Source organism: Bufo gargarizans, chromosome 2 (assembly GCF_014858855.1).
Source record: "Bufo gargarizans isolate SCDJY-AF-19 chromosome 2, ASM1485885v1, whole genome shotgun sequence".
Taxonomy (NCBI): domain Eukaryota; kingdom Metazoa; phylum Chordata; class Amphibia; order Anura; family Bufonidae; genus Bufo; species Bufo gargarizans.
This window is the reverse complement of record NC_058081.1, coordinates 111,016,204-111,088,292: the sequence shown is the minus strand read 5'-3', so window position 1 is coordinate 111,088,292 and position 72,089 is coordinate 111,016,204. Positions and strand designations below refer to the sequence as shown.

The 72,089-nt window shown below is 45.3% G+C and overlaps 1 protein-coding gene across 1 annotated transcript; it reads right to left on the bottom strand.

Annotated features, from left to right (window-relative positions):
- Nucleotides 1-15,234: 15,234 nt before the first annotated feature.
- Nucleotides 15,235-69,274, bottom strand: CHSY1 (chondroitin sulfate synthase 1). Its single transcript, XM_044279408.1, has 3 exons — nt 68,528-69,274; nt 61,008-61,503; nt 15,235-18,649 (listed from the first exon to the last, which is right to left on the bottom strand). The coding sequence occupies exons 1-3, from the start codon at nt 68,851-68,853 to the stop codon at nt 17,057-17,059; spliced, it is 2,415 nt and encodes an 804-aa protein (XP_044135343.1). The 5' UTR covers nt 68,854-69,274; the 3' UTR covers nt 15,235-17,056.
- Between the last annotated feature and the right edge of the window lie 2,815 nt (nt 69,275-72,089).

The following is a 72,089-nucleotide window of genomic DNA, read 5'->3' as shown; positions in this document are numbered from 1 at the left end:
AAAAAATAATAATATATACTGGTATATATCACACAAATCTGAAAAAAACTGATTAGAAAAATAAGATACTATCTTGTATTCTCTGCTGAAAAAAACAAAACAAAAAAAAACATGACATTTCTTTTAATCCAGTTTATCAACACCAACTTTCACAAAGTCACAAAAATGATCACAATCTCACTCCAGTGAAGGGCAGGTGTAGAAAGTGGATTAACACTTCAAAACAGGAGCGTTAGGCCTCATGCACACGACAGTATTTTTTTCACGGTCCGCAAAACAGGGTTCCGTTGTCCCGTGATCAGTGTCCGTTTTTTCTTCCATGTGTCTTCCATGATTTTTGGAGGATCACCAGACACGAAGGAAAGTAAAAAAAAAAAAAAGTCGTTTTGGTATCCGCCTGGCTGTGCGGAGCCAAACGGATCCATCCTGACTTACAATGCAAGTCAATGGGGACGGATCCGTTTGACGTTGACACAATATAGTGCAATTGCAAACGGATCCGTCCCCCATTGACTTTCAATGTAAAGTCAGGAGTTTTCTCCAATCCGATGGTATATTTTAACTTGAAGCGTCCCCATCACCATGGGAACGCCTTTATGTTAGAATATGCCATCGTATTTGAGTTACATCGTGAAAACTCAGATCCGACAGTATATTCTAACACAGAGGCGTTCCCATGGTGATGGGGACACTTCAAGTTAGAATTTACTAAGAACTGTGGACATGACTGCCCCCTCGGAGAGTTCTGAGTCCCAGTTTAATCGCTGGGGCTCCGATCGGTAACCATGGCAACAAGGACGCTACCGCAGTTCTGGCTGCCATGGTTACTTAGCAATTTTGGAAGCATTATACTTACCTGCGCTGTCTGTGACCGGCCGGGCGCTCCTCTTACTGGTAAGTGAAAAGTCTGTGCGGCACATTGCTTATAGCACAGACCTGTCACTTACCAGTAGGAGGAGCGCCCGGCCGGTCACAGACAGTGCAGGCAAGTATAATGATTCAAAAATTTCTAAGTAACCATGGCAGCCAGAACTGCAGTAGTGTCCTGGTTGCCATGGTTACCGATCGGAGTCCCAGCGATTAAACTGGGACTCGGAACTCTCCGCTGCCACCAATGATGGGGGGGGAGGAATTTTAATTAGGGGGGGGGGAGGGGAGGCCGCACTGGCCACCAATGAATTTAATACAGGGGGGGGGGGGGGGGGGGAGGCCGCACTGGCTGCCAAATAATTTAATACCGGGGAGGGAGGAGGGGCTGGGGGCCGCACTGGCCACCAATGAATTTAATACAGGGGGGGGGGGGGGGGAGGGGAGGCCGCACTGGCTGCCAAATAATTTAATACCGGGGAGGGAGGAGGGGCTGGGGGCCGCACTGGCCACCAATGAATTTAATACAGGGGGGGGGGGAGGGGAGGCCGCACTGGCTGCCAAATAATTTAATACCGGGGAGGGAGGAGGGGCTGGGGGCCGCACTGGCCACCAATGAATTTAATACAGGGGAGGGAGGAGGGGCTGGGGGCCGCACTGGCCACCAATGAATTTAATACAGGGGAGGGAGGGGGGGCCGCACTGGCCACCAATGAATTTAATACAGGGGAGGGGGGCCGCACTGGCCACCAATGAATTTAATACAGGGGAGGGGGGCCGCACTGGCCACCAATGAATTTAATACAGGGGAGGGAGGGAGGGCCGCACTGGCCACCAATGAATTTAAAACTGGGGAGGGAGGGGGGTCTGTCCCGTGCTGCCTGGCAGCACCTGATCTCTTACAGGGGGCTATGATACGCACAATTAACCCCTCAGGTGCGGCACCTGAAGGGTTAATTGTGCGGATCACACCCCTCTGTAAGAGATCGGGTGCTGCCAGGCAGCAGTCATGTACACAGTTCTTAGTATATTCTAACTTGAAGCGTCCCCATCACTATGGGAACGCCTCTCTGTTAGAATATACTGTCGGGTATGAGTTTTCACGATGTGAAAACTCAGCTCTGAAAAAGCTGTATGCAGACGGATCTGCGAAACCGTCTGTGCCAAAGTAGCCTACGGAAACGGATCATGGACGCGGATGGCAATCTTGTGTGCCTCCGTGTTTTTTCACTGACCCATTGACTTGAATGGGTCCGTGAACCGTTGTCCATCAAAAAAATAGGACAGGTCAAATTTTTTTTGACGGACAGGAAACACGGATCATGGACGCGGATGACAAACGGTGCATTTTCCGAGTTTTCAACGGACCCATTGAAAGTCAATGGGTCCACAGAAAATCATGGAAAACAGAACGGAGACGGATGCACACAACGGTCGTGTGCATGAGGCCTTAGGCTGAGTTCACACGGGCGAGTATTCCGCGCGGGTGCAATGCGGGAGGTGAACGCATTGTACCCGGACTGAATATGGACCAATTCATTTCTATGGGGCTGTGCACACGAGCTGTGATTTTCACACATCACTTATGCGTTGCGTGAAAATCGCAGCAAGCTCTATATTGTGCAATTATCACGCAACGCAGGCCCCATAGAAGATAATGGGGCTGAGTGAAAATCGCAAGCATCCGCAAGAAAGTGCGGATGCGGTGCGATTTTCACACATGGTTGCTAGGTGACAGTCTATTCACTGTATTATTTTCCCTTATAACATGGTTATAAGGGAAAATATTAGCATTCTTAATACAGAATGCATAGTAGGTGGTCAATTGAGGGTAAAAAAATAAAACAAAAATTAACTCACCTTCTCCTCTTGATTGCGTAGCTGCCGGTCTCTTCTTTACTTCTTTAATGATGAGCTGCCGGCTAAAGGACCTGTGGTGACGTCAGATCACATGGTCCAATCACATGATCCATGTGACGTTCTGTGGGCATTCCGCATCACGGATGCGGACCCATTCACTTGAATGGGTCCGCAAATCCGGAGATGCGGAATGGTACGGAATGGAACCCTACGGAAGCACTACGGAGTGCTTCCATGGGGTTTTGCCCCGTACTTCTGTTCTGCAAAAAGATAGAACATGTCCTATCTTTTTGCGGAACAGCGGGATCGCGGACCCATTCAAGTGAATGGGTCGGCGATCCGCTGCGGCTGCCCCAGGGACTGTGTTTATGCATTGCCGCAGCACGACCACGGGGTGCACACGTTCATGTGCAGGGGGCCTAAGGCTACATGCACAAGACTGTTGTGTGTATTGCGGTCCGCAAAACACTGATGTCATCCGTGTGCATTCCGCACGGAACGGCACGGACAGCCATTAATATAACTGCCTATTTATGTCCGAAAAACATACCCTATAACATGCCATCAATGTCAGATTAGTGCCAGTCCCACCTCTAGGACCCACTCCTGTCTCCAGAATGCCCCACCAAATGCCTTCCAGAGGTAGGACCTGCACCTATCTGAGATTAATGGCATATCCTAGCACTATGCCATAAATACCCCAGATGGGTCAACCCCTTTAAAGGGCATCTGTCAGCAGATTTGTACCTATGAAACTGGCTGACCTGTTGTATGTGCACTTGGCAGCTGAAGGCATCTGTGTTGGTCCCATGTTCATATGTGGCCGCATTACTCAGAAAAATTATGTTTTAATATATGGAAATAAGCCTCTAGGAGCAAAGGGGGCTGGATGAATAGTACTTTTAATCCCTATGAAAGCAAACACTTAAAGGGCATCTGTCAGCAGATTTGTATCTATGAAAATGGCTGACGTCCGCTTGGAAGGACAGAAGACAGACGAGTGAATACCAGAACCAAGCAGGGAGTGGTGTCGGAGTACAGACGACTGGTTGGCACAGAAGTCGGGTCCTGGTGAGTCAAACCATCCCTCATCATATTAGACAACCCCCCTGTCTGGGAGCGCTGGAGTCACAGAGACCTGGCCGTCCTGGCCTCAGAAAAGTTGTCCACCATATTAGTGGCCCTTGCCCTCGGCCTTCACAACGGGAGGCTACCCAGACGCATCTCCCCGTAGAATCCCTGAGAGTGGGGTTTACACAAACCCGCAGTTCAAAGTCCTCCTGAGCAGAACCCCAGCCTACCTGAAAGGCACCATCAGGGACAATACCCTCTGCAGAACGAGGCACTGCTGACACCACCCTGCAGCCACTGCAGATTCGCCCCTGAAGACACGCCATCATATCTTCAGACTTCACAGGGCAGCAGTATATGAAGGCACAGCCTTAATGTTTTAAAAGGAACTCTAACTACAATATTCGGAGTTCTGCTGCTTAACTTGACCACGAGCTGCCTCAACACCTATAATCTTCAGTCTTACACAAGACTACAACATGCTTTATTAAACCTCACTAGTCCAGCTCAGAAGGGCCAGCAAGGGGAGAGGCCCAAAAATCCTCATTCAGTTGCTCATACTGACGGAACAAATTTTCCATAGAAGTTATGGTTAAAAATCGGTTCACAAAAATCCAATAGCTCTTTCCCTCAATGACAAACGGGATCCCTTGACGCCTTCATACAGAAGGGCAGATCACAAAGCACAAGCAAGCCTGCTCACCAACACCGCAACTCTCCAAACAAAAACATAGAAGGAGAACACTCAAACATACTAGAAATGGATGGCGACATCGATGACACCCCTGATGATAGAGGACTCCCTTTATCAAGATCCTTCCTTAGCAAGGCTCTCACAAAAGCCCTAGAACCAGTGGTCAAAGAACTGCAGCACATTAAACAAGACATGAAGAGTATTGGAGGCAGAGTGGAACAATTAGAATCTACTCAATCCCAACTGATATCCTACACTGCAGCGACATCCATAGCTCTCACGTCTTGCCAGAAACACATGAACAAAATGGTAAACTGGATGAAAGACCAGGAAAACAGAGCAAGAAGAAACAATCTACGTTTAAAAGGGATACCAGAATCTTTTCAAACTGAGGCCTTGCCAGACACTGTTAAACAGATTTTCATCTCAATACTTGGAGACTCTTATCCACTAGAAATCAATATTGAAAGAGCGCACAGGTCCCTTAAGGACAAGCCTAGACCCACTGAACCTCCCAGAGATGTTATTTGTAGACTGTTCCATTCTAAAGTCAGAGATGACATCCTACGCACAGCCAGAAACAATCCACCTTCACCAGTGGAAGGCTCAGAGGTCACTATATATCAAGATCTAGCTAGGATCACTCTCTCCAAAAGAAATATCCTGAGACCTTTGACTGAAGTACTTTGTCACAAGAATATCCCTTACAGGTGGCTCTCTCCCTTCGGGCTATCATTATATACGCTAAGAGACCACGTGGAACTACCAGAACTTCTACAGCTGTTAAAGATCAAAGACCTTGATATTCCAGAATGGTCCCCCATACAAGATCTGGACTCCACACCTACGATACCTCTGCCACCTTCATGGAAAACTGTAGGTTAAGATAAAAGAAATAAAGTACGCAGACGTCATGGAAAACAGTCCCACGGAAGGGTGGAGGAAGACTTCACCTGATCCACCTGCCAGTGAATTGGTTTAAATTTAATTCCCTCTTCAGGGGATACTCTCTAAGTTTGTTCTGTTACTGTGAGTAAATCTATGAATGTATATACGTTGTTGAGGGCGGGCCGGGTTCAGGATCCTACTTGAAAGGCCGCAGTTAAGGTTCTCTTCTTTTTGCTGGGCTTCGACAAGCCCTAAGAGACGGCCCCGACCCGCCACCAACTTTGATATTGACAGACAGGAGCAGATTCCCCTGCTCTTGGCTTGCCTTTTTGGCGTACCCTGTCTGGCAACCCTCTCCACAAAAAAAATAATAATAAGATAACCTCCAGACCTGGCTCCGAGGTTAGCTGGATGAATAGATTGTCTAAATGTTTGCATTACAGCTCTTTGGGCCGCATGGTTACCTTTACTACTTCATTTGTTATGGTTTTGTATATTACAATTTGACACAATTGTCCTGCCCCTCCCCTCCCCACCATACAATTAGGGCACTAGCAGGTGACACCCCACATAGACATCCTTTATGTTTTCACCTAGACAAAAGGGTACGAATCTTCCCAAAACTCAGTTATGGCCAACTATAAGTTCATCACCTATAATGTGAGAGGCCTTAATTCTGCAGTCAAAAGAAGTCACATACTACACCATTTAAAAAAAGACAGAGCTGACATACTTATACTACAAGAAACGCACTTCCAAGAATCCAAGACTCCTTCCTTTCATAGACACTACTTTAATCAATGGTTCCATTCCCATACAAACATGAAAAACTCTAAAGAAGTGTCCATTGCCATAGCCAAGCACTTATCATTTGAAAAACTAGATGTGTATTCGGACCCAGACGGTAGAGTGCTAATTGTTATAGGGAAACTAAAATGCTCCTTGATTACAATCGCCAACCTATATGTGCCTAACACAAAACAGCCATCCTGGATCCGAACCATGATGACCATAATTGACAGTTAACGGAAGGGGGGGGCTAACTGTTGGAGGTGACCTAAATGTGGCCCTAGATCCGCTAATAGATACCTACTCAGGGAAGTGCTCCTTCTCATACACAGCACTCAAGCACATAAAGAAATCAATACAACTACTTTCCCTTACGGATACTTGGCGTTTTGCGCATCCGTCTGGAAAAAGACTACACTCTCCATTCCACTCCTCACAAGTCGTATCATAGGATCGCCTACTTTTTTCTTCACCAGACTTCGCTAAACAAAATACAATCAGTTGACATCAGATCCAGTGTTCACTCAGATCACTTCCCTGTTGAATTAGTCCTAGAACTATCATCACACAGGACTTCTAAATCCCCATGGCGACTTACTGAAACCCTGCTATCTATACCAGATATACACACAAAAATTCAGAAATCCATTGAGTGCTTTTTTTCAACTAAATTCGAACACAAAAGGTCTCTACCCCCATGGTATGGGAGGCACATAAGGCAAAGCTCATTTAATTAGGCACATACCTGAAAAAACAAAGACTTAAAAATACAGCTTTTACAACTTGAGGTTAGTAAAATGGAGAAACTACATAAACAGTCTCTAGCCATCTCTCACCTACAACAACTCACCCTGACACGACAACAGTTAAGAGACATTTTAAGTAAAAACCTTGCTAAAGTGTTTATGTCCATGAAACACTCTTTTTATGCTCACAGAGATAAGGCCTTAAAACTGATGATGTCTTTAATTAAGAGACGAAAGCCTGGTACACACATATCTGATATAAGAACACAAAATGGTTCCTTAGTATCCAGCCCAGCCGGGATAGAGCAAGAATTTTTAAAGTTCTACACTTCCCTCTACCAGATCAAACCAGCGGACACAGACACAAGGGGAAACAAAGACAGCTACTATAGACTTCTTATCAAAACTGTCTCTCCCCACTCTCTCGTCAACTTCCCACGCTGACTTACTAAAACCATTCTCTCTAGACGAGATCAGGTCCACCCTGTCGAAGTGCCCGAAAGGTAAAGCCCCTGTCCCGGACAGTTTCCCTTGCTTATATTATTAAACTTTCGCCTCGGCCCTCCTTCCCAGAATGGCTGAAACTTTTAACGCCTGCCTTTCAGGTACCCCTATTCCGAAACAATCATTGGAAGCGTATATCACACTAATTAAAAAAAGAAGGGAAAGACCCTACAAACTGCGCTATCTACAGGCCGACCTCTCTGCTAAATACGGATCTGAAATTGTATGAGAGTCTGCTGGCGGGCAGATTGCGGCCTTTGGTACCAAAGTTAATTGCCACCGATCAGGTAGGGTTTGTGGCGGGCAGAGAAGGAAAGGATAACACAATGAGAATACTATTCTTGTTGCAGATAGCCTCTCAAAAGAAGCTGTCTTTGGCCCTTTTGGGAACGGATGCTGAGAAAGCCTTTGAAAGGGTGGACTGGACATATATGCGGCAAGTACTAAGCCACTTTGGGAACATTAATGCGAAGGAGCAAGAGTTTTTACAGTCAAACTTCCCCTTTTCAATGGCCAACATCTCGCATCACTTACTTAGGACTCAAATTAAGCTCAACATGGAAAGACTTATACACTCTATATTACGCCCCCATCCTCAACATATTTCAGACGACATTGGATTCGTGGTCTTTACCTTTCATTATTTGGATGGGTAGGAAAAAACCTCATCAAAGCAATTCTTCTACCCAAATTACTCTATTTGTTACAAACCCTCCCTATTCCTCTGCCACTCACTTTCCTCTATTCAGAAAATCACAAATAAGTATCTTTGGAGGGGTAAGAGACCACGCCTTAGTCACTCTCTTCTCACACAGCATAAATCACGCAGCGGCATGGCTCTCCCAGATTGGAGGCTATATTATGAAGCTGTATATCTCACAAGATTGATATGCTGGATGAGGAAAGATTGCTCAAAGTTATGGGTACCACTAGAAGAGCACTTAACGAACACCCCGCTGCGTGCATTGATCTGGGGAAAAGACAACTCGCAAACAATTCTCAATATAACAAATTTAGTCACCAAATTTACGCTAAATGTCTGTGTTACACTCAGAGATAAGCTCAGCCCAGCCCTCTCTCCATTAATGTCAATCGTAGACATACCGGAATTATACCATCCAAAATACTTAAACACACCACTAAAGACAGCAGAATTATTACAAATCCCAATAGTCTCATACTTCGACAAAGAGGAAAAGGTTGACCCACTAGATGCCACTTCCTTACACTCGCTGCAGGAAGCACACATTAGATCCTTCATGCGGCAGTACCTGAAGAACCTAAATCTAGAAAGAGACCCCACGCCATTTAAAAAATTAATGGCATCCACACATCTTCCAAATCACTTACTTTCACAGACATATAACCTTCTACGACAGCTCAAATTTCCTCTTGACAGGGGATATACCCTGGACTGGGGCAAAGACAGACACAAAATGGTCAGTATCAAACATTAAGCAAATGTATCTCTTCTCACATGGCATTTCCAGATGTACCCGACTACAGGAGAATTCATTCAAAATTCTCCCTAGATGGTACCTCACTCCGGTACAACTTAAACAAATGAGGTGTCTTGGCTCGGATATCTGCTGGAAATGCTCCCAATAACAGGGCACCTATTTCCACATGTGGTGGACTTATCCACTTCTACAGACGTTCTGGACAGAGGTTTTGAGCTCAATTAAAAACATATGTTCATTACACAACACCCTCTCTCCAGTTTCAGTGTTATTGAACATTAGATTACAAGAGATACCATCAGGGCCGGTGCAAGGATTTTTGCCCCCCACTCGCAGCTTACCTGGCCCTGGTCCTATCTGCAGCTGCTGGCTCCTCCTCTGTGCGGTCCCGGTATCTTCTCTCTGCTTAAATCGCTGGTTTGAGTACCATATTTTTCGCCCTATAAGACGCACCGGCCCATAAGACGCACCTAGGATTTAGAGGAGGATAATGAGAAAAAAATATTTTCAATTTCACCTCAGGTCAGACAAGCAATCAGACCCCCAATGTTAATAAGACCTCAGATCATACCCCCAATGCCTCAGATCAGTCCTCCATGTCAGCCATCAGCCCCCCCATGTCAGCCATCAGCACAAATAAAAAATAACTTACCTCTCCTGCTCCTGGACACTGCTGCTCCTCACCACCAGCGCTCTCTCTCTACTTCCTGGTTCTCGGCTGTCAGGTGTGAAGTCTGCGCACAGTGAGGTCACATGGTGCGCAGCCCAGAACAGCAGACAACGGAGCGGAGGACCAGGAAGCGGTGAGTACAGATCCTTTACCGCTTCCCGGTCCTCCGGGACTAATTAAGTGCTTCCAAAATGGAAGCGCTTCATTAGTATTCGCCCCATAAGACCCAGGTTAAAAATATGGGGTATTCGCCGCTTGGTCTGCCTTATTATAGCACCGGCCCTGGATACCATCCAGGAAGAGGAAACTTGTTCGTTACCTAAACTCAGCGGCCAAATCTTTGATTCCACAATACTGGAATCAGCCGACAGCCCCTTCACCCACACAATGGCTACAGAAGGTAGATCATATATACCACATGGAAGAGCTGTCTGTGTCTGCTTAGGAATCCAGGACGCACCTCATGTTCCAAAAGATCTGGACAGACTGGGAAACATTTCGGAAGACGAACACATACCTCAATAAAATCTTAGAAACTACCTCACCTATAGTCAATACAGCTAGCCATTAAAATTGGTCTATATATGTCCATCGCACCCTCCCCCCCTCTCCCTTTCCTTATTCTGTTATTTACACCAGTTGTAGGTATTCTAACCTCAGTTAATCGCAGGTTGATCAATCATTGTATGAAGTGCTTATTGGTATAAACAACTAATCCTGAAGTTCCCACTTCTAACACGACCGAGTCATATACCATGTATGCTTACTATTGTTCGATGACCTGCTCCATCTGTTATATATCTTTTTTTTCTTTTTATAAAACTTAATAAAAAGATAATTGAAAAGAAAATGGCTGACATGTGCTCTTAGTATATGCAAATGAGCCTCTAGGAGCAATAAGGGCGTTGCCATTACTCCTAGAGGCTCTGCTCTTTCCGCAACTGCTGTGCCCCGTGCACTTTGATTGACCGGGCTAGGCAGTGTAAACATGATCACACTTGGCCCTGACTTCTCCTAAAGTGCACAGGGTGCGGCAGTTGCCTAGGCTCCAAGAGTAACAGCAACGCCCCCGATGCTCCTAGACGGTCATTTGCACAGATTAAATGGTTTCTGTCACCAGAATTGACTCTATTAAGCTGGCTAACATTATCGATGTGCTAATGTCAGCTGACCCCAACTCTCCTATTCTCATGCTTATGGATGCGCCCCTTACTGCACCATTTTAACTTTGATGATATGCAAATTAGCCTCTAGGAGCAGGGGGGATGTTGCTCCTGCTCCTAGAGGCTCCGTTCTCCCACCTCATGTCATGCCCTGCCGTCCTTGATTGACAGGGCCAGGCAGCGTTCATCTCCTCCTGCCGGCCCTGTGTGCTGGGTAAACGGCACTGCGCAGGCGTGAGATTTATCCAGCACACATGGCCGGTAGGAGAAGATGAACGCTGGCCCTGTCATTCAAGGACGGCAGGGCATTACTTGAGGTGGGAGAACTTAGCCTCTAGGAGCAGGAGCAACGCCCCCCCCCCCCCCCTGCTCCTAGAGGCTAATTTGCATATCATCAAAGTAAAAATTGTGCAGTAAGGGGGCATCAATAAGCATGAGAATAGGAGAGTTAAGCTTGCTGACATTAGCAATGTGCTAATGTCAGCAGACCCTAATAGGGTTAATTCTGGTTACAGAAACCCTTTAAAATGATAACTGTCATATTTTCATTAATTTTTTTTTTTTTTAGCATATGTTACTGCTGCAGCAGCATTATGCATAAAGCAATCTTAAGTTTCTTCACTTATCACGGTTTTCCTTGAGTTTTCCCCTTACGGCTGTTTTAAATCCTACGATATGGAGGATCTTCTCAAGATGGCTCCTCTGCCAGTTCTCTGAGGCCAAAACTGCAGTCCCTCAGGTCACATACTACAAACTTGGCTTTCTGCCAGCCAATTAGATTGGATTACTGAGAGACACGCCTTCTCACTCTGAAGACTAATGCAGGCATGCAGTGTGAAGGACCGCCCCTCTGTCTTCCTAGCTGGAGACCGATGAGACATACAGTCAGGTCCATAAATATTGGGACATCAATTCTAACATTTTTGGCTCTATACACCACCACAATGGATTTGAAATTAAACGAACAAGATGTGCTTTAACTGCAGAGTGTGAGCTTTAATTTGAGGGTATTTACATCCAAATCAGGTGAACTGTGTAGGAATTACAACAGTTTGCATATGTGCCTCCCACTTGTTAAGGGATCAAAAGTAATGGGACAATTGGCTTCTCAGTTGTTCCATGGCCAGGTGTGAGTTATTGCCTCATTATCCCAATTACAATGAGCTGATAAAAAAGGTCCAGAGTTCATTTCAAGTGTGCTATTTGCATTTGGAATCTGTTGCTGTCAACTCTCAAGATGAGATCCAAAGAGCTGTCACTATCAGTGAAGCAAGCCATCATTAGGCTGGAAAAAAAAAAAAAAAAACAGAGATAGCAAAAACATTAGGCGTGGCCAAAACAACTGTTTGGAACATTCTTAAAAAGAAGGAACGGACCGGTGAGCTCAGCAACACCAAAAGAACCGGAAGACAACTGTGGTGGATGACCGAATAATTATTACCATGGTGAAGAAAACACCCTTCACAACAGTTGTCCAGATCAAGAACACTTTTCAGGAGGTAGGTGTATGTGTGTCAAAGTCAACAATCAAAAGAAGACTTCACCAGAGTGAATACAGAGGGTTCACCACAAGATGTAAACCATTGGTGAGCCTCAAAAACAGGAAGGCCAGATTAGAGTTTGCCAAACGACATCTAAAAAAGCTTTCACAGTTCTGGAACAACATCCTATGGACAGATGAGACCAAGATCATCTTGTACCAGAGTGATGGGAAGAGAAGAGTATGGAGAAGGAAAGGAACTGCTCATGATCCTAAGCATACCACCTCATCAGTGAAGCATGGTGGTGGTAGTGGTTTGGCAGGGGCATGTATGGCTGGCAAAGGAACTGGAACTCTTGTATTTATTGATGATGTGACTGCTGACAAAAGCAGCAGGATGAATTCTGAAGTGTTTCGGGCAATATTATCTGCTCATATTCAGCCTAATGCTTCAGAACTCATTGGACGGCTCTTCACACTGCAGATGGACAATGACCCAAAGCATACTGCAAAAGCAACCAAAGAGTTTTCTAAAGGGAAAGAAGTGGAATGTTATGCAATGGCCAAGTCAATCACCTGAGCTGAATCCGATTGAGCATGCATTTCACTTAATGAAGACAAAACAAAAAGACAGAGAACATTAATGAAAGCTGTTATTATAAGGTAATTACAGATCTTTTGGCAATCATTGACAGACTAACTCAGGTATACATGCCTAGCTCTAATAAACTAGCAAAAAAAATAAATAAAAATATGACAGTTATCCTCTAAGTACACATGAAATAGGTTATCCAGGTACAAATATGCTGACAGGTGCCCTTTAACGGTTTATTTTCATAGGGATTAAAAGTACTAAGCAATGGAATGAAGCAATGGACTGCCAAGTGAAAGATTATATTACAAAAAAAAAAAAAGTCTATAGCAAAAAATATTCAAGCCATTTGGTAAACCATCTATTAACCTCATGTTACAATTCTTGGGTGCTGTTTAATACAATTCAGTGATGAATTCTAGCATCTATTTCACTATTATCTGGCCACGTGCCCCAGTGAGCAGAGGACAACTATGCTACATAAGGGCTCAGTACAAAGTTTTTGGTAGCTATAACATTTATGTAACTGTCCTTCTTAACAGTGTAATGCTCAAACTCTTGGACAACTTGGTTATGGTATTTCAGAATGACTGAATGTAACTTCTACATCTAACCAATAATGCAGTGAAACCTGCTCTGCCAGGTACTGCGAGGAGGATCCCACCGAACAGCTCAAAGAATAAAGTTTTTTGTTTTTTTTTACATTTGCTGTAAAAAATCTTTAATGGTAAATCAAGTCAACATGCTTTTGAGATTTAAGTGTAACTGTCCTATTTTTTTTATTTATTTGCTAGTTTATTAGAGCTAGGCATGTATACCTGAATTAGTCTGTCAATGATTGTCAAAAGATCTGTAATTACCTTATAATAACAGCTTTCATTAATGTTCTCTGTCTCTTTCCACTGCTCCCTTAAAAGACCAGTGCTATGGCTTTTCTGTTCTCCCTTTAGTGTAAACCGAAGACGGAGGGGCGGTCCTTCACACCGCATGCCTGCATTAGTCTTCAGAGTGAGGAGGCGTGTCTCTCGGTACTCCAATCTGATTGGCTGGTAGGGAGCTGCTGGCTACAGCAAGTGTGTATGTGAAGTGAGGGAATGCAATTTTGGCCTCAGAGAACTGGCAGAAGTCATCTTGAGAATATCCTCATATTGTAGAGTTCAAAACAGCTGTAACTGAGGGAAAAACTCAAGGAAAACAGTGGTATGTGAAGAAACTAAAGATTGCTATATGCATAATGCTGCACCGGGAGTAACATACGTGAAAATTGTTGTTTTTTCTTAATGAAAAATATGACCGTTACACTTTAAAGTTAATTGTTGGCTGAACCCCCTCTTCAGCGTGTTAAGCCGACAGTCTAACGTGTATGGGGAGCGAAGGATCAGGGAAAAGTGAATATTTTTGCCCAACCCTTTTGTTACCCCAAGAGCTAATCCGCCAGAGGTGCATAATAGTGGCTTTCTCCTCTCTCTACAATGACAACACACACGGCCAAACCGGTTGAGCAAGTACATGAGGGCGTCAGGACTGGTTGCTGTAGGCCAAAATGTGTGAACGGTCATCTTTATTCTTATAGTTGTGTGAGTTACATAAAGCCTGGGAGGAGGCAACGTCGTCAACTCCTTACTTATGGACATAGGATGCCTCAACAATGGACAAAGAACACCAAGAACGAGAAATTAACCAACTTGTGTGTGGTTTGGAATATTCTACAGAATACTCAGCTATGTCAAATGAATGTAATTTTTATGTTCAAAGTATATTTACGACTAAAGAACACTGATCACAACTAAAGAAAAACCAAAGGCTGGTAAACATAGAACTTGAAGCAATAGCGATGCTCATCATTAGGCCAATGTCACATGAGCGTATTCATTGTGAGAAATACGCTCCATGTCTCAGAGCGTCCGGAATGCTGCTTCCTATTGATTTATAATGCTGTGTGTTCCTGCCTGACCTCACCTCTAATGATGTGTACTGATGGCACTATGTGAGTACAGTTTATTAGAGTTGAGGTGGGGCAGAAACACACAGAATTATAAATCATAATGGGGGAAGCATTTGGAATGGGAAATATTTTTGACACACATGGGAAGATTTATTGAACTGGTGTAAAGTAGAACTGGCTTACATGCCCATAGCAGCCAATCGGTTTCCACCTTTCATTTCTCACAGCTCCATTGAAAAAAAAAAAACGCCATAGGAATTGTCCCCATAGACTTCTCTTGGTTCGGAAAACAGCATTTTTCCCATTTGTGCAAATGTACTCTACAATTAATAGACAACGCATTGTAGTATTGTTTCTGTTGAGCAACTGTAGTATAGTTTTGTAGACTTGGGAGTTATTTTTTGTTTATTAACCTCTTGGACTAGTAGGAAACAACAATAAGTGGCATATTAAAATAACAGACTTTAGATGTACCTGGGTAACATACAGAATAAAAAATTTCAGGTTTTTATTTAACATTTTTATTAAACATTTTAGGAAAATCAAAAACACTGTGACAAAAAGAATTTGAATATTAAAATAAAACCCAATAATTTAAAACAGCGTCCATAGCGCTCCCACCCAAAATAACAAAACTGTACGAGAAAATGAGACCTGAAGATCCAGAGCTCGGTTTGGAGAACTTCTATCTTCTATTTGGTACAGACATCAGCGCCTTGTATCCATTGCATTGCCCCCTTTCATGAGGGGAGAGGATGACATATAAGGCACGGAGAAACCTCCAATTATAAAAAAAATTAAAATTAAAACATTCTGATCATTTGATTCTAAAATACATTCCTACATGGTAGTGGATACCTGATGATACCACGGTGATGGTCGAAACAATACAGTGGAAAAAGACTAAAAACAAGGAGTGTCCACTCAAAATAGAGGTAAGGCACGTTGTATAACATTTCTAATGTTTCAAGGGACAAGATGAGACATTGGGAATGTGCAAGCATTTGGTCAACTTATCACACATTAGTAGCTGCGGAGGTGGCAAGATTCCAGTATTAACATTAAGGACACATCATGAGGTTGTAATGGCAGAAGGATTGTGCAGACAATTTCGGGTATGTACGTACAGATCCTGCAGTGTACCGTGGCCCTTCTACAATCGGCACAAGAACATTTCTGTAAACCGACAAAGGAAGAGAAATACTGCTATGGCTTTTTCAACAAACTAGGACAAGACATTTAAAAAAAAATATATATAAATACAGACCTGGAGTCAATGGTTTAAAAAAAAAAATCCCAGTATTGCATATTTCTAAATATTTGGTGTACATTTTATAGAAAAAAATAATAAAAATTCTAAACTTGCACCCAAGCTGGTATTTAGATCCTAACTTGTTAAGGTCAGGTTCACATCTCATGTTTTATAAATCCGGTCTGTTCCGGCAGAGGAAGTTACCGTATCCGCATTCACTATACCGGGATCCGGTGGGATTCTGGCATAAATGCAGTGGTATTTCTCCAGCAGAGCGCCAGGATTTATGCTAGTAAACCTGCCAGATCCCATTATAGTGAATAGGAATCCGGTGGTGCCTGGCTTTGCCAATATTGTAATTCTGTTAGTTTGGTCCCCTAAATCCAGACTACTGGATTTAAATGAAAAGAGACGTGGACAAGGCCTAAAAAAAAGTATTAAAAATGAGAATGCCTGGTTTCAAACAATTTTTTATGGTGGCTCAGTGGTTAGTGATTCTAATCTGACCACAAGACAACATCTGCATGGAGTTTGCAGGTTCTTCCCGTGTTTGCTTAGCTCCATTGGAGACAGCGCTATAGAGCTGTGGAATATGTCAGCGCTATATAAGTGAGTAAAAGAAAAAAAAATGATGTTCTCTCCAGCCACAATCCTTACATTTAACTATATGGATTTGTATTTGCGCCTATGCTAAAGGTATCAGGTACAAAACAAACAGATCTGTAGTGACGCAGACCATACAATCACCAAGGTACAGGGCAGGGTCTCCTAGTCATACTGCTTGCATTACAATCTGGAGGAATCTAGAAAAACTAGGGCTCATGGAATGTAAGTGTACATGGATTGGAGCGGAAAACTGTTCAAGCTGTCGTATTGCAATGGTTGAAAGGCAAATACTGATCACATTTCATCATGTCCAAAACGCTCATTCACAAACAACTCTTCCAAAAACAGTTTAACAAAAGCATATTGCCTTAACTATAAAAAAAAAAAAAATAATAAAATAAAGAAAAAATTGAAAAAATAAATTAGATGGCTATGAAAAGGTTCATTTCGTGCCAGCCATGCTGGCTTATTAGGCTGTCCTCACAGAGTCATTTGTGTGAATGGTTTTACCAAACATAGGGTCATTTTTCTCAAGCCACAGTTCTGCAAGCCGCTGGGTAGAACCATAAGTTGATGCTTTGGATCCCAAACACATTTTGTACTGTTTGGGATCAAGATTGGGGTCACAAAACACAGGATGGTGTACGTGGACAACACCCACCTCCTGACTTCTAAATGTCTTTAAGCCTGCTTGCACCACCTTATTAAACAGGTCCACATCCTCCAAACCCCATCCCTGAATAGAAACATCAAATCCTCCAGCATGGATGAGGTCTCCTTTATGGACACAAGTAATGCCAAAGCCATAGTTCCTCCAGAAACCTGTTTTCTGTGTAAACGCATAATGGTTGTCACTGGGAACCTTCCCAGCGTAGACAATCTTAGGGTCATATTGGCTGAAGATAATGGGAAAATAGATTTGTTGGCCTAGGATAGTGTTGGCTCTACAGCGCTGAAGGAACTCTGTGGTGAATACCAAATCAACATCACAAAAGAGGAGCAAAGAGTCATTGCTAAATTGAGAAGATCCAACTTCGAGGGCCAAGGCTCTGGAGAACTCCCCAGTAACAGATAAGATCTGCATATCGGCCTTTGGATACTTAACCCGATAATCTCTCATGAGATCAACTTGTTTTTCCTTGTCGGGGTTGGCATCAGACTTGAAAAGCAAAATGACCAGCTTCACATTTTGGTTGGGAATGAGGCAAGTCTTTTCAAAGTTGGCCATAAACCTACTGAACATTTCATAGCGACCGGACAATGGTACCAGAATGTTGACCTTCTTATCTTTGGGTTCTTTGTGTTCAGCCTTGGATGAGGTGAGCTGGAATGGGACTAACATTTTAAGAGAATTCGAAAGAAATGACAATGAACCTGAATCTTGGTTTATTTTATTAGCTAGCTCTTTAGCATCAATCTCGTCGTGCTCCATGAACTGAATTTTGCTGAATGTCTGTTGGAGGTAGGCATGTCTCCTCACAGGTACTGTCATTTTCTTGCCCTTGTGCTTTTTGTACAGTAGGAGCAAATCCAAAACGTACTCTGCCCCATACAAAGGATTGAGTCTGCGGTACCCATACTGAATCTCTTTAAAGTCAATAATACGACCACGGGTCTTGGCATTGGCATTGATCATTTCCATAACTTGCATCACTATATCATCAAGAGCTTCCTTCTGTGAAGCGTCCATCCCACGCCTAGGAGGTTGTCCATCTGCGGCAGAATACAGATACTTGCCAGTGAGAAACTCCCACTCCAGGATCTCTTCCCTCTGGCGTGGCTGGTATCGCATAAAAGAGGGAGCCATTCCCAGCTGTAAGTCATCCTTGTGAACTTCTGTGTTGCTGTATCGGCTCATGAGAACAATTTCCCTGTGGAGCTGGATAGTGCGATAACGTAGCTCTGCAATCTTACGGCTCAGCATGTAGCTGTGTAGACGATACTGGTAGGGGGGATTCTTATTGGGGTGCAGGGTGATGGCTCTATGAATCTTGCTGTTACGAAGGTCCCGGATATATCCCTTTTTGTTTTGTTCATAATTCTCATAAAATAATTGCTGCATCTGGGGAAGAAACAGAAAAACGTCTTAGGTTTCCAGTGCCTTATATCTGATATTATGTTCACATGGCTGCACATGCATGGTAAAACAACCAAAACCATAATCTAACAACATAAATGCACACACAAAGCCTTGGCTTATCACGTTCCTTTAACGTCAGATTTCTTTAAAAAAAATAAAGTTTTAATGAGAATGCAAGGAATTTGGAAGTTTCTTAGAAGAAAAAAAAAAAACACGCCAAAAGGGATTCATTAAGAGCATAGTAAAGTGCAGCTATAGTACATAGGGACAGTAAAATGGATGGGGGGTAAATTCTTGAGTCCGAGAAACAAGACAAGAATGTGAGTGCATATCACACAGCTCAATAACCATGAAATAGTGTCATGTACTGACAACCAGCATTTATCAATCTCAGAAAGATGCTTTCAAGTGGAGACAGTAGAGCACACTACAGTATATGCTATACTGGTCTCTCTTAGCTATATATATATATATATATATATATATATATATATATATATATATATATATATATATATATAGCTATCAGATTTTCGTCTAGGTCTTGCTGTGCCATACTGTCATAAATTAATACCATAATAGTACAGCTATGGTCAGATCCTCCAGCGATTTCATCGATAGCTCTGCAAAGGTACGCTACAGATATAAGGCTACTGTGTTTTTGTTGGATCCGGCAGGAATCAGCAAAAACACTTACGTTAGGATAATACAAGCGTCTGCATCTGTTCTGAACGTATCCGGTTGTATTATCTCTAAAATAGCCATGAAGGATCCAGCACTAAAACCATTGTAAGTCAATGGGCACTGGATTGGTTTTCTTTCGTGTCCAAGAAAACCAGGGCTGTGGAGTCTGAGTCAATTTTGGGTACCTGGAGTCGGAGTCGGCAAAAAATGAACCGACTCCGACTCCTACTAAATTTAAATTGGAATAAAAAAATAAAAAAGCAAGTTTAAATGTCCGAATTCATAAACAGTTATAATTAATGACTTCTCTACTGTAAGAATAAAGGCCAATGCATGCAGTGCCTCACGTAACCGCAAAACAAACGCGTTCAGTGATGTGAAGAAGCATGCTTTTCATATGCTTCACTATATGGCACGCAATGCACAATTAGGAGTGGCAATACATATACTTTCCATTGTGCTGTGTTCTGATGTTACAGCGAACACAACGCCCATGGTTTACCGAGCCTCTCACTGATAAGGGATTAAGTAAATATGTGTTTTGCAGGACTAGAGACACTTGTATAAGTGAAGGGAATGGAGGGTCAATAGTTCAAGACTGAAGCTGTAAACCATGGATGTCAAACTCATGGCCCTCCAGATGTTGCAAAACTACAACTCCCATCATTCCCTGATAGCTGTAGTATGCCCAGGCATGATGGGAGTTGTAGTTTTGCAACAGCTGGAGGGCCACGAGTTTGATATCCCTGCTGTAAACCATTGGAAAAACTGCTGTCATTCAGCTAAGGCTATAAAACATGTAAACTCAGAATGTTATCTTAAACTTTAAACATGACTATGGGATTCTTCTAGGGAAATCATGTTTTAAAATAAATGTCCCTTCTTGGATCCTCCCACTGCCCTGTCTTCAGCAGAAGATCAGCACACAAAGGAGAAGGCAGCAGCTTCTGCCCAACTACCTCTCTGTGCTACAAGAGCTTAGAAGAACTTCTTTCTTTCCTTCAAGGAATGTATAAAATACATTCGCATATTAAATACAGAGGAGTCGGAGTCGGGGAGTCGGAAGTACAAAAAACTGAGGAGTCGGAGTCGGAGCATTTATCTACCGACTCCACAGCCCTGAAGAAAACGGATCCATCTTGCTCCGCATCCCATTTCGTCCGGCATGGGAATGCATTCTGGTGCACTTCGTTCCGTTAAAGGGGTATTCTCATCTTCCCTTTTCATACTTACCTTCCTTGAGCGAGACGTTCATTTCCTGGATTCTTCTCCTAGCCGGGTAGCGCTTGCGCAGAAGACTGAAGATTTTCTCCCGGCCGGGCAATGTCCTGAACACGCACGCTGCCGCACATGCGCCATGGTGACTTATTCCTGGCCTGTATAGTACAGAGCCGGCGTGCGCATTCGCGGCTCTGTACTATACTGGCCAGGAAGAAGTCATCATGGCGCATGCGCGGCGGCGTGCGCGTTCAGGACATTGCATGGCCCGGCCGGGAGAGAATATTCAGTCTTCTGCGCAAGCGCGGCCCGGCGGAATTCGACAGGAGAGGTGGCTGTAACCAGGGGAGACGAAAGACAACGATCAGGTAAGGGGTTGGGGGGGGGAGGGGGAATTGGGTAATAAAATGTATTTAGAAAAATGATCACTGTCAAATCATTAACAGATTTAACAGTGATCATTAAGATGAAAATACCCCTTTAAGTTCAGTTTTGGGGACAAAACTGAAGCGTTTCCTCCGATTTTGGGATCCTATGACTGAAAAGGAAAATGCAAATGTGAAAGTAGCCTTAGATTTCATCTCCCCAACCTTTGCCCTCTAAAATATTAACCCAGTATTAAAATAACCAGCCAGACACATTAGATTAATGTGGATTAAACTTGCGGACTGGCCATCCATCTAATGTATATGGGGACTTCCCGACTATTCCCCGATGGCAGAGGAGAGGAGTATTAGGCTGTTGGATTCCAACATGTCCAGCCCTTCCGTTCTCATGGAAGATAAGCAACTATAAAACCTACATGTAAATGCAGCTTAACAAGTTGTCGATGGCTGGGAATGAACAGTTTGTTCCCAATCAGTAAGCATCGGGCTCTTAACTCGGGGGATCTAAGTAAAGATGGGAAGTGCTATGGTCCAAAGGTGGAAAATGATGTATCGCAAGTTTAACTTGGTTGCAAGTCTTGGAGTTTGTAATAATAGGAGATGTCTGTAATCATCAAGGTGTACGTGCCACCAAATAAAAGTCATGGAAGAAGACATCCTCCATGTATTTCTTACTGCGCACTTCACCGACAAAGGACACCGAGCCTTTCCCAGTCCTGTTTACCCAAGGCCTGTAAACGCCTTCAACGCTGTAAAGCCCCCTCATCCAGTAGAGCAGGAATGTTTGTGGTACGGCTGTTGTGGACTCCTCTGGCTGCTTTCCAAAATTTTAACTGAAGAGTATGTGTAGTGTTGTGGACTTTTAATGAAGACACATTTCTGCCAAATAGAGCAGAACACACTGGGTAAAACGGGCTAAAAAGAAGGCCCCGTTTTATAGAGAACTTGGCCTCCAGCCTGCAGAGCGTCCCAGAGGATTTCACCACAGTCAGAGATTGTACTGCACATTCGGGCTCCAATGTAGCATATTTCACAAACAAGGCCCTGTGTATAATGAGTTATCAATGGATAAGTGCGAGCAATGTGTGCTACCTTATTAAAAAGGACGGGTTCACACTCATCACTGCCCGGAGATGGACATCCACATCCAGAGCCCAACACAGCAATACACTCAGAGAACTCTGATAACCCCATATGATCCGAGAATTGTTGTGTTTGGAGTCATTGATGCAACATTATCACTAAACATGATGCCATATGGTGCTCTATTTTAATGTAGGAAGGGGGTGCGCACTGTGTCATGGATACCCGGGAGTCTGACAGTAAGCAGTTATTTTGTCTGGCTGGGGGGCACAAATGAAAAATTACACATCACCATAAAAATGAAATGACAAACATACCGTATAATTACAAAGCCACATAAATAAAGGCACACCCCAGAACAATACAAGTGGAAACCCATCCAGCCCTGACGATCATTAATGGTTGACCTGTGTAACCACAAGTCAGTAAGTCTTCGTAAAAAGGGCAATGCTCTCATGAGCGGCAGCCAGCAGATTTGTGAGCAGTGACCGGCAAGGGGCACCTGCAGACATCTGCCAAATACAACAGCAGAACCTGCACGCCTGGTATAACATAGGAGACTACTGTAGCGCTACGTGTCTGACAACCGAAAACGTCTCATTATGTCCTGAAGCAGGTCATTCTAGGTAACAGATCTGACAGCAAACGTATATCAAAATTACAGGATTCACAGCTTCTGTATCTAGTCAATCTAAGTATAAAAGTACACTGCATTCTTCAATAAGCACCTTAAAGGGCTTGTCTGGGAATGGCTGCCAGCAACCTGTCCCAGAATGTGAGCAGGATCGAATGCCTCCAGTTACAGAGCTGCCTAGAGGGGCGAGGGGCCTCCCACACACTACGCTCTGGCTCTAGCATATTCTACATATTAGTAAATGTTCCTGTCCGGCTGCTCAGCCATGATGGTATACACTAGGCAGGATTACATCATTACCATCTATGGTAGAGCAGTGTAGTGAGGCCAGCCCACTCACCCGCCTGGGCAGCTCTGCAAGTGGTGGCAAGTTGGACTAACTGATTCCAAAAGCCCTGCTGATTGGACAAATCGATTCTGTAGAATCACTTCGCTCATCTTTAGACTGGCAACCAGTCCTGCTCACGGTCTAGGACAGGTTGCTTGCAGCCATTTTAAATCATTCCCAAAGAACCACCTCCAAACAAAATGTGCTATTGAGGTGACACATGGACGTTGGATGTGGGTGCTAAAATACCCCAACAGAAGTGATGGACACTACTAGAGGCCTTAGACACCAGTTGCACCATCACCTCAAGAGCTATTTTTATTTTTTGCTTTGACTAGGTCAAGAAGTTTTCTACCAAGATGAAACATTCCAAATACACAGACAAATTTTATGGCGTTTGTCACGTCTTGCCTCAACTATTACACCAAAGACACTGCTCTACAATTGGCCATACAAACAGCTGCCGGCAGAATGCTCGTTCTGCCAACAGCTCTCTCCCGACTACCCCATCTTCACGTATATGTACTCTGAATGGGGAGAGGAGAGAAGGCTGCTGCCAGACACCTCTGGGAACAGCTCATCTCCTCAATGAGAACAAAAGCATCAGGCATACTGAAACCCATCTGCACAATCTATCTCTTCTTCCCCAAACGCATTCCACTGGTCGGCCAGTCCTGATAAAATTAGATTGACAGTCCACCGAACATGCCAAAGTGCATAAGCCATCTGAAAATCTGCACCTATATGTGGAAAGTTGTACAAACCCTGACAAGCAAATCGCTGATCTACCTTAAGTCTCAATTCACATGGCTTGGGAATTACGACTCTGAAGACCAGGAAATGGCTGCCCCCACAATTATTTTCTTTTTAAAAAAGGCAATAAATAGAAAGGACTGGCTGGCTTCACAGGAAATGCGCTTCTGCAACGTGGCTGATGCCAGGGAAAAACTCGACGGAGAGGAAACCGATGATGTGGCACTGAAGAAAAAAAGAAGTCACCAACTCACTGGATCTTTGCATAAAGATCCTGTTCTTAAAAACGCCTGTAATAAGCATCTAAATACACATAATTAAGGAGAACAAAGATTCACTTTCTAACAGCAGAACAGCACATATGCACATTTTTGTGACCCTCCGCAAGGCAAGGAAAGGCAGACAACCACTTGAGGCTGGGCAGCTGTAGATAAATGAAGGTTTGCAGGCATTTATGTGGCAGTGACTGTTCTGAGGTTTACTGGAGTCCATGTTTAACCACGTCTATTACTGGCGCCCCAGCAGCACATACATACCGCCCTGACTAATCTCATACCAGCTCCATGAGCTGCAATGAATGTGATGGGCATCTCTGCTCATAGTCCTGAACCATGATCTGACTGCTCTATAGGTACACCTGTACATTAGGAATCCTGCAGGTTACATAAAATGTTATAAAAAGGTTACAATGTACATTTCTCACAGGTGTAACAAGGAAGAAAGAATGTAAAGGGCTCTGCTGCAATTAGCTGCGATATGTGGTGGAACCTGTAGTACCAGCAACGGAGAAAAGCTCTGCACGACCATGCAGCCTTGTGGCAGGTTCTCCACAACAGGAACCCGTCTTCACTGTGGCTAGTAGACCTATTAATACCCCAATATGTATTCTGTGCCATCTCTGGGAACAGGGAGTGGCGATTGTACAATATGGTGTGGCTGACTCAATGGGCAGTTAATCACGTATGCCCTAAAAGGCCAAAAAGCCCTATTTTATCATACCATCAAAAAAAATGTTTTGTTAAATGGTCAATTTTAATGATATTCCCAAAAATGAAGAAAGGGAAAAATAAATAATTCCAGAAATGGTTACAACTGCTGGCTACAGGGATTTATGTTGTTTGGTTTGTGGTTGAGATAGTCAGATGCTGTTGCCAATATTGGCCTTGTTTGTATCAGGTTGTGTCTCAGTCTTGTGTTTGGACCAAAAAGATATTATATCAGGTGTACAGAATAGATTTAGAAGTTGGGCAGTTATTGATACTATCTGCACCCACTATCCACGCATTGCTTGCAGATATTAGCTTAAAGAGGACCTTTCATCAGTCCAAAGATTGTAAGATAATTATCAGGCTACATAGAGCGGCGCCCGGGGATCTCACTGCACTTACTATTATCCCTGGGCGCCGCTCCGTTCTCCCACTATGCCCTCCGGTATTTTCGCTGACTTGGTTATACTGGGAGGAGTCTGCCCTGCTTCTCCCTGGGCATTCCTTCTCCCAGGCTGTAATGCTGTCCAATCGCAACTGAATCTTAATGGTAGCTTACCCCGAGTTTTATGTTGACATGGGGTACTCGTCAAGGTTGCCCACTCTCCCAGTTACTGTTCGATATCTATATTGAGTCTTTGGCAGTTCAGGGTTAGGCAAGATACAGGGATTAAAGGGTTTGGAGTATTGCGATTAGAGGGTCCGATTTCGCTATATGTGGATGATGTTCCTATTTTTTTATAGATCGTACTAATATAATTCTACAAATAATTATTTGTATAGTCAACTCTTTAGGGGAAGTTTCAGACCTGGACATTAATTGGTCAAAGAGCACTCTTATGTTATTGGACAATTTAGAGTATCGGAGCGAGGGCCCCATGACGATGTAAAAGGTGGTTGATTCATTTGAATATTTTGCTATGTTGATATCACCTTGGGTTGAAGACTTTATTCAGCTTAATTTGACTCCACTGGTAACTAAACTGAGATCAAAAATTACGATATGGCTTCAATTACCTTTGACTAGAGCTGATAAAATTGCTTTGGTTAAGATGGCGATTTTACCCCAACTTCTCTATATTCTTAGGAATTCTCCGATTTGAATTGCAGATAAGTTCTTTAAAGGGTTTCTACCATCAGAATTTCTGTGATGTAGCTGACTGACATTAACACATCGCTAATGTCAGCACTACATAACAGTATTTGTCCCTGCTAATGCTAATGAGCCTCTAGGTGCTATGTGGGTGTAGATTCAGCACCTAGAGGCTCCGTCTACTAACCATGTATCCCGCCCAGGTCCTCCGTTCTGCCCGCCCCGCTGCTCTTGATTGATGTCCAAGTTCCATGCATCATTGAGGAAATCCTGCGCCTGAGCCGTTCATTTCTGTATTCGGCGCAGGCGCAGTGAGTAAAGGCTGCGCTCCTGGTGTCGGCTTTCTCACTGCGACTGCGCCGACTACGTTACAGTGAGGAAGCCGGCACCAGGAGTGCGGCCTTCACTCACTGCGCCTGCGCTGAATACAGATGTGAATGGCGCAGGATTTCCTCAACAATGCATGGAACTTGGACATCAATTAAGAGGAGCGAGGCGGGCAGAACGAAGGACCTGGGCGGGAAACAGAGGACCTGGGCAGGATACATGGTTAGTAGACGGAGCCTCTAGGTGCTGATTCTACGCCCACATAGCACCTAGATTAGCATATTATAAAAGTGTGGATTTTAGCAAAACGGCTGCAGGGAGAAATGTAATAAAAACACTGTTATGTAGTGCCGACGTTAGCACATCGCTAATGTCAGTCAGCTACATAACAGAAATTCTGATGGTAGAAACCCTTTAAACTCATTGAGAGGCTGATTAATGATCTTCTCTGGGGAAGAAAACGAGTGAAGAAAGTGAATGTTTTACAGGTGGTGAGGAACGTTGAGATACTTTATTTTTCTGATTTAGTACACACGGGTAATTTAGGTGATTTAAGTTGGTTTAGGTATTTTCTGATTCGTTCAGCACCATCTAGTGCAAAAGAATCCCCCTTGTTGGAGACAGACACTTCTTCACATCTGAATGCTCTGATAGGGAGCCCTGGCCAGAAGGGCAAGATGTGTCAATTATATACATTATTAGTTAGGTCACTATTTAATAAGGTTGCTTCCCCAGGTCAGAAGGCTTGGGGAATTGACTGTCCAAGGGTCACGTCACAGGAATGGGGAAATATATATGCTTATTCAAGATTAGTTTCGCATAATGTGAATCACATTTTGGTACAGTTTAATATTTTAAAGAGTGTGTATATCACGCCGATTTGGCTTAATAAATGTGGATTAAGAGAAACTTCGACGTGCCCACGGTATGATGAGCAGTGGGCTGATTTCTTGCCCATGTTTTGGTTGTGTCAGGGTCTTAAAATTCTGAATTGAGCCCCAATAAGCTTTATCACCCAAAAATTGAGGGTAGCAATTCCGACTAGACCTGAATGTTGGATATTTAGTGACTTAACAAAGTAAACTGCCATAAGGATAAAAAGATTCTTTTGATCAGAATTGTTTCTAGCCGGACTGTTGATTGAGTTTGGATTCCAAAAAATATTCCATTCTCAATGAATGGTTGCATTTGGTTAATAAGGTTAAGAGATACGAGAATGTTTTATATAAACAAAAGGAACTCTGAGGGAAAATGGTTCAAGATATGGGGAGGTTGGAAGTGGTAGTTCTTTTCTAGGGTCCCCCCCCCCCACTTCCCACGATAGACGCATCACAAGAGAGGGAGGGCAGGTCTAGGTTGATTGGGTTAGGAAGGGGTTAAAGAAAAAAAGAGGAGGAATAAGAATTATGGTATTATTGATTATGTATTTGTCTTGGTCTTTTTGAAAATAACACTCCTTTAAAAAAACACCTAGAACCATCCAGCCTCCCGAAACGTTTTGCCGCAGCTTTGTCACGGGTCTCGTAAGCATTACAACTTAGAAGACAACAAAAGATATTCTCAGTTACAAAAATAATTCTACTAATGTTTGTGCTCCAGAGCTGTGGTTCATGCTATAAGCTGATCCCAGAGGTTGCCCCTAAAATCATTTATTTTTGGTGGCTAAAGAAAACAAACTGTCGTTTGTTAACTAGTCACCTAAGCAAAATCAGGGCAATTTCAATGATCATTTCTAGAGCAGCGAGACACCATCTTGTGTAAATTACTTCCACGCTAATCTGAATCCTGCTCTACAAGAAGCGACAAGGATTTGCTCTTTGTCAAGAGACCACTGCAGCCAATCACTTGCTTCAGCGGGCGGTCAAGTGTGCAGGAACAGAACATCACCTTGCACATGGGACTGCTGAGGCCAATGAGAGGTTGCATGCAGTTTTTTTTTATCACACTGCTTCCCACCCCTGGAATTTTAATGATCCAGGATAACCCCTTTAAACACTGGTTTAAAAGTAATATCAGGGAGTATTACTTTACTGAGAGAGTAGTGGATGCATGGAATAGCCTTCCTGCAGAAGTGGTAGCTGCAAATACAGTGGAGGAGTTTAAGCATGCATGGGATAGGCATAAGGCCATCCTTCATATAAGATGGGGCCAAGGGCTATTCATAGTATTCAGTATATTGGGCAGACTAGATGGGCCAAATGGTTCTTATCTGCCGACACATTCTATGTTTCTATGGTTCTACATGAACTGCCTTCACTACCAGATGATTTGGTCGACATAAAACCTTGTGACAAGTTCCAAGGTTCACTCTCAAAACATTATACCAAAGGATAAAACATTAGAAAAAGGCGAGCCCAAGGCTTCAGATGGAGATGCGTCCTTTAGGAGGGCATTACTCAAAAGATGAAAGGCAGAAGGGAATGTACTGAGGAGCAAACAGGAAAGCACCAGCTGGGCGTCTGGTGACAACATGGGAGTCTCTTCTTTCTGACTTGTGCCCTTTAGCGGTTTCTGTCCGGCTATCACAAAAAAAATAAAAAAAATAAAGGATGTCTATCCTATTTTAAAATTAAATTCTGCAGGATATTAAAATAAATGCAGGATATTACAATGGATTCACATAAAATAACCTTGCCCTTGTCATGGAAGCAGCTATACTATCAGTTTGACAGCAAACGTTCAGAAGAGTTTCAGACAGATGGACCATTAGCTCATTACTGTCAATTAAGACCGTTTTAACAGAAACAATCTATAAAACTGCTCTCCATGAGCCGATGGCCTGATCTGACACTACTCACCATCAGTCCGAAAACGCAGCAGCACCAGGCAAGCGACTCGCACTGAACTGCGCTGCTGGCATCACTGAATCAGTCTTAGTACGGGTGAGAATTGTAATTCTTCCATCTTATGTTCTTAATCATGAAATCTGTGAACAAGCCTTTACCTAAGAGACAAACTCAGAAGTCTACAGCCATACTGTTCTCAGAGGTTCCATAGACCGCTCCCCAGGAAGACAAGAGTTGCATTTTGAAGTTTGCCTTTTCAAAAACCGGCCATTTGTCAGCAGATTTGTCCCTATGACACTGGCTGACCTGTTCCATGTGCACTTGGCCGCTGAAGGCATCTGTGTCGGTCCCATGTTCATAGGTGTCCACATTGCTGAGAAAAATAAGGTTTTATTATATGCAAATAAGCCTCTAGGAGCAACGGGGGCGTTACCATTACACCTAGAGGCTCAGCTTTATCTGCACTTTGATTGACAAGACTAAGCAGTGTAAATGTGATCCCTCCTGGCCCGACTTCTCCTGAAGTCTCGTGCTGCACTGTGTTATTTGGTAGCCAGCACAGGTGCAGTAGAAGAAATAGGTTTGCCAGCAGTTCTCTTCTGTACCGTGAGCCTCGTTCCTGTATGTGCCAGATACTAAAGTATGGCGGAGTGCAATACTCTTAGAAGCCAAAGTCAGGCGTAATCGCGTTTACATTTTCTGGTGTCTCAAAGTGCAGGGGGATCAGCAAATGCAGATAGTAGAGTCGATAGGAGTAACAGTAACGCCCCCGTTGCTCCTAGATGCTCATTTGCATATAATAAAACTCCATTTTTCTCAGCAATGCGGGCACATATGAACATGGGACCAACACAGATGCCTTCAGCTGCCAAGTGCCATGTAACAGGTCAGCCAGTGTCATAGGGACAAATCTGCTGACAGATGCCCTTTAAGAGCAAGGAAGGTTTAACTACAAAAAGAACGGCAACTGGAAGATATTAACTATTATTTTTCCATGGGGTCAGCCGGCTGGACAGACACAGGAATCAGCCATGCTGTTCCTGAACCATCTGTTCCATGACCAACACAGAGGAGCGAGGCCACGCTTTTGTTGCCTAAAATCTTGGTATGTTCTTCACAGAAAAAATGTTGCCAAAGAAACATCTTGAATGATTTATGCCTTAAAGGACAAATAATTCAGAAAATGGCATCGAATCAACGAAGCCTTAGGAGAATATGCGAGGTCTTCTCTGCAAAAAGTAGGGCCAGTTTAAAAAGCGATGTAAAGCCCTTGTGGAAAATGGTTACATTTCATACACATCACTAAAATATTTGAGTACTAGTCATTAGGGCTGCAGGAAATCATTATTTTAGTAATCGAGTATTCTATCGATTATTTTCTACGATTAATCTAGTATTCTAATAAGAAAACATTAATAGACTGTTTTCCTTTATAAAAACTCATAAGACCCCCTGCAATTAGTCCCCAACACCCTTCGTTCCCCACTGTGCCTTCAGCCCTCCACCACCCCAGTGCCTTCAGCCCTCCACCACCCCAGTGCCTTCAGCCCTCCACCACCCCAGTGCCTTCAGCCCTCCACCACCCCAGTGCCATCAGCGCTCCACCACCCCAGTGCCATCAGCGCTCCACCACCCCAGTGCCATCAGCGCTCCACCACCCCAGTGCCATCAGCGCTCCACCACCCCAGTGCCATCAGCGCTCCACCACCCCAGTGCCATCAGCGCTCCACCACCCCAGTGCCATCAGCGCTCCACCACCCCAGTGCCATCAGCGCTCCACCACCCCATTTTGCCATAGTCTCTGCTGCCCTGTTCCTCCTGACACCTGGATTGCACAGCATTATTGGTTGCTATGACACTGTGCACTCTGGGTGCCCGGTCTTATTCGAGCCCCCACCCCCTTGGTTTCACCAATTACCTTTCCAGCAGGAGCGCCACCGACACTCCAGCGTTCCACGCTTCTGTGTGCCTGACGTCACACAGCGCGTCAGGTCACTGCGTGCGTACGTCAGGAGGTCAGTGCAGCGCGGGATCATGGACGTGCTGAGAAGTGTCCAGAGGCCCCCTGATGGAAAGGGGAGTACTCCAAGCACAGCGGGAGACCACAGAGCGGGAGTAATAGCAAGCGCTTCACTCCTGCTCCGTGGTCACATGACACAAACGAATCTTCAATGCAAAAAAATTTGCATAGAGGATTTTTGTTTGTCGAATTACTTGATTTAATCGAGTAATCATTTCAGCTCTACTAGTCATCCTCCTAGTAAGCTCCAATCGGACTTCAATAGTTAACTGGAAAAATATAAAGATATTAATTATACAGGTCTTCACCAAAGATTAGATTACCTATCCAGTACATGGTCTCATTACTGCCGGGGACAAAAACCGCTCAGTACAATGGAGAAGTCAGGGAATCCAGCCTGTGTTTGCAGATTAACATTTGTCATCTCTTGCAGCAAAGCATCTGGGAGGCTGGTCTTCTAGAACTAGGGCTATAGCCCAAGAATAGCGATGAGATTGTATGCTGGAAATAGAAAACTACAGCCCAACAGCTGGGATTGAGGTTTCCTAGATAAAGTCACAGACTCCATTCACCCTTTCATTCATACTCTTTTCTGAGTCGTGGGAGGACAATCACATGTTTTTTTTTATGGTTCTGTCCTATAATTAACACTCTCGAGAGCGTCTGGTCAGAACCAAGCTTAGGGTGAGGGCTGCTAGACTACCATCTGGAGTTATGTGTGCTCAGTTTATCATCTACATCTTCTTCAAAGTGGAGGCTTCTTAACGGTCAAGGCAACACAACAAAATGCTAAGCAATTCCACCCACAGAAATTCCCAAAACAAGATCACCAATGAAAGGAAAGCAACCCATGCATTCTGCCTGCTGGATAAAAAAGAAAAATTATTAGAGTTTAGGGGATACTGAGCATATTATATCCTCCTGGTTTACTTCACAGGTGCCCACAAATAAGTAGCTAAAAATGAAACCTTTATTAAATTGCACACAGTGTAGACTACTTCAGTGGCCCATCAATCCTTCAGTTCACCATGGGTTCCTGTTGGGTTCCTCTAGGTTAGAGCAGGGTTAAAGGGGGGTTCTCCCACAAAAAATATTCTACACTTTTCAAACCAGCACCTGGATCTGAATACTTTTGTAGTTGCATGCAATTAAAAATTTAGCATAGCCGCTGAGTTATTCAGTAAAATGTATCTGTATTCTTATTTCTTTGACCTGCTCACTGAGATGGCCGCACATGCTCAGTTTCACCTTCAACTGCCTCCTGAGCTGTGATAGGGAGAGCTGAGACACGCCCCCTGAGCTGTGATAGGGAGAGCTGAGACACTCCCCCTGAGCTGTGATAGGGAGAGCTGAGACACTCCCCCTGAGCTGCAGCAGAAAAGACACTCCCCTTGAGCTTTCAGCTTGATGTAAATCTAGCAGAGCAATGAATAGGGAGATCTCTGGATCCATGTAAGGTACAGGGCTGGTTCTAGCTTTCTTAAAAAGAGAGAGATTGTCCCTGTACTATATGATCTCCGATTTTCATTTTTAACATTAGTCATGGGATAACCCCTTTAATGCAGCTGGAGAGCCTGCACGTACACAGTCAAATAAGTTGTGCTCCTGCTTGTAACACACAGGAGTGGTGCCATTCTCACAAGGGTGCCCAGTTACAAAACTAGCCCTACAGCATCCGTGCAATCTTCAAGAGTCAAGTCCCAGCACAACCTCTCTACAACGTGTGAGCTCTTCAGGGAGGGTCTGGATGTGTCAGCTATATCTGCAGAAATACGTAGAGGTTGAGATCAAGTTCAGGAACACATGTGAGCCCCTCAGGTCACTACCCAGGCCATTTCATTCAGAAAGTCATTTTAGAGAACCAACTGAAGGCTTATAAATTCTGCAATCTTCTTACCCAAGACAGAAAAACACCCCCAGCAGACCATGCAGCCTATACACCTAAATCAGTTCTACAGCCCAGAAGTGGACACTTGTGAAGGACCCCTTGGTACATATCACAAGGGTAATATTTAAGTCAGTTTTGCTTCAGTCTGCTGCATTGGCATACTTTGTGCAAAATGTATTAAACGCTGCATGTTGTCTTCTAAAGGGTTGTAGAGTTTTCATCAAACTTTTGATACGTCAGAGACATATGAAAAGTATTGATCAATGGGGGTCTGAGTGCAGAGACCTCAAGGGATCCCTAGAACAAAGAGAGAAGCGCACGCATATTGCAATCTCTCCTTGCTGCAGGAGACGGAAGTGAGATGTGCCCATAGACTTTCCCTGGAATCTGACTCACTTCTTGTCCTGCAGTGAGGAGAGAGCACGTGCAACCTCTGAGTGCTTCTCTCTCCTCATACAGACCCCCACTGACCAAAACTTTTGATATGTCTCTAGGACATGCAAAAACTCCCCCCCCCCCCCCCCCCAACTGGAGCGAGTTGAAGTTCATAAGTCTTGAGTGAAAGCTAACATGCACAATGGAATGAGTTGTGCAAAACACAAAAGTAGCACATTTTTGCACTTATAAGAGCAAAAGCCCTATTTCCTATCTTTTTAGAGCTAGAATTCTGGCGTGCAGGGTATGATAAATTCACCCCCTCCCCCCATAGACTTCACCTTAGCAGAATGGATCCAACATGCAGAACCATATGGAGATTTACAGGGTCTACCCGCTGCATTGATCTATCCCCTGACGTTTATTTAGACTTCGGGGGGGGGGGGGAGGTCTCATTTCCTGCCGACTCCATAAGACAAGCGCTCGACATGTGTCATTACACATTGGCTCCTGGTTTCTACTTTCCATGCACTAGGTGGGGGGTGAATGGAAGGAAAAATTGCTGTACAGTACAGGCAAATGGCTATTAGGTCGGCTATTCAATGAAAGATGATGTCTATATAGTGAAGTCACACGTGGGTGCACATAAACTTATGCCAATAGGTACATAGAAAGTGCTCAAACGAGAAGAAAGCTCCTAGAGAACCCTGCACTCCCAACAGGGAATATGAGGCGATTTCGCGTGGCCTGTAAACTTTTCCTGGCTGTGGCCTTATAACATCTGCGGCACGCCAAAAAGGAAAGAAATGGGTGGATGAGACAGACTAGACTATGGGCAGAGAACAGAAGCCATCAGCTTGCCAGCCTATTAAAAAAAGAAACTGTAATAAAGCAAGTGTATTTATATCCATTGATGGAGACAGAGGGACTGTATGACCAACACGTGGCAGATAGTCCGGGGAGGAAGGAGACGGGCTGGACTACTGCAGCTCTAGCCAAGTACAGTACAGAAGATCGAGAATAAAAGTCTGACGTATGCCAGAGGGAGCAATATTCAAGAAGGCAGGTGAGGGCACAGGATGGCATGAAGTGGAAAGCCAACCAGAGCACTGGCATGAGCAGTAAATTCTTACAGCTATAAACATGCAAAGTCATTGGACCAAAAAATGATTCCGCTTGTCTTGTAGAAGTGATTCCCAGGGGACCAACTTCGCAGCAATCGTCTGTCACCACACAAGAGACAGCTGTGTGTCTAATGAGAGCGTATGCAAGACCCTGCAAAGCATCCAGGTGTCATCCAGGTGAGCGCTCTAGAAGGGGAAAATATTAGCTTGCAAATGAAAGAGTGAAGCAGCTAATCACTCCTTGTCTGAGCAAGTCTTGGCCTGCTGACCAGCACATGAAGAAATCATTTGCTTCCCCGAACACTCTGCTAAGTAAGAACAGGCCTGTGATGTAAAGCTGCCAAAAGGAAGCGCTGGGGCTTTTTACGTGAACTGAGGATAAGCATCAAAATCACTTTCCTCATTTTATAGACATCCAATGAGATCGGGAAAACTCCTTTCAATCACTGCGTATAAAATATCCGTACTACTCCCTACGATGGCCTTCTCCTGCCCATCACCATCTACAGACTGCGGCTTAGTCTCCCTACATACTAATCATGACCTGGTGGATCCAATCCTAATTTATAGTGATCACAATAAGGATATCTAAAAAAAATTCTAAGGTTTAGGGAGGTTGTCCCCGTTCTCTCTTCTGACTGTCACCCCATTTTTGCAAACAAAACAGAGGAGAAGGGGTTTTCAAAGAACACAGTATTGATTGTCTATCCTCAGGATAGACCATCAATATCAGATCAGTGGTGGTCTGCCTCCTGGCACTCTCAACAATTAGCTGTTCGAGGAGGCCATGGTGCTTCGCTGAGCACTGAGGCCTATTCAAACAGCGGACCAGTGATGGTGCTGGAAGTTGGACCCCACCGATCTGATATTGAAGACCTATCCTGAAAATAGACCATCATTACTGTACCCCTGAAAAAACCCTTTAATAGATAGAATCATAGGCAATTAATACAACCTTCGATACAAGGCACACGGCCATTCCCACCTCTACTAGAGTGTGACTGCTGTGCGAGGAGGTCTGCAGATATTTGAGGCTGTTATTTATCTGCCAGAAGACAGAATATCCCAAGCCATGCACAGTTTGTCTGAGAATCTTGGAAGTAGTTAGCAGGATCAGGCCAAGAAACATTATCAGACTTGTTGTGATGACTTTAGAACCTATGAAGCAGTAGGAGGAATCACTGTCCATGAGTATTCAGGAATGAAGAACATACAAGTCATAACTGCGTTGCTTTAACCTCTTCATCACTGTACAATACAGATTAGAAGTAATGTCAATCAAATGAGGAAATTCATCAAGACTCATTATTACTAAGACGCCTAAAGACATTTGAGACATTGACTCACTTGCTAGGATAAGCCACCTACATATATTAATAAATACCGTATAAGACACACCATGAACCCCCCCCCAAAGTGTATCTTATGGGGTGAATACTAATGAGCACTTTCATTATGGAAGCACTCATTAATACCGGAGGACCGGAACGCAGTCAATGCAGCGCTCCCCAGGCTCTGTACTCACCGCCTCCTGGTCCTCAGCCGCTCACTGTGCTGTGACTGCACACAGTGCAAAGTACTTCGGTGCGCTGTGACCTCAAGCTCTGCGCGTCGGACTACAGCACAGTGCACGGCAGGTGGAAGAAGAGTTCCGAATGTGATGAGCGTTGGCATCCAGAGAAGGAGAGGTAAGTTGATTTATTTATCTGACCTGAGCATGGGGGTCATTCATATGGAGGTCTGATCTGGAGTTGTATTGGGGGACTTATTAACATTGGCGGTTTGCCTGAGGTCCGATGAAAAATATTTGTTTCTTATTTTCCTCCACTAAAACCTGGGTGCGTCTTATAGGGCGAAAAAAAAACCACTGTACATAGCAACCACCTAAAAGTCTGTGGAAATCGCAGAGATGAAGCCCCACAACTTGATCATTTTAATATTGTCCTCATGTCCACCAGCCACGTTACCACATAGCACAATAGCTCTAGCTAGAGCCACTTAGGGAAATCCCAGACAATCCCTTTAAGACTGTGCTAATGAACAGTCTGGTCTGGTGATGCATTTACAAGGAACTCATTGGGAATGTAAAGTTTCTCTCAGCCCGGCATGAGGGACAATCGTACATATTAAAGGGAACCTGTCATCAACTTTATGCTGCCCATACTAACGGCAGGATAAAGTAGAGACAGGCGAGTTGATTTCAGCGGTCTGTCATTTATAAGGTAAAAGTAAGTGGTTGCCAAGAACCAACATCACAATCATTGCAGACTGGGCCTGGAAAAGAGTCACGGCCACCTGAGAAGAGTCCTGGTTATTTATGAATTCCACCTGCTGATGACTGACAGTCTTCTACCTAGTTTTCTCCCTTTCTCTCTAGGAGAGAACTGCCAGTCATCAGCAGGTGGGCGGGAGGGCAGGAGATTAGGAATAACCAGGACTCTTCTCGGGTAGATTTGACTCTTTTTAAGGCCCAGTCTACAATGATTATGATGCTGGTTCTCAGCAACCACTTACTTTTAGCTCATGAGTGACACATCGCTGAAATCAGCATTTCTGTCACTACTTTATGCTGCCCTCAGTGAGGTCAGCATAAAGTTGATGACAGGTTCCCTTTAAATTACCACACCCATTCTGAAAGGTAAGTGACAGGCTGAAGGTGTACTTGATTCCGTGGTCTAAGGACTTCTTTTGGAAGAGATATTGCTAGGTTTAGTGATTCTGGGGGGGAAATCCAGAGGGCACTTAAGTGTTGTCCCATGAAGAGGGCATATGAAGTCCCAGAGGGAGCGCCCCCTCGGATGAGATGGCCCATTAAGGGTATGTTATTTTGGTGTGTATTCCAAGCCCCATTGTTTTCACAGGGAATCTGTGCTGCCTTTCATACGGCTGTGGGTCATCTTCTGCATAGACTGGAAATTTGCAGCAAGAAGCTTATCTACCCATTTAAGGGGGTCTACACTCTGTCACTCAGTCGACTAACCCCGCGTTATCATTCACAGCCAGGGAACTCTCTATCAATTATAAGAAGATGCAGATAAAAGGTAATGGGGTCTTGCAGCTGGAAGATGGAAAAAGCTGACGTCATACACATACAGAGCGGCTAGAAGAACCATTAGTCAGACACTGGAACCACATCACCAGCTGCCAGTACTGGAGTGATTGTGAAACCGTTTATGAAGGAAGGTGAAGTGCGTCACGTGTGTCTATGAAGAGACACTCAGCCAACACAGTCTGAAAAAAGCCTGCCGTCCAAAAAGATAATTCACCAGTCCCCACCAGTCACCAGTCCTCTCCCCGATAGCTAGACACCACAGTCTGCCCACTGGTAAATGCCAGGAGGCACAGCGATAAGGCTTAGAGAGGTCTGAGTCGGGGGCCCCGTGTAGGAGCCACAACTACCATATCCTATATTAGACTGGATGTAGAGTAATAGGAGTTAGTCGCATACGGATCTTCATATGATGGAGCAGGTTTGCTCATAGCGCGCTATAAGTGCAGAAGCAGCAAGTTATTACTGTAGCCAGTCACTGGCTGCAGCCAGAGCATGTGACCATGTCCATGCCATGTCCACCAGAACGTGGATACAGCGAAGGACAGGAGCAGTGGGAAGGTATGAATCTTCTGTTTATAGAAGCATGCTGTGGGCACTTGCTGGAAAACTCCAAGGGGATGAGCCAACATCTACATTTCCTCCATTGAAGGTCAATGAGGAATACAAAAAGTCACAAAAACTCCCCTAAAGCACACTGGTTACTGGTTCTGCGACACAATTCATAAACTCCCAGGCAACATCTGGCCATAAAGCAGAGGACAAGAAGCAACCCCCACCCAGCAGACTAAGGGGGAGACATACGGGATAATGGACAATCAAAAGCAATTTGTTCTCCCATTACTGGGAAATTTAAGGCATTTTCTGGGACTGGGCCAGGTCAGATGAAGGCAGCCGGTGTATAGTCCCTGCACTGACTACAATCCCCTATACATGGCCTGTGGTGACCTGCGGCCAGAGATCGCTACCAGAAGAACTTGCACACTTCACACAGCCATATAGATCTGCAGCCGGACTTCCAGGAACACGACGTGACGCGCCTGGATGATGACTGCGCGCTGTTCTTGGAGTGCACGGAATCCAGATGCCATTTTTAACTACTTAGTGGCAACGTACAATCTGCTTCATCAGACACATGAGTCCACAAACGTGATGTCCCGAAAAGCAAATTCAATATGAAACGAGCAGCCACTTATTAAAAGAGGGTTGCAAATTTCTTAACAGAAACTGAGAGGGTGAGGGCCAAGATTTTAAAGTGGGTTTCCCCTAAAGGGATCTTCTAGAAACCGCACCACACCAGTCCACAGGTTATGTTTGGTACTGCTGCTGAGCTCAATAGATAGGAATAGAGCCGAGCTGCAATGCCAAGCACTACCTGTGGACAGATGTGGCGCTGTTTCAGGAAGTAAACAGCCAGGTTTTTGTAATCCTGGACAATCAATTAACAAGCGGGCAGTATATTAGAGCATGCCTGGGCATACAAGGCCATGTCCACCATCCGTCCCTGCACGCTTCAATCACTGATTAGGACCACCCTTCAGATATAATCTGCTCAGCTCCTCCTGCTCTAGAATAGCATGTTCGATGTGACATATCCAATTTAAAGGGCTTGTTCGGGATTAGAAAAACACAGCTAATGGCTGATACTGCAGCTAATAAGCTTCATGCAAGTAGGGACAGTACCACATACAACCTGTGACCAGGTGTGGCGCCATTTCTGGAAGATAAATGTGGCATAGAGCAGTGAGGTAGTCAGATACTGACGGTGATGAGAGGAGGAGGAGAAACCAGGGACATTACACATGTAATGCACAGACATTAGTGCCGCAGGTCCATAGGCTCATCCTATAGCACACCTGCACCTCTCTCTGGTCATGGACTGACATGGCAGACATACCAGAGGGTCATGGAGGGCTTCAGGAAGACCACTAATGAAGCCGGCACTGGTATTACTCTGTACACATTACTCTGTGCCTTCTGCTGCCCGACAAGTTACCTGCGGACTGCCTGGCACCAGTGAATGATATCAATTGGCACTTTGTTAAGCAGCTCAGAGAAATGGCAACATTTACGTATTTAAGGAGCTTATAGAAATGTCAATGGGCTGTTAGATTAAGCTCCCTGAACAATAATAAAAGTAACAAAAGTTCCATATCTGTGTGCCAGGCAGCCAGCAGACTTGGCACCCAGACAACAGTCAGCGGAAGAAGGGAAGCTGGCGCTGCAGTGCTCTCCGTGTTATAGACATGTCACTATAGATATGCCCAAAAGCAAAGATGTCTGACAGGTAGCAATGAACATAAGACGTTATACCAGCACGGGCCTGGATAGGTCAAGGGCAGGCGAATGTCTATGACTGGAACCAACAGAGGGCTTCTACAGATAACTGGGCGACCCGACCTGCGCTGCATACGGTGTGGATCCTGCACGTTTCCGGTATTCGTACTGGGACGCAGCTGGACAAAAACCTCCGCTAGCGGTGTTTCTCTGCCGAATCCCAGCACTAATGCTGGAATCAGGCCATATGCCATTATAGTCAATGGGCTCAAACGGGAAAGGTAGTATCCGGCTATGTTGGATAGGATCAGCTCCAGCAGGATTTCCCTCTACCGCAGAGATCGGCAACCTTCGGCATTCCAGCTGTTGTGAAACTACAACTCCCAGCATGCAAAACATGAACAGCTGTTCTCACAACTCCCATAGAAGTGAATGGAGCATTCTGGGAGTTGTAGTTTCAGAACATCTGGATTGCTGATCCCTGTTGTACCGGAACAGTTTAGCGCTAGTCTGAAACTGGTCTTACTGAAATAGGGGCAAACTTATTGGACCATTATTACTGCAAGACAATTTTGCTAATTTGGGGCAGATGCGTATAGCGACTCCTTGAACTAACCTTGAATACACCTATATACAATGATAACCCCCCCCCCCACCCCACCCCCAAGTAAGGTCACAAACTTACTCCAGCAAACAGGTGGCTTAGAAGGCGGAGTAACATCTCAAGATGTAAGCGTTAGACTTAAAGGGAACCTGTCACCGGGATTTTGTGTATAGAGCTGAAGACATGGGTTGCTAGATGGCCGCTAGCACATCCACAATACCCAGTCCCCATAGCTCTGTGTGCTTTTATTGTGGAAAAAAAACGATTTGATACATATGCAAATTAACCTGAGATGAGTCCTGTCCCTGACTCATCTCACATACAGGACTCATCTCAGGTTAATTTGCATATGTATCAAATCGGTTTTTTAAAGCAATAAAAGCACACAGAGCTATGGGGACTGGGTATTGTGGTTGTGCTAGCGGCCATCTAGCAACCTATGTCCTCAGCTCTATACACAAAATCCCGGTGACAGGTTCCCTTTAAAGATGTACCAAAATGTATCAAACATCTTGCAACACTCCTGCAAAGCAATAAACGTTTTTTTTAAATTGGGAAGAATACAGATAACTTCCCCCATGACTTTGAGCTGCAGTGAAACATTGTCTGGTTATTGGTGGCAGTACGGTACACAAGTGTATGTGTGGTCATGAATAAATACAGAACATAGGGGGGAGGTGAGGATAACACTTCAAACCGCACATGTCAACAATTTAATAAGAAAATATGAGGTCTAGAAGAGGAAAATGCATCATCAACACCGCCGAGCTCCGCTACATCCTGTACTCTGCACACTAACCATGAGCTTCTTCCAGATCTGCCCAATTTACTTGTACAATTAGAAAAGTGCCTTGGTGCCCTCAAGTATGTATTCCAGAAGACAATCCCTCAAGACACAACTTAAAGGGAACCTGTCACCTGGATTTTGTGTATAGAGCTGAGGACATAGGTTGCTAGATGGCAGCTAGCACATCCGCAATACCCAGTCCCCATAGCTCTGTGTGCTTTTATTGTGTAAAAAAAACGATTTGATACATATGCAAATTAACCTGAGATGAGTCCTGTACGTGAGATGAGTCAGGGTCAGGACTCATCTCAGGTTAATTTGCATATGTATCAAATCGTTTTTTTTACACAATAAAAGCACACAGAGCTATGGGGACTGGGTATTGCGGATGTGCTAGCGGCCATCTAGCAACCCATGTCCTCAGCTCTATACACAAAATCCCGGTGACAGGTTCCCTTTAAGTTCTAAGTGACTAGAAGCCGTCCTCTACTCCGCCACTCACCAGCCCTGCATGGGACGCCTGTCAACGTCTTTACTTTCACTGGACCGAGATTGTTATCTTGTGGAAATATGTCCAAGACGGCTTTATCACAATTACTTCCTGCAAGGTGGTGGCGGATGGATTCCTATGAGCTGGAAATAAGCCATCATGCCAGCGGGAGGACTACAGCATGCAAAAACACTGACAAGCCACTAGCAGACTAGATAATAAAGTCAGTATGGGGCACATCACTGATGGCATAGCCACGTACGTTATACGGTAAAAACTGTCAGGAAGCCATCTTTCCGTATAAACACGACTTAAGTAAACCATCGCCCTATAATTAAGAGTTATTTCACTTTCCCACATGCTGAAATGGAGCCAGCAGCAGTTCAGAGGCAATCCATTTAATAGCGGAGCAGAGGAGTCAATGAGGAATCAAGCAGGTGGCAATGACACCGAGATTGATGCAGCAGCCACTACTGAGAGGAGATGGCAGCCTATATGCCAAACAAGGGCACCTGGCACCCATAAACACAATGCATTATGAAAAGTGCATCCGTGCCCAGTATTGTACAGACCCCTTACTGTTACTTCAGCTTCCTATTTGGGAATGTCACTTTTTTTCTAGCCATCCTGATCTTCCTGGTTCATGACTAAGGGTACTTTCACACTCCTGACGGATGAGACAATGCGGATGCAAACGGATGCATTTGTGAGACGGATCCGGATGACAAATGCATTGCAATACCGGATCCGTCTCTCCGGTGTCATCTGGCAAAACTGTTCGGTATAAAAAAAAATTATGCGCAGACCAGAAAGCTGAATCCATTTAGCCAGAACACTTAATGCCGGATCCGGCACTAATACACTTCAATGGAAATTAATGCCGGCAAGTGATCAGTATTTTTAGACGGAGAGGAAACTGCAGCATGCTGCAGTATTTTCTCCATCCAAAAAACGTAAGGGGGACTGAACTGAAGACATCCTGATGCATCCTGAACAGATTGCTCTCCATTCAGAATGCATTAGGATAAAACTGATCATTTTTTTTCCCCCGGTATTGAGCCCCTAGGACAGAACTCAATACTGGAAAGGAAAAACGCTAGTGTGAAATTACCCTAAAGTGATGCAACTGAAAAGAAGCCCGAGACAGCCAGAGCAGAAGAGTCTACTGTCTGTCTAGCAATACAGACTTAAACGGCCAGATAATTCCTGCGAATGCTCGTTCCAGACAATCTGCCTGTCAAAAGGTGCAGCCGATCACCCAATGAACACACAAAACGCTCAGCCATCAGGTGGTCCTGTCGTTCATGCGGGCACCTAAATTATAATTCCTGGGCAGGAGATCGTGCTCTCTATACAGATATCTGCTGGCCAGAAACAAGGCAGCTGTATGAGGATGAGCAATGGCATTAGCGACCGCTCCTCCTCATACTGTGGAGGTGATCGCTGCATGTAAATGCAGAGCTTCGCCCCCACTGACGAGCAGCCGACTGTCAGAATGGATTTAGACAGGCTGCTCATCAGCCTGTCTAAATCCACCTTTAGAGATGACTGCAAAAGGCAACGTAACTGCAGCCATTAGTGTGACTGTTAATGGTTAACCTATAAAACAGACGTGCCGTGTTGGACTAACATAGCGGTTAAACCAAGAGCATACGCAACTTCCTCCAGACACAACAGCAGGCTTTCTACAGACACTGTAATCAGAACTAAAATAGTCCAGACAGACATGCCAGAAAAAGCTCCCTGACGGGGAACTGGACGGCTACCTGCACACAGGTGCGGGCGCTGTAACAGAAAATCCACACTAAATTTCCATGCGTTCCAGCACCAAATACCGCATGTGTTCCTTGCAGTTTTTCCTATGTTTTTGCAGTGTTTTAGGACATGCTGCAGATTTCAATATCCATACGTCAGGTCAATTTCCACACGGAATGAAGCAGCAAAGTGGGCGTGAGATTTGGGAAATCTCAGTAACTCTGCCAGTACTGTATTACGCTGCGGCTTTTCTGAGCAGATTATCGTGCAGAAAAACCTCAGTACCAGCAGAGTTACTGAGATTTCACAAATCTTATGTCCACTTTTCATATCTTTCCAGCGCGGACACTGACCTGCTGCGCGGACTTTGAAAGAAATGTCAATGGTTTCTGTGTATTGTCAATGCGGGTTTCACCTTGTGCAATGCAGAAAATAAGACTGGAGCAAATCTGTCTCCAAATCCCAACACCGCAACAAAATTCTAGTGTAAATTCAGTTTGAAAATCCACACGCATGTGAAGGTAGCCTATCAGGTTGTGCCAAGGGCCACACAGCAAGTTCCTGTATATAAGGGTACTTTCACACTAGTGGTATTCTTTTCCGGCAAGGAGTTCCGTCCTAGGGGCTCAATACCGGAAAAGAACTGATCAGTTTTATCCTAATCCATTCAGTATGCATCAGGATGTCTTCAGTTCAGTTCCTTTTAAGTTTTTGGGACGGAGAAAATACCGCAGCATGCTGCAGTTTTATCTCCGGCCAAAAATAACGAACATTTGCCGGAATGCCGGATCCGGCATTCATTTCCATTGAAGTGTATTAGTGCTGGATACGGCATTAAGGGTTCTGGCAAAACGGATCCGGATTTTGGGCCTGCGCATACACAGACCTTTAAAAATGCAAGAATAAAATTAATACCGGATCCGTTTTTTCCAGATGACACCGGAGAGACGGATCCGGTATTGCAATGCATTTGTCAGACGGATCCGCATCTGGATACGTCTGCCAAATGCCATCAGTTTGCGTTCGGCAACGGAACTGCCCGCCGGAATCCTGCCGCAAGTGTGAAAGTACCCTTACAAGGACTGGCTTCTTAAAGGGGTTGTGCCACAAAAAATATTCTAGTTTTCAAACCAGCACCTGGATCGGAATACTTTTGTAATTGCATGTAATTAAAAATTTGCCATAGGCACTGAATTATTCAATCAAATGTATCTGTACAGCGCCACCTGCTGTTTGTTATATATATTTTTTCTCTCTCTTTGCCCTGCTCACTGAGATGGCCACACATGCTCAGTTTCATCCTTCATCTGTCTCCTGAGTTTTGATAGGAAGAGAATGGACACGCCCCGAGCTGCAGCAAAAAAGACACTTCCCCTATGTGATCTCTGATTTTCATTTAAATCAATCATGGAATATGTCCTTTAAGAGTCACTATGGGGGAAGAACATGAAGACAAAACCAAAAGGTTTAGGGTGCGGTACGCTCCAGATTTTTGCTGTGGAACAGAGAGCAGAAAATTAGCGTTTTACAGTAATAATCTCATTGACTTGTTGCGGAAAAATGTCTACAGCGGACATTGACCTGCACGGCTGAATTTATACTGCAGATTTCCACTCAAATTTTGTGGTAGAAACTTGTCCCCACTTGGCTGTACCTGAAGGGGTTAATAGAGGAAGAAGCAAACCCTGAATCGTCTTATTCAGCCTAATGGAGCCCATTTCGGGCCCTTCTCTGGTGAGAAGCTTGCAGGGAGGCTCCCTAAGATAGAGGCCCATCGCAGGAATTCCTGAATAAAGAGTCCTTAAAATCATCCCTGAAGATGACAATGTGCCTTTTAATAGCTGCTAAATGGAAGCGGAAGGTGTTTTGGGGTTTGCTGACTGAGCCATTGTGCAGAAAACGCTCCTGTAACCGATCACTTATCACAAGATAACAAGAACTCAATATCCTCTGGTGGGGACAGTGCTGCGGCTAACGCTGGGCAGGGGGCTGAACAATGCCAGCTTTGTGCATGCGCTGGGAGGGCTGTATTCACCCCCTGCTCTTAAACCATATCCTGAGCGATATCCTTTTACAGCTGAAGGAGACTGGGGGGGGGGGGCTGAAAGACTCGTAACAGAGACTGCTTTAACCCTTTCAGGGTGCAGTGCAATCGTCCAGCTAGACAGTTCTTGCTGTGCACTAGAATTGTCACATAACCACTACAGATTGGGATATTGCATAATCAACTGTCCGAAAAAAACGAGATACGAAGAACTGAGAAAACTGTACACACTACACGATCACCACCAGCATCAACCTGCAGAAAACCGCCAAGTGCTCCCAGTAATTGCCTGGCACATCCCGATTCTGCAGTAGAAGTCCAGCATAAAACCTTACCTAAAGAACGTGCATGCAATTCATTTTCCCTTTAAAGGGGTTGTTCCCTGAAAAATATTCTGCAGTTTTCAAACCAGCACCTGGATCTGAATACTTTTGTAATTGCATGCAATAAAAAATCTAGCATAGCCATTGAGTTATTTAATCAAATGTATCAGTATAGCGCCACCTGCTGTTTGTTTTCTTATTTCTTTGACCTGCTCTCTGAGATGGCCGCACATGCTCAGTTTCATCATTCAGCTGCCTCCTGAGCTGTGATAGGGAGAGCTGAGACACGCCCCCTGAGCTGTGATAGGGAGAGCTGAGACACGCCCCCTGAGCTGAAGAAGAAAGGACACTTCCCTTAAGCTTAATATAAATCTAGCAGAGCAATGAATGCAGAGATCTCTGGATCCATGTGCAGTACAGGGCTGGATCTAGCTTTGTGAGAAAGAGATTATCATGTACTACTACTCGGAGTTTCATTTTTTTAATTAGTCATGGGATAACTTTTTTTTTTTTTTTTCCCTCCTCCACCTTCTCCATGACAGGGATAACTTCTTAAGATGGTCCGATGATCAGAAATGAATGTTTATCAGCTGACAGACGGGCAAACGCTTGTTTATCTGGTGAACGCACCTAAAAATCAGCTCGTGTCAGCAGCACATAACCCTATGTAAACTGGAGGTGCTGCCAATAAAAACAATTTTTAAAAAAATGTGCGGGGATGATCATACTACAGGTCGTACATTCCCATACCAAGGGGTTCAACATTGTGTGCCGATTCATTTCTTCACAGAGGTCAGGACTTTCTGATATCGAGCTCCCTGCATAGACAGAATGACGTGAACTGCGGCCTGCATCCACCACTGGGGGCAGCTTATGGCTTAGCGTCCTACTATGGGGTTCAATGTAATGAAGACAGTCAGCTCCCCCTAGTGGGAGCTCCAAGCAGCCATCATTTTATCATTTCACTATTCTACGGATACACTAGGCCAACTTGTGTCACACTCCATGAAACCAGGTTTTTGCTGAATTTGTTCACAGGGTAGGGCAGGGTACTTGTCCATATGTGTGTGTGTTTGAACGCCTCTGCAGGACTGTGGGGAGGATAGGAAAGCCGCTCTCCAGAACAGAAGAGGGTTATTCATAGCTCACCTTGTTCCACACCAGAGTGCGAGACTGGAGTCAGCAAGTGGTAAATCTAACGGCACATTCCAGCGGCGCGATGCTCACCGCCGCGCTCCTGTAACCTCCATTGTGCAACATTCCTGTCAATTTGTAATGACCTTATAAGGAATTCTCATGGCAGCCACAAAAAATAAGGAATACGTAAGAGAAAGGGACAACAAGGTCCTCGTGACGAGCACTATAAATGACCCCTCTGGGCACGAATCACATACAACGCATCGAATATATACATGGTTAGGAGCTCTGGTACACAAAAAGAAACATGCATGGCCGTTTCCCTTAAAGTAGGTTCTCCCGCAAAATTATTTTGTAGGTGCTAAATACCACTTGGAAGTTGGCACCCTTCCTACGTTTAAGAATTTACCTTTAAGTTATCATAAAAAAAAAAAACAAATAATACAAAAAAAAAATAATACAAAAAAAATCCTCAAAAACAACCCAAAACTCCACAAATCAATTGTTTTGTCAGCAATATACTTGGCCTTGCTACATAGATATTACTTATTAAAACATGAGATGGCAAGTGTTACCGGAGGGACCTGTTAGTGTCCTTCTAACTTACGGTTTGTAGACTCATTCACGTTTCATAGACTAATTCATTCCAAGATGGAACCTTGACCATATGTAATATTCAGGACCAGCAGCTTGTATGGTTTTCATTTTAAAGCAGAGGATAAATGTGTATACTTCTCCATAGAGAGGGACCAAAAGACATACTTGTCCCTATAAAGTCCCTCACCTACCCCTGCCTACAGGCAGAGCACCTGCCCCGATAGGGGCCACCCCACCTCTCGGTGGCTAAGCCCTCTCTGATCTCTATTAATGCCCTATCTGCTATAGCCTATGGTTCCATATGGACAAAAAATGATGAAATGTGACAAACAATCTAAAAATTTACAAAAAGACTTAAAAGTCTAAAAAAGACTTAAAAAGAGAAAACGCTTACGTGAAAAGTAAATGCCGCTTCTTAAATATGTCCCAGGCCTTAAGGTAATGGTCCTGAAATAGGGCCAGCTGTCACTTATGAATAATCAAAGCGTCCCTCTTTATATATGTCCCATAAATAAATAAATAAATAATTGATCTATAAAGTATATTTTCCTTTGTCATTGATTTGTCCTGTAAATCAGTGACAAAAAATAAAAGTTAGGTGATGGGGAGGTATACACAAGAGACCATCATAATTTATCTTTTGTATTTCTTAGGCTACTTTCACACTAGCGTTCGGGGTTCCGCTTGCGAGTTCCGTTTAAAGGCTCTCACAAGCGGCCCCGAACGGATCCGTACTGCCCCAATGCATTCTGAGTGGATGCGGATCCGCTCAGAATGCATCAGTATGGCTCCGCTTGGCCTCCGTTCCGCTCAGCAGGCGGACACCTGAACGCTGCTTGCAGTGTTCGGTCGTCCGCCTGGCCGTGCGGAGCCAAATGGATCCGTCCAGACTTACAATGTATGTCAATGGGGACGGATCCGTTTGAAGCTGACACAATATGGCTTTCAATTGTAAAGTCTGGACGGATCCGTCTGACTAACTTTCAGACTTAGAATTTTTTCAGAAATATAATGCAGACGGATCGTCTGCATTATAGGAACGGATCCGTCTGTGCAGACCCCAAACGGATCCGCTCCGAATGCAAGTGTGAAAGTAGCCTTAGGTTGGGAACAAAAACAAAACAAAAAATCATGCCGTGATACTAACTCAAAATAGAGGAAGCATCTCCAGGAGTAGTCCAGAGTGATAAGGACATGTCCTATGAGATACTTAATTGATAAAAATAATGGATCTTCACAACCCGATTGTTCTGATCATGGTCAACATTTAGATATGAGGCCATTCTGACTAAAAGGCAGAGGAGGAAGAGGCTGTATACAAAAGAGGATGTAATTACCCAAAACACAGTAATTTTGATCAATAAGAAAAGAGGAAAAGGAATTTGAGTTCTAACAGATGAGAGCAGGGGACAAACTACAGAAAACAACCAGTTGTTCATTTACCCCTCCGGACTGGTTGTCCTAATTCGGTAAATACTTTGGCTCTCCCTTTGCAAAATCTTCCTGTCCCAATCCCCCTTTCGTGGAGAGGGGTGAATAACTTCAATGACTTGGAATTTTAAAAATCTAGGATCACCCTTCTGGAACTCTAGGACATGATTTGCCACTGGTGTGTCTCTTATGTCTGATATCCCCAAGGTGGTCACCAATTCTCCTTCTCAATTCTCTTTTTGTTTTTCCTACATTATTTAGCGGACACTCACATGTAATAAGATAGACAACTCCACTTGCTTTGCAGTTAGAAAAATCCCTAATATCATAAACCCATCCCGTCGATACACTCCTAAAGTTCTTCGATACTAGAATAAACGGGCATGCGATACATCCACTACATTCAAAGGCTCCCTGAGGCCTTCGGTCCAACCAAGTACCAGAGGCCTTTGGTTTCACATACATGCTGTGGACTAGACGTTTCTTAATGGATCTACCCCTCCTGAAGGTAATTGCTGGTCTTGGGGGTAGTACATCCATCAAGTCCTGATCTGTCTGTAAGATACCCCAGTATCTCATATTTTCTATTATCCTCATTGGACCTTTCTGCTGTTCTTTCACTTGAGGCCTCAATAACTCCTTCCTATCCGAGGCAAGGGAGTGTTTAAATGCCCTCATAAGAGTCTCATCAGGATAACCTCTCTGGAGGAATCTATTTCTGAGGTCTCTTGATTGTTGGATAAAAGTGGAGGTGTCAGTGCAGTTCCTTCTAACCCGTATATATTGTCCCTTTGCTATGCCCCTTTTTAGGGGTTGGGGATGGAAACTGCTCCAGTGAAGCAAGCTATTTGTGGCTGGTGATTTTCTAAAAAGTTCCTGCGTGTAGTATCCCTCCTTGATCTTTACATTAAGAAAGGAGATCTCATCATTTTTCGCTTCCAAAGTGAACCGAAGACCCATAGGGTTACTGGTTAAAGGCTCCACAAAGGTGCTGAAGGTATCCACTGCACCATGATCCAACAATATAAATATATCATCAATATATCTCACCTAGAAGAGGATGTGGGTGGTCCAGGCATCCTCCACCTCACCAAAAACAATACGGTCCTCCCACCAGCCGAGGAGCAAATTGGCATAGGTAGGCGCACATGGACTACCCATGGCGGTGCCCCTGAGCTAGTGGTAAAATTTTGACTCAAACAAAAAAAATTATGAGTCAAGATACAGTTATGATGTGGGCGAAATTGTATGCCTCTAGTATACTGCTGTAGACGGCCTCCACATCAATGGAGGCTAAAAGTGTGTGATCCTCTACAGCAGTATCCTGTAGTTTCAGTAAGAGATCAGTTGTATCTCGTATGTATGACGGTAAAGATGATACAAATGATCGTAAAATTTTGTCCACATAAATACTGCAATTTTGAGAGAGGGAGTCAACCGCTGAAACAATAGGTCTACACTTGAGAGGGGACCTCCCTTTATGAATATTAGGAAGGGTGTAAAATGTTGGAATTTGTGAATATTTCAGGGTTATAAACTTCAATTCCTCGTGGGAAATCAGCCTTTTCTCAAAGGCATCCAATAAAATGTTATTCAGTTCTTCCATAAAGACCTCTGATGGATCAGATTGAAGGTGACCATAACAATGTTGATCATGAAGAAGAGAATAACACATATCATATTATGTCTTGTGATCCATGATCACAATGTTGCCCCCTTTATCGGAGGGTTTCACAATAATGTTATTATCCCTTTCCAAATTATAAAGGGCCTCTCTCTCCCCTAGCGTAAGATTAGACAACTGACCTCAACTTGGGCAAATCTTCTCATACACCAGTCTGGAAAAAATATCTATAGTTTTGTTCCCAACCTAAGAAATACAAAAGATTAAATATGATGGTCTCTCGTGTATACCTCCCCACTCGCCATCCCCTAACTTTTATTTGTCACTGATTTACAGGAACTCTGGTCAGTATAAAAAAATTCTTACCTCATTGACGGTATAGGGGGTAATACATAAATGAACATATATATATTTATATTTAGAGGTGGGAAAAGTAACTACTGGTGCCCCTTTTATCTTTTAGCCATTTATGGGTAGGAGGTTCGGATGCTCCTAGGCTATCTTCACGTGTAGTGCCTTGAGCGCCATCTGGAATAACATAATATGGCCGTACATGACTTGCGGCCTGTGGAACGCATTTGCGTTCCACCGGAGATATCACGTGACCCCCGCACTTCCGGTTTGCTGGTGGAGCACATAGCGTTCCACCGGTGACTTATCTGCCTTTTATTTCCGTCTCGCCTGTGAATTACATACGTGTTCCATATCGGCATCTTTGGGTGTGTGTGTACCAATAATGAGCTAGGTAAGCCTTGGCAATAAATACCAGCTTGCCCCAACCCGCGAGACCGTTCTTGGGGGGGCTTACCTATAGGGAAAATATACTTTATAGACCGATTTTTTCCGCTAATCATTGCACGCACTAGATAAGAATGGATTACTGAGACGCCTGCTATACATGTGCCCTGGGTCTCCTGGAGGGCCCCTATCTGAGGGCTTCAGTCTGGATTATCTGTAACAGTGTCATCTTTATGTAAAGCATCTAGAAGATTTCTACTGGAATAGTATTGGATTGGATATACTTACCTTTGGTCCCCTGAGGAACCAGTATTTTGCTGCGGAAACGCTGCATCAGGACGCATTTAAAGAGGGACGTTTTGATTGCCTACAAGTGACGATTTACCCTACTCCTGCATTGTCACTGTATCATCTGGAATGTATCAAAGAAGGGACATCCGTATGCATTTTTTCTCTTTTTTGATTTATGGGGCATATATAAAGAGGGACGCTTTGATTATTCATAAGTGACAGCTGGCCCTATTTCAGGACCATTACCTTAAGGCCTGGGACATATTTAAGAAGGGGCATTTACTTCCCATATGAGAATTTTCTCTTTTTAGACTTATTTAAGTCTTTTTATGAATTTTTGGACAGTTTGTTTGTCACATTTCATAATTTTTTGTCCATATGGAACCATAGGCTATAGCAGATAGGGCATCAATAGAGATCAGAAAGGGCTTAGCCACCGAGAGGTGGGGTGGCACATATCGGGGCAGGTGCTCTGCCTGTAGGCAGGGGTAGGTGAGGGACTTTATAGGGACAGGTATCTCTTTTGGTCCCTCTCTATGGAGAAGTATACACATTTATCCTCTGCTTTAAGATGAAAACCATACAAGCTGCTGGTCCTGAATATTACATATGGTCAAGGTCCCATTTTGGAATGAATTAGTCTATGAAACGTGAATGAGTCTACAAACCATAAGTAAGAAGGACACTAACAGGTCCCTCCGGTAACACTTGCCGTCTCATGTTTTAATAAGTAATATCTATGTAGCAAGGCCAAGTATATTGCTGACAAACAATTGATTTGTGGAGTTTTGGGTTGTTTTTGAGTTGAGTTTTTTATGAGAATTTATTAAAGGTTAATTTTTAAACATAGGAAGGGTGCCAAGTGTTATTTAGATTATAGACTTCCTCATAAATATATCTCGCTAGTTTAGCGGTTGTGTTACAGTGGAAATTATTTTGTAATTGCATGTAATTAAAAATTTAGCACAGCCACTTCATATACAGCTATTCAAAAAACTGTATTCGTATAGCGCCACCTGCTGTTTGTTTTTTCATATTTCTTTGTCCTGCTCACTGAGATGGCCGCACATGCTCAGTTTCATCTTCAGCTGCCTCCTGAGCTGTGATGGGGAGAGCTGAGACACGCCCCCTGAGCTGTGATAGGGAGAGCACAGACACGCCCCCTGAGCAGCAGCAGAAGAGACCCTCCCCTTGAGCTGTCAGCTTGATATAAATCTAGCAGAGCAATGGATGGGGGAGATCTCGGGATCCATGTGAGGTACAGGGCTGGTTCTAGCATCATTAGAGACTTATGTACTATATGTCGTCTGATTTTTATTATTTACAATAATCATGAGATAACCCCTTTATGTCCATATGGACCTACGTGGTGCTGCCCCTGTACCGAGGATTCGTACAGTCACAGTATGGTGGCTTTCCTACAGCCCTGCAATAGACGTTCAGTCCTGACCCATTTGCCTGTGAGTGGCCGTGTTGTGTGCATGGGATCATAAAACACTGCCACAAGTATCTGAGGCCTGAAAGCCTTTCTACCAGATACAGACAGGATTCTTCAGCTACAACCGCAGGGATATTAATAGTCGGGCCAGATAATTATCCACAAATAGCACCAAGCATCAAACACCTATAACATTGTGCCGTGGCACCAACACCAGTCATAAGAACGTAAGTGTGAGGTCATTAGAAGCAATTCCTCTAACACGAGGTACCCGTATGACAAGACGGGGTTATGCAGAACTTCCCAGCAGAGATGACCAGATGGTCAGAAGATAAACCTGAAGACATCATGGCCGGGCACATCCACAGTAAACAGACTGTCATGCAGACTGCCGCTGGCATCATACAGTGGCTGCATATCAAGCGCGAGGGTATGGTGACCAGCTGTTCACGGGTCTACGGAAAGTTCCAATGGGTAAGAAGGTCAATGAGATCTGCAGTAGATGCAAAACTACAGGAAAGCCATGGATTAGGAGCAGAATGTCTTTGGCTTCTACACATGGTCAATATAATTCCCTTCTGCGTCGCAGCGGTGTTTCCATAGCCCGAAGATATTAAAGGGGCTTTCCAGGTCCTGAAAAACATGGCTGCTTTCTTTTAAAAACAGCGCCAGACCTGCTCACAGGTTGGTATTGCAGCCCTTTCCTTCACTTCAACAGAAGGGAGCTGTAATACCAGACAGAACCTGGGGAAAACCTGCAGCACTTCTGCCTTGTGTGGACTTACCCCAACGGTGCTCACATGAGAGGCTGACCTTCCTCCTCAAGTCCTGGGTCAGGAGTACACCAAGCAGGACACGCAAGCTGATCCTTCCAGGAACCAATCCTACTTACCCGGCCATCGCTAGAGAGACATAAATGCCCAACATGGAGCAGCACATCTTGGAGACAAAACTACGCGGCTCTTGTGTCTGCCGTGAACCATTCAGGGACCAGGAAAAGCTGGGTGAAAGAAGTAATGGCAAACCCCTGGCTGCCAGCGCGCTGCAATGACTTGGCAGAACATGATAGATTTTTATTTTAATGGTGACCTTTGATGGTAAGAACTCGTTCTCACAGCTATCAGCACATACCGGCTATAAAATTCATTTTTCGAGCTAATAACTGGCAATTACATTAGATAACAGTAAAATTGCCTCATGATTGCTACACAAGTTGTGTAAATCACATGCTGCAGGAAGAAGGCGGCGCAGATGAAGCATGTGAGCATCCAGAGCCGACACAGATTAGCTGGCTTGTATGACGAGCTATGGGCCAGAAGATGGGTGCTGGAGTCACCTACTGGAGGTATGCTTAAAAACTGGCCACAGGCTGCCGACATTTAAATCCTATGTAATATCCAGCCATGTTTAAGGCTACTTTCACACTCGCGTTTGGTGCGGATCCATCTTGTATCTGCGCAGACGGATCTGCACCAATAATGCAAATGCTTGTATCCGTTAATAACGGATCCGTTTGCATTATTCATAAAAAAAAAAAAAAAAAAAAGGATCCGTGTTGACTTACATTGAAAGTCAAAGGGGGACAGATCAGTTTTTAATTGCACCATATTGTGTCAGTGAAAAACTGATCCGTCCCCATTGACTTACATTGTAAGACAGGACGGATCCGTTTGGCTCCGCATGGTCAGGCGGTCACCAAGCTGCGTTTTAGTGACCGTCTAAAAAAAGCAACGGAGGCCAAACGCAGCCAAATTGATGCATTCTGAACGAATCCTTATCCATTCAGAATGCATTGGGGCTGAACGGATCCGTTTTGGCCCGCTTGTGAGAGCCCTGAAACGGATCTCACAAGCGGACCCAGAAACGCCAGTGTGAAAGCAGCCTAATGCTTATTTAAACCATTTAAAAAGGACACAAGCAGTAATACCTTTCCTAGGACTATTAACGAAGGAGAACTACAAGTCCAAGCACAACCGATCAAGAATGAGCCCCCGCAGCGTCAGAGGGTGCACCACACAAGACAATGGGGGTACTCTTCTTGCAGGCACAGTATGTGGTTTACGCACAGGGCGTGAAGATCACCCAGCGCCAGTCCTTCCATGCTCTGCACGCACACATGACTGCTACACCAGCGTCCATACAGAGGTGAGCGAGCTCCTTGTGCCAATTATAGCTCAGTACTGTGAAGCCTAGGTGAAGGCTTGTTACAAACAGGCCTTGTGACTTCCAGAAAGCTAACAAGGCCGGGTCTGTGGGACGTAGACCCTCAGCAGGCCTGTTAAGTAAACACCTTGTTTCTTGCTAAGCTCCAAATTCACATTCTGACTTTTCCTCCGCAGCAAATCCCCCAGACGCCGACACGTGAAGCTCTTCGGCGACAGGTTTTCAATGGCTCCTTTAGGGAAGAAACAAAATGTACAAATGTACAAAACAAAAATGCACCTGGGCACAGTGTGCCAACCGGCCTGAAGCTGCACCGAGCTCAGGCTGTCAATAAAAGCAACCGCCAACCAGCAGGGAGCCGTTACCACACGGCACTACCAGGTGCCGCAGGCTCGGGAAGGGGATTATCCAGGACTCTGTAAGGACACAGGAACACGGTGCAAATTATGCACAGATTTTCCGAATACATTACCAGCTAGGTAGAGGAGATTTTCCAAAAACAGATCAGCAGTGTGAATTTTGACATCTGCAGCACGTCAGTTTGTGCAGATTTCACCCTTTGCGGTGCTAAGGGTACATGCACATGGCAGTGTAGTTTACCTGGATGTTGCTGGGTATCCGCACAAAAACTTGCATGCGTTACTTGAGAACTTGCTCTAGATCTATAAATGACAGGCTGCGGATTTCAACATTTCTGCACTGGCTAGGTGAGATCTTGAAAATCTCATCTACTTTCCTGGTAATGCATTATAGCCGCAGATTTTCAGCAAGTAAAATCTGCACATAACACACTGAAGTACATGTAGCCCCAGCCACCTGCAGATTATGTGTGAGCTCTCAAGCAGCGTGATCCGGTACCAGCAAAGTGTACGAGATTTTACAAGTGCCATGTACACTTTGCTTCCTTGTTCCACACAGAAATTGACCCGCCGTGTGGGTTTTGAAATCCGAAGCATGTCAATTCTTTGTGCAGTTCTTTTATGCATATTTCACCCTTTTCAATGGAAGGGCGAGATCTGCAGCAAAACCGCATCAAATCAAAAACCGCCGGCTACTTTCACACTGGTTTTGGTTTCCGTTTATGAGATCCGTTCAGGGCTCTCAGAAAACGGTCCAAAAACGATCAGTTTACATTCTAATGCATTCTGAATGGAAAAGGATCCGCTCAGAAGGCATCAGTTCAGTCTCCATTCCGTTTTGGAGACGGACACCAAAACGCTGCTTGCAGCGTTTTCGTGTCCGTCTGACGAAACTGAGACAAACGGATTCGTCCTGGCACACAATGAAAGTCAATAGGGACGGATCAGTTTTCACTGACACAATATGGCACAATAGAAAACAGATCCGTCCTCCATTGACTTTTAATGGCGTTCAAGGCGGATCCGTCATGACTATGTTACAGATAATACAAACTGATCAGTACTGAGCGGATGCATGCGGTTGTATTATCTAAACCAGGGATGCTCAACCTTCTGCCCTCCAGCTGTTGTAAAACTACAACTCCCACCATGCCCTGCTGTAAGCTGATAGGTGTAGGCTGTCTGGGCATGCTGGGAGTTGTAGTTTTGCAACAGCTGGAGGGCCGCAGGTTGGGCATCCCTGATCTAAACGGATGTGTTTGTGCAGATCCATGTCGGATCCGCACCAAACGTGAGTGTGAAAGTAGCCTAACACACGTTCTTTTTTGTGCAGATTTTCTGCATCCGTGTATATGTAACCTAAGAGGGGACCACAAAAGAGAAAGGAGTCCAATATCAAAATTGGATCTTTCCTTCTGCATAGACCATATCAATGTTCCTTTGTCACTCGCGTCACCAGTATGATAAATCCACACTTGGAACTAAAATGGTCACCTGTGTTTTTCCCCACTTTCTGGTATAGATGCCCATCAACTTTATAGAGAACCCCATGATTGCTAAACAAGGAGCCAGGAGCGCCTTGCCATGCCCTTCCATTCTGCTCTGCAAGCAAGCAGGGTACAACTACAAATTGCACGGATTCCCACCGATGCAATCTTCAATCTTGGAATGAGGACGTATCAGACCTTTGTGAAAATGATAGGTGAACTTCAAGGCTCCAAAACGAGTGAGCACACTGAGCCTAGGAACATCTGGTTATCCACTGTGCAATGAAAAGGTATACAAGGTTCCAATATACTTTCTGAATCCAGTCCTTACAGATTTCAAGATCTCTGCTTGCAGTCATTTAAATAGGAACGTCCATCATTTACTTCCAGTGGAGATAAATCTGTCCTGGTCATGTGATGGACACGTAGGCGCGCGGCTCCTTACAAGACTGGAGCGTATTCACACCGCAGATGAAAACGTGTTCATACATCTGAATGGATTTCTGCAAGCCTGATACAGTTGAATGGACCAGTCTAAAGAATTTCTGAAAGACACCCTAAGGTGCTGGGCTCCTCTGTCCGTTACAAGCAGGATACGGCTTTAGGGTGGGACCATATGCATTGCAAAGGGTGAAATCCACAGCAAATCTGCATGAAAGACCTGTGGTTTCTGCGACAGACTTGCCTCTGGCACAAAATGAAGTCACGTGGGAATCCACCCTAATTAACCAAAGGTTCCTAATTAATGACAGCAAGCAGAGATCTTAAAAAAAAAGGCAGAATTCTAAAGCAGAAGCATTTGCACTACTTTGAGTGAGCTTCCATTTAACTCTTTTTCTCTATTCTTGCTCCGCTATCTGAGGACACTTGCCCAACCACCAGCACACAAGACGCAAGAGTAAAAATACCTCCCACAGCGCCAAGACTATAATCTTCACCTTCCTGACAAGTGCTTTCCCGGGCTCTGGAGGTGGACACAAGACAGATCCCCTCTGCGACACCGAGGGTCTGGCTAAGCTGGAGCGTGCAGGAAGTGAGCGCAGACAAGCAGCTTCCCAGGATAATGTCAGCCGGGGGACTAAGCTGGCCCTAATTCCCTAAGTAAACTTGTGACCCTGAAGGTCATAGACAGCCAGCAGTAAGCAAGCGTGGGCCGAGCCGGACAAGACACAGGAAAGATTGTCATACTTTCCTGTGCCACCAATCATACATAATGAGGACATAAACGTAAAGGCCTTCCGTACGAAAAGCACAGGACTCATTGGTAATACATAGACAAGGCAAATCTTTGACTTCACTTTCCCATTTCATGCACGGCTATGTGCGCCCACGTAGAAAAGGGCAATAAAAGCCGGATACCTGGTAACACTGCATGGAAAATGACAAAGCACATTCACCCTGCAAAGTCCTCATTAAAACAATTTCTTTTCCCCTGGAAACTGCAGTCAACATTCCCCACAGGGCAGAACAGATTAGCGTTTTCTGACCTGATCCGAGTGACGTATAATGGCGATTATCCCGTTCGCTGCTAGGAGAGCACGTCACACAGCACGAGATACACCGGGCAAGCTGAGGAATCCAGCAGCAGAGGGGTTAATGAGCAAGCGCAATGGAGCAAACAAATTGCCAGAGAGAAGGCAGCCTCTCTCACTAGATGTTAAATGGTGGCTTCATCCAACGCACCGACCTGAATCCAGACACTGTTACCGGCTGAAGAACACACAACCATGGTCTGTTTCCATCAATCAAGTACCTCAGCCGAGAGACGGGCCTGAGCAAGAGGCCTCCGAATACTGCGCGACTAACTAAGTGGGGAGGATGAAATAATGCAGAATCTAGAAGCAATAAAAAAAAACGGATTCCTTCTGAGGATAGGGGTATAGGGGCCAATAAGATGTCCAATACAACAAGGGATCGGCTGTATACAGCTAAGTCTTCAAACAACACCCTGATCAGCTGTGCCACCCTTGGAGTGCCATCTCTAGTACCTATCGTGGTTCATGGTACTGGAGGGGTCCCCCCCCATCGAGACAACTCCTCTCCTTATGCCCAACTAAGGCTACCTGCACACGTTGTAGAATACCTGCATTTTAGTTTTTTTATACACTGATTTCCGTGCAGAAAAACCGCAGCATAGTACAGTACCAGCAAAGCGTCACACAGATCTCATGTACACGTGCGAAAATTGGCGTGCATTGCGGATTTCAAACTCTGCAGCATGTCAATTGGGTTTGTGGTTTTAGCTGCAGATTTCACTCTTTTCAATGGAAGGGCGAGATCTGCAGCAAAACCACATCAAATCCGCGCCAAAAACTGCTGTTGGAAATTGTGGATTTTGGATATGCGGCACAAACACACATAAATCCGCACGGATATTTGTGCGGATCTCACGTGCGTTCACCCGCACTCGTGTGCAGGTGGGTGGCCTGAAGCAGCCCTACTAAAGGCCCATAAAGTACCCCCTAGCAGGAGGAAAAAATGGCTGGCTGTAGCGGCCCATGTCTGAGTGCCGAGACCCTCACCAACGACTAGAACGAGGAGAGAGAAGCACTTGCATAGCACACTCTCTCTCCTCACTGCATTAGACAGAATTGAGACGGGCCTGCAGACTTCTACTTAGCCAGTCTACTGCAGCGAGGAGAGAGAAAGCGCTTCTTCCCCTGTTCTAGCGATCAGTGGCGGTCTCAGCACTCACTAATCAAAACTTTTGATAGGTCTCTATGACATATGAAAAGTTTTTGGAAAACGCATTGACCATTTAAGTCCATGGTCCTCTTGGCCTCATGGATTTTCACAATGCGTAAAATATAAAAGCTTCATTTTATAGCGCAGTCTCAACAAGCTAAGGCTACTTTCACACTGGCGTTTTGGCTTTCCGTTTCTGAGATCCGTTCAGGGCTCTCACAAGCGGTCCAAAACCGGTTCAGTTTTGCCATAATGCATTCTGAATGGAAAAGGATCCGCTCAGAATGCATCAGTTTGCCTCCGTTCCGTCTCCATTCCGCTTTGGAGGCGGACACCAAAACGCTGCCTGCAGTGTTTTAATGTCCGCAATGTGGTGCAGAGCCAAACGGATCCTGACACACAATGTAAGTCAATGGGGACAGATCAGTTTTCGCTGACAATAGAAAACAAATACGTCCCCCATTGACTTTCAATTGTGTTTATTACAGATCAGTCATGGCTATAGAAGACATAATACAACCAGATCCGTTCATGACGGATGCATGAGGTTGTATTATGGTAACAGAAGCAGTTTTGCAGATCCATGATGGATCCGCAAAAAACGCTAATGTGAAAGATCTGCACCTAGGTTTTGCTGGCATGTATAGAGCACAAATGTTTCCATATTTCCTAAATTCTGCTCAACCTTCCATATGATTTTGCAGCACTGATGTTAATAGATCTTACTCCATAGGGTGAGTGTACTATCCATTAACCAGTACAAGGACACGGGGCAGGCACCTCTAAACTCTCTAGAAGATATCCGCTAGAGGATTTACCCAGCGAACATTGCCCTCGACCTGGAAACGGAGCAGAGTTCTCTAATTAGCCGTCTGCAGCAGCAAGTCCCTTTATCCTTATGAGAGGATTTGCTCGTTCTCAGTGGAAAGGATGATCCATCTTCATATCTTATTCATTTCCTGCAGACTGGACTGGAAACACGGTCACAAGATATCAGTATCAAAGCAGAGATAGGTGATAAGACCAGCTGTAATGTGGTCCGGCGCTCTGGATCCCATGGCACGTTTCTTGACACTATTTAATTCTGCATTCTCACGGCTGAAAAAAAAAATCTGTAGAACCTATAAAGATTTACTGCCAAAAAGACAGGCAGGACCCTCTAGAGAAAAGTAGACAAGCATTTCTGGTTTTGGCAGGGGGAAAGGTCCTCCATGGCCCAAAAATACATTAGTGTCCCTGTACAGTTAGCTATAATAAAATAACAGATGCACAAGGTCTATGGGAAGTACACAGCTTACAACAAGCAATATCAGCACGTTCCAACGGCATTACATGTACTAAAGCTGTGCACAGTAATCAGACATTAGGGGACTAACCTCATAGGACCAGACACACTGTACCCCTGCGAACCTTCGTACACATCTGCCAATCTCGACATCTTCGTGCGTGGTGTACATCTCTCGTAGACACTCTCCAATGTGGGGCACCATCCTGCGTAGGACTTCTCTGCTCATGATCACTCCAGGGCCACCCATGCAAAAATTTTCACCTGGTTCTAATGCTAGCTTCCCCATCTCCTCTGTTGTGCCAAGACCAGTCTGGCCCAGAAACAAGGGCTCGCTGCTGTTGAGGTTACGCAGGAAGCTCTCCAGGCGCTCCCCTTTGATATAGACGTCATCATCGGCTCTCATGAACCACTCGTACTGATCCAGGTAATGATCGTGCATGTATTTCAGCATCATAAAGGACTTTTTTTGTGGAGGGTAAGAGTCGTCCACGCCTTGCAGCGCCACAACGGGAATTGGTATGGATGTGTCGGAGCCTTCACTGGAGAAAAATTCCACCTTTCCAGGGATCGAATGGGACCAAGTTCTAGAAGAGCAAAATACAATGATAAATACAGGTCTGTGTGTGATCTGATGGATACATTTGGCCTCCTTTGCTGGCTTGATTCATTTTTCCTTCACATACACTGCTCATGCCACAGGTTACGACCACCCTGCAATCCAGAAGTGGTGGTCGTGCTTGCACACCATAGGAGAAAGCACCGGCCTCTCTGGTGGCTGGGACCGTGGGAGGACACATAGGCACACGTGCGCAAGCAGCTCTCTTCCCTGCCACCTCGTATCCGAGCTGCATGGTGGCTGAAACCTCTTAAAACAAGCAGTGTACAATGCGATGGAAAAATCAGTGAAGCCATCAAAGGAGGCAATATGGACAATCACAATATATTAGTAAGTGCCTTGCCATTTGCTGCAAGTGAGACAACCTCTTTAAACCCATTTTAGGGATTGTTGAGTTTTTTTATTATTTTGGACAACCCCTTTAAGCACATATGCACAAAAAAAGCTTACATACACACAATTATATATATATATATATATATATATATATATATATATGTATATATATATACACACACACACACAATAAGCCTACCTATTACTCTGACATGCTTTTGGCCTCCGTTGGGTCGGTATACTTGGCTATAAAAAGTGATAGGATAAGGCTATAGTCACATGTGGCACACCAGAGCGCATTACTTTTCCACAGCACAGCAGCTGGATGGAGTTAAATTCGTCTCTTCTGCACCCCCAGCCTCCACCTCTATAAAGTGTTCTACACCAACTTGTGACTATGTGCTGGCCTAGATTTACTACCTCTGCTGGACTACCTGCGGTCTTAATCGCTGTAAGAAGATACTTGTGAAGTTTTCTCCACTTAGTCAGCGTCTGATGAGGTAAGGAGAAGGGGAGCTGTAACCTGGTGGTCACCTCTTCTACAATCTAGAACACTACATAGTGATTCTCACCAAATGTTCTCATGGAGGACATCTACATTAGCCTGCAGATGGAGAACCAGGTGAAGACTTAGAAGGTCCTCTATGGGGGAAGAAACGTAATCTAGTAAGGCTAGCAATACATGATCTTGGGCTCGACTTGTGTTGCGGGACCAAGGATCGCAGTGTAGCAGGGCGGCCATAGAAATTAATAAGGTTGCAGTGCGACTCACGTGTTTGCCATGACAATAACCCCAGAATCGAAGAAAGAAAAAAAAAGTTGTGTTTTTGATTTTGTTAGATTCTGGGGTTGTGGTCACGGCAAACATGCAAGTTGCGCTCTAACCGTAGTCATGTCCAAGTTCACCGTGCAGCCAAAGCCTTACATGAAAGGCTCGTCCTAGCAGAATTGGTTATAGAAGTAACATTCCTGCAAGGACGAGTCTTTAAAACGACAGAACAACAAAAAAGCATCTGCCTTTCCCTCCCCCCAGAAAAAGTGACACTTGTCCATGGGTCTGGTCTTAGTAAATGGGGCTGAAATGCAATACCAGCCACAGCCCATAGACAAAAGCAGATTTCATCAAGCTCCGTCCCTTGGTCTCTGGGAGATCAGTCTGGCAGTAGCTTTATCCCCTCTCCCATCCACAACACATGCATGCTCAGCCAGGATCAGTAAAGAACTGTCGTCAGGAGCAGCGGTCTGTCCGCAGTTCTCATATGTATGGGAAGCTTATATGTATTGCTATCTTCAAGCCAGAAGTCTTTCTAATATACATAGATGAAAAGATATAGGGTTCCTATCAGGCAGACAGCGTGGGTAGTTCACTGCTACCAGGATTCTGCAACCTTCAGCACTCCAGCTGTTCTGCAACTACAACTCCCAGAATCCTCCTTTTGTATGCTGGGAGTTGTTGTTTCAAAGCAGCTGGAGTGCCAAAGGTTGCTGCTCTATGGCTTTATGTTGCAGTATAGGACTGATCCCTTCTTTAGGCCACATAAGAGGAACATTTTTACTTTTGATATCCTAGAGACATATCAAAAAAGTCTTGACCGGTAGGGGTCTGTGTGCCGAGACCCCCACTGATCCCTAAAATGAGGGGAGTGATGTGTGTGCACGAGACGGGCTCCATAGGAATCTATGGGCCTGTCTGAACTCCTTCCTAAACAGCAAAGAGAGGGTGCGATACGCAGGTGCTTCCATGTCCTAGCCGACCTTCCAGAAAACCATCTTTGATCCATGAATATTTGGACTCCAGCGGTGGCCAGCTTCGGATCAGCTTATGTCTATCATAGTGTGGGGCCTATGCTAGCAGGACATGGGGAGCAGAATCTGCTGTCCACCTTCTGTTCCCGAGTGGACGTACTCTCACACTGGAGTTATGGGTGATGGGGAGGCACTGCTTCAGATACATATAAAAAGCGGGGATGCAGAAGTAGCCACTTGGCCAAACCCTGCCATTACAAGGGCCACTTCAGAGAGCCACGGGGCTTTCTGCACCAGGCCAGAGAACTAGACAAAAAAGGCGTCAGAAGAATGGTTCAGCACATCATACACAGGGGGTAATGCTGATTATCCGGTTGTACAAGAGTCAGGAAGGCAGGGGCATTGTTCTAGCCGAAAACCACATGTCAGCGGTCAGGTTATGATGCAACCTAATACACCTGACCCGATAACAGCTTCAATACATGTTTAATCATCCAGAGATAAGCCAGTAATCGAGCCGAGGTAATTACTTCTGTTATAATGTCCCCGAAGCGGGCTTCGACATGTGCCGTCACCCATCTACACACGGCATGCCGCTACCGTCCTCATCAGTGTCGATGGAGTCATTAAAAAAAGCTGTGTCTCCAGAGCGTCAGAAACCAGTGAGATGAAGAGGAAATATTCCTCAGCCACCGGACCACGACAACCTGGCCTGACACCGCTGATGATAAAGGGGAGCAAACAACCGTATGTATTTTGTGGTCTGCAAAAAACACGGATGACATCCATGTGTATTCCATATTTTGCGGAACGGAACAGCCGGCCCCTAATAGAACAGTCCAATAATTTTGCGGAACGGACATACGGACACGGAATGCACACACAGTAATTTCCTTTTTTTTGCGGCCACATTAAAGTAAATGGTTCTGCATATGGGCTGCAAAAAAACAACAAAAACAGAACGGACATGGAAAAATACGTTTGTGTGCATGAGCCCTAAAGCTGAGATACCATATGGCGCATGAAGGGTCTGAGGTCTCAACTACATTTCCTAGTACTACTGCAGGAGAACAACTTGCACCACTTCACAGTATTTCCTCTCTGCACTCTTCATAATACGATTAAAGGGGTTGTCCAGATGGTTAATACTGACGCCCTATCCTCAGCATAGCTCATCAATACACAGTCATTGTGAGTCCAACGCCTGGCTCCCCTGCTGATCAGCTCCTGTGGGCGCTGCAACCTCTACCTTGGATAGTGACATCACGTTCAATGGTCACATGACCTAGTCAATGAAAAGAATGACGCTAGTGTGAAAGTACCCTTAGCCCCATAGAAGTGAATGCATAGCCGCTATATAATGTACGGAGCTGTGCTATGTGAGCTGAGAAAAGGCCGCAGCACTCACAGGAGCCCCGATGCCTTCGCAAACAGCTGATGGGCGGGAGTCCTCGAGTGTCAGACCCCCACTGATCAGATATCAGAGGATAGGTCATCAGTATAAAAATTTCCTGAAAAACTGTTTAAGGCTAGTTTCACACTAGCGGCAAGGAACATGTCGTACTTTTATTCCGGCCGCCTCTAGGCATGTTTGCTGTGCTGCCAGCGGAACTCCAGCACGCCCCATTATATGGGGCCGGAGCGGTAGTCCGGGGGCACGCATGCACCAGCGGCAGCACGCTGGAACAGCCTGCCGGAGTTCCTTGCCGCTAGTGTGAACCTAGCCGAAGAGGGTCTCCACACACTGCATGTTTTGTTGCAGAAAATTCTGCAACTGAAAAACCATTCACCTGGATGGAGCTTGCAGAAATCCATGTGCTTGCCGCGGCTGCCGCACATTTAAGTTTGCAGTTGTAGAATTTTCAGCAACAAAAACTGCAGCGTGTGAAGGCGTCCTAATAATTCTATGTTTTGTGCCTATGACCAAAAGAAGTCTGCAAGGGCCGTTGATACAACGCGAGCAAAGTGTTAATACTGGTCTACATAGTGACTATTACAACACACCCTTGCATATTCACTCACTGGTATTACCATATGGACTGCTACTATACAGAGTCCCATCTCAGTGACCCTGACAGGCTTGGTTCGTGCAGTGACACCCCACACCACCACATTCCTCCAGAGAAGAAAACAGGAATTGCCACTTTGGGCTGTTTTCACCTGGTCCCCCTCAGCAAGGTTAACAGGTCACCTGCTGAGTAATTTGCAGAGTATGCTTTAGTGTATTCCTTTATGAAGGTATTCAGTAATAGTGCAGTGGGTACAGCGAGCAGATGAGTAATAGTGCAGTGGGTACAGCGAGCAGATGAGTAATAGTGCAGTGGGTACAGCGAGCAGATGAGTAATAGTGCAGTGGGTACAGTGAGCAGATGAGTAATAGTGCAGTGGGTACAGCGAGCAGATGAGTAATAGTGCAGTGGGTACAGCGAGCAGATGAGTAATAGTGCAGTGGGTACAGCGAGCAGATGAGTAATAGTGCAGTGGGTACAGCGAGCAGATGAGTAATAGTGCAGTGGGTACAGAGAGCAGATGAGTAATAGTGCAGTGGGTACAGAGAGCAGATGAGTAATAGTGCAGTGGGTACAGAGAGCAGATGAGTAATAGTGCAGTGGGTACAGCGAGCAGATGAGTAATAGTGCAGTGGGTACAGCGAGCAGATGAGTAATAGTGCAGTGGGTACAGCGAGCAGATGAGTAATAGTGCAGTGGGTACAGCGAGCAGATGAGTAATAGTGCAGTGGGTACAGCGAGCAGATGAGTAATAGTGCAGTGGGTACAGCGAGCAGATGAGTAATAGTGCAGTGGGTACAGCGAGCAGATGAGTAATAGTGCAGTGGGTACAGCGAGCAGATGAGTAATAGTGCAGTGGGTACAGCGAGCAGATGAGTAATAGTGCAGTGGGTACAGCGAGCAGATGAGTAATAGTGCAGTGGGTACAGAGAGCAGATGAGTAATAGTGCAGTGGGTACAGAGAGCAGATGAGTAATAGTGCAGTGGGTACAGAGAGCAGATGAGTAATAGTGCAGTGGGTACAGAGAGCAGATGAGTAATAGTGCAGTGGGTACAGAGAGCAGATGAGTAATAGTGCAGTGGGTACAGAGAGCAGATGAGTAATAGTGCAGTGGGTACAGAGAGCAGATGAGTAATAGTGCAGTGGGTACAGAGAGCAGATGAGTAATAGTGCAGTGAGTACAGAGAGCAGATGAGTAATAGTGCAGTGGGTACAGTGAGCAGATGAGTAATAGTGCAGTGGGTACAGAGAGCAGATGAGTAATAGTGCAGTGAGTACAGAGAGCAGATGAGTAATAGTGCAGTGGGTACAGTGAGCAGATGAGTAATAGTGCAGTGGGTACAGAGAGCAGATGTTTAGACAACTAAATAGATTTTTCCTACAGGACAGATGATAGACGACAAATCAGTCACCACTGCTCATAGGAGGATCAGAGGAGATGTACACCAAAGATACCCCATAGGCGGCTGCCCTGAGAAGTCCCCTTTAGAGCTGACACCTATTCTGGTTTCATGAGGTCATATAGTCACAAGGCTCCTTAGGCTACTTTCACACTAGCCGTTTTCTTTTCCGGCACAGAGTTCCGTCCTAGGGGCTCAATACCGGAAAAGAACTGATCAGTTTTATCCTAATGCATTCTGAATGGAGAGCAATCCGTTCAGGATGCATCAGGATGTCTTCAGTTCAGTCTTTTTGCCTTTTCAGGACGGAGATAATACCGCAGCATGCTGCGGTTTTATCGCCGCCCAAAATTCCGGAACACTTGCCGGATCCGGCATTATTCCCCCATTGGCATGCATTAATGCCGGATCTGGCCCAGAGTGTTCCGGCAAAACGGATCCGGCATTGCTGTTTGTGCATGCTCAGACCGGATCCGGCATTTCAATGCATTTGTTATACTCATCGGGATCCTGATCAGTCTGACAAATGCCATCGGTTTGCATGCGTTTTGACGGATCCGCAGGCAGTTCCAGCGACGGAACTGCCTCCCGGAATCCTCTGCCGCAAGTGTGAAAGTAGCCTAAGATAAAGCGTTTCACACATGGACCCCACAACCAGGATAACACGGCCAGGGACCGACTGCTCACAGCTTGTCAGACAGACACAAGTCATTACTGCGATCGTCTCATCACAAGTCAATACTACTGGTCCTACCAGGACAAGTCACTACACGGAACGCTGGTCCTACCCGAGCAATCGCATCACGGCGCATTTACACCGTCCAATCATCGCTAACTAGCATTACTAGTAACACTGGTTAGCGACGATCTGTTCAACTGTCAGCCTGTGTAACGGACCCTTTAGTAACAGCACGCAACACATCCAACCAGTAAAATCCATAGTCCAGTGTATATAGTGTGCCCAGTGCCCCCCTCAGCGCCAGTCTGCATACAGTGCCCCCCTCAGCGCCAGTCTGCATACAGTGCCCCCCTCAGCGCCAGTCTGCATACAGTGCCCCACTCAGCGCCAGTCTGCATACAGTGCCCCCCTCAGCGCCAGTCTGCATACAGTGCCCCCCTCAGCGCCAGTCTGCATACAGTGCCCCCCTCAGCGCCAGTCTGCATACAGTGCCCCCCTCAGCGCCAGTCTGCATACAGTGCCCCCCTCAGCGCCAGTCTGCATACAGTGCCCCCCTCAGCGCCAGTCTGCATACAGTGCCCCCCTCAGCGCCAGTCTGCATACAGTGCCCCCCTCAGCGCCAGTCTGCATACAGTGCCCCCCTCAGCACCAGTCTGCATACAGTGCCCCCCTCAGTACCAGTCTGCATACAGTGCCCCACTCAGCGCCAGTCTGCATACAGTGCCCCACTCAGCGCCAGTCTGCATACAGTGCCCCCCTCAGCGCCAGTCTGCATACAGTGCCCCCCTCAGCGCCAGTCTGCATACAGTGCCCCCGCTCACCTGTATGCCGCCACGGCTCTGGTCTGCAGGTACTTCTGTGCGGTCATCACCCCCACATAGAGGAAGTTCTTGTCCCGGGGAATGTCCTGCTCGCTGCCCGGCTCCAGGGATCCCATGTACGGTGCTTGCAGATCTCGCCACTTCATGTCCGTCCTGGCCCCGGGCTGCCCTGCGCATCCTCCCGCCGGTCTCACCAATGCTCTGCGGAGCCCTTTGCGGCTGTGTAGCTCGGCGGCCCGGGGGACGATGAGCCGGGAGGCTAGGAGGAAGCCGAGCACCAGTCCCAGTAGCACGCTGAGCCACGACCGGCGGCTCCGGGGTGCCATCCCTGGGGCGGCAGCAGCAGGGAGACCGTCTTTGTGCAGGGCTGCTCCGGGAGTGACCCCCACTTCTAGTGTCCCAGGTGAAAGCCTAGAGCCGCTGTCCTGTCATGTACCCGGAGCCCCCCTCACCTGCCCCGCTGTCATCTACGTGTGCCCCCCACAGCCTCCGGTGCGCCTGACACTGGCTCCCCGCGCCCTGCCACGACACCGACTAGCGGTCCGCCGCCGCTACCTATTGTCCTGGTCTCCCCTCCCGCCCCCGTCTCACAAGGCAGGCCCTGTCCCCTTGTCTGTCTCTCCGGGCTGGAGCGGGCTGTGTGTTACGGTCGCGGCCCTCCTCTCATGCCTCCGGACTTATCTTCTTCAGCACCACGTCCCAGCTCCCTCACACAGAGCCCCAGCTCCTCACGTCAGTGCGAAGAACGAGGGATTGAACCCGCCCGGCACCCGTACGACTCGTCTGATTGGCTGCGAGTCAGTTAGTTCCCGGCTCACGTGACCTGCGAAAAAGCAAAACTTTCGTTACTGCTCCTGCCAACACTCACTGTACCGGCGGGGGGGCCCTGTACACTGCTCCGCTCCCCCGGTGTACACTGTGTGCAACGTATGGATGGGGACACGCCAGCCAATATAGCTCATGTAATGCAGTGTATTCTGCCTATGTGTGTGTATATATATATATATATATATATATATATATGGCTCCTGGATTGAGTTCAGTGCTGTCATTATTCATCTATTACAGCTGCAGCGCTGCACGGAAACCATCTAAGTGTTATACCACGTGGTATGCAGACAGAGGTGGACTGGGAATCTCTGAGATTATCACATTGATCGTCTATCCTCAGGATAGGTCATTAATCTGATCGGCAGGGGTCCGGGCAATACCATAGGGCAGTACAAAATACTGCCTCAGCGGAAACAAATACCACAGTGCGCCACAAAACACCACCCCAGAAGCTGCCATGTTCTGTCCTCCAGCAGGGGCATAGGACTTGAGATGCGGGCCACAGCACCAAGCCAGCCCTACCTTCAGAATGCTGCCTGGAAGTCCCCCAGTAATGACCCCTACAGTGCCCCCTGTCGTCTGCTCCCCAAGCAAAAAAGAATAAAGTACCCGAGTGCCATTCCTGGCCACCATCTCTGCAGCAGGCCTGTGTCCCTGCACCATTTGTACACTCCATCATATAGAGGCCTGTAGCCCATGAGGGTGAAGAGCAGGGAGCCATGGGTTCCATGCCCCGTTGCAGAATTCAACCTGAGAACAGCGATACAATTAAATTCAGGAGGTCACATGCGCCAACCGGCCAGGAATATAAGTACTCGATGCTCCCCGCATTAATTAAAGTTGAGAGCATCAGATCATTATGTACCCGCCTGTGGCAGTGAGGAGGGCTCGGGCAGCCCCTTTGGCATTGGCCCACCAGGAAATTTCCCTGTAGGGTCTATGGCCATTCCTTCTCCTATGTACAGACTTTTAAAATACAAATCTCTGGCGTACAGTTGCATACTTTCAAGTGTAACAACTGCCATTGGGTGGAAACAAGTACCAGGTCCACTAGATAAGCAGCTCGAGGTGTTTGGCAGCAGCTTATCCTCTTCTCCTAAGGGGTACTTTCACACTAGTGTTATTCTTTTCCGGCACTGAGTTCCGTCCTAGGGGCTCAATGCCGGAAAATGACTGATCAGTTTTATCCCCATGCGTTCTGAATGGAGAGCAATCCGTTCAGGATGCATCAGGATGTCTTCAGTTCAGTCCCTTTTACGTTTTTTGGACGGAGATAATACCGCAGCATGCTGCAGTTTTCTCTCCGGCCTAAAAGACTGAATGCTTGCCAGAATGCCGAATCCGGCATTAATTTACATTGAATTGTATTAGTGCCGGATCCATCATTAAGTGTTCCGGCAAAACGGATTCGGCATTCTGGTCTGTGCATGCACTGACCGAAAAAAATGCAAAAAAAAACTTAGGTTTCGTTTTTCCGGATGACACCGGAGAGACGGATCCGGCATTTCAATGCATTTGTCAGATGGATCCACATACGGATCCGTCTGACAAATGCCATCAGTTTGCATACGTTTTGCCGGATCCGACGGAACTGCCTGTTGGAATCCTCTGCCGCAAGTTTGAAAGTACCCTTAGTGCAGCAGACATGCACGCTCGACTGATCTGAAAGTGCAGAATTATGAAGGAGTCGGGAGATAACTGTTGTGTGTCATCCAATACATTCCAGAACTCTAAGGCCCCTTTCACACTGGTGAGTTTTCCGCGCGGGTGCAATACGTGAGGTGAACACATTGCACTGAATCCGGACCCATTCATTTATATGGGGCTGTGCAGATGAGCGGTGATTTTCACGCATCACTTGTGCGTTGCGTGAAAATCGCAGCATGCTCTATATTCTGCGTTTTTCACGCAATGCAGGCCCCATACAAGTGAATGGGGCTGCGTTAAAATCACGAGCATCATTTTCACTCATGGTTGCTAGGAGATTGGACCCCATCAAAGTCTATTCACTGTATTATTTTCCCTTATAACATTGTTATAAGGGAAAATAATAGCATTCTCAATACAGAATGCATAGTAAAATATGCCTTGAGGGGCTAAAAAAATAAAAATAATTAACTCACCTTATCCACTTGATAGCGCAGTCAGCATCGTCTTCTTTCAGGACCTGCAAAAGGACCTTTGATGACGAAATCGATGACCTCAACGCAGGTCCTTCTGAATGAAGATAGAAGATCCTTCTAGTCAGGGGTATAACTATAATTTATAGAGCCCAATAGCAAAATAAGACCCCCCCCCCCCCCCAAACCACCTAGTGTAAGAATATTACAACAGCAGTATAAAAAGCAAAAATTATAGGTATGTATACTAGCACCATATGTCAGTAAACCCACATTATCGCATATAGCCGCCATTTTGTTATTCCCCACAAAAAAATGCATAGGTTCTTGCACCTGATTGGGCCCCATCAACCTCAGCCTCATAGCAAATGCTAGGCCATAGTTACACCCATGACTGTAGTGTCATATATGTATTTATTTCTCTTTATAGATCATGTATACTGCTTAAAGGTGTTGTCCGGGCTTTTAATATTGATGACCTATCCTTAGCATCCTCGCAGCAGCAGAGCAGGAAGAGAGACAGCAGACGGCACGTGCACACTGCGCGCCGTCTCCTCGTACAGCTGATCGGAGCGGTGCCGGGTCTGATATTGATGACCTATCCTTAGCAT

Bases quoted from the DNA above. Each gene is read 5' to 3' on its own strand.
- CHSY1 (XM_044279408.1), bottom strand. From the start codon at position 68,853: ATGGCACCCCGGAGCCGCCGGTCGTGGCTCAGCGTGCTACTGGGACTG. The intron at 61,504-68,527 runs GTGAGCGGGGGC...TTGCTCTTCTAG, and splicing joins AGAGCCGTGGCGGCATACAG to AACTTGGTCCCATTCGATCC. The intron at 18,650-61,007 runs GTTAGTCCCCTA...TTTCTTCCCCAG, and splicing joins AGTGTGTCTGGTCCTATGAG to ATGCAGCAATTATTTTATGA.